This window comes from Plectropomus leopardus, chromosome 10 (assembly GCF_008729295.1).
Source record: "Plectropomus leopardus isolate mb chromosome 10, YSFRI_Pleo_2.0, whole genome shotgun sequence".
NCBI lineage: Eukaryota > Metazoa > Chordata > Actinopteri > Perciformes > Serranidae > Plectropomus > Plectropomus leopardus.
In genome coordinates, this window is record NC_056472.1 from 31,542,772 (window position 1) to 31,601,710 (window position 58,939).

The 58,939-nt window shown below is 38.6% G+C and overlaps 2 protein-coding genes across 2 annotated transcripts; both read right to left on the minus strand.

The window, feature by feature from the left end:
* Nucleotides 1-13,192: 13,192 nt before the first annotated feature.
* rif1 (replication timing regulatory factor 1) lies at nucleotides 13,193-39,248 on the minus strand. The gene is made up of 36 exons (XM_042494252.1): nucleotides 39,063-39,248; nucleotides 38,531-38,579; nucleotides 36,538-36,674; nucleotides 36,381-36,459; nucleotides 35,548-35,644; nucleotides 35,331-35,461; nucleotides 35,115-35,209; nucleotides 34,843-35,032; nucleotides 34,229-34,321; nucleotides 33,490-33,628; nucleotides 33,251-33,402; nucleotides 31,595-31,709; nucleotides 31,312-31,488; nucleotides 30,650-30,760; nucleotides 29,756-29,818; nucleotides 28,962-29,062; nucleotides 28,020-28,106; nucleotides 27,851-27,924; nucleotides 26,800-26,980; nucleotides 25,672-25,779; nucleotides 25,401-25,550; nucleotides 24,528-24,627; nucleotides 24,151-24,440; nucleotides 23,867-24,069; nucleotides 23,297-23,390; nucleotides 23,064-23,195; nucleotides 22,066-22,208; nucleotides 21,875-21,964; nucleotides 21,733-21,787; nucleotides 16,054-19,338; nucleotides 15,845-15,973; nucleotides 15,640-15,726; nucleotides 15,218-15,333; nucleotides 14,955-15,105; nucleotides 14,708-14,834; nucleotides 13,193-14,048 (listed from the first exon to the last, which is right to left on the minus strand). The coding sequence occupies exons 3-36, from the start codon at nucleotides 36,651-36,653 to the stop codon at nucleotides 13,768-13,770; spliced, it is 7,542 nt and encodes a 2,513-aa protein (XP_042350186.1). The 5' UTR covers nucleotides 36,654-36,674; nucleotides 38,531-38,579; nucleotides 39,063-39,248; the 3' UTR covers nucleotides 13,193-13,767.
* Nucleotides 39,249-40,433: 1,185 nt separating this feature from the next.
* tnfaip6 (tumor necrosis factor, alpha-induced protein 6) lies at nucleotides 40,434-50,407 on the minus strand. The gene is made up of 6 exons (XM_042495153.1): nucleotides 50,291-50,407; nucleotides 46,817-46,954; nucleotides 45,275-45,436; nucleotides 41,844-42,072; nucleotides 40,758-40,798; nucleotides 40,434-40,676 (listed from the first exon to the last, which is right to left on the minus strand). Exons 1-6 carry the CDS (start codon nucleotides 50,391-50,393, stop codon nucleotides 40,555-40,557), a joined length of 795 nt encoding a protein of 264 aa, XP_042351087.1. The 5' UTR covers nucleotides 50,394-50,407; the 3' UTR covers nucleotides 40,434-40,554.
* Nucleotides 50,408-58,939: the final 8,532 nt, after the last annotated feature.

Below are 58,939 nucleotides of genomic sequence, written 5' to 3' on the forward strand. Positions count from 1 at the left end.
CACTTTACAATAAAAATACGGATCAGTTTCACCTTATAAAGTGATACATTTATTGTTATAACAATAAAAGTTTCACGTTATAACGTGATAATTTATACTGTTTGCCAGCAGAAATAGACAGTGAAAGTGATATTTTGATGATTATATTGACTCTATATCACTTTTTACTGCAGTTTAAAGGTCAAAGAGATGAAAGTCCAACTTCCTATAGTCAATATAATAATCAAAACGCCATTTTTTACTATTTCTGCTGACAAATAGTATACATTATGACGTTACAACATGAAACTTTTATTGTTATAATAACAAACTTCTGACATTATAACGTGAAACTTTTATTGTTATAATAACAAACTTCTGACGTTATAACGTGAAACTTTATTGTTATAATAATAAACTTCTGACATTATAACGTGAAACTTTATTGTTATAATAATAAACTTCTGACGTTATAACGTGAAACTTTTGTTATAATAATAAGCTTCTGACGTTATAACGTGAAACTTTTATTGTTATCATAATAAACTTCTGACTTTATAACGTGAAACTTTTATTGTTATAATAATAAACTTCTGACGTCATAATGTGAAACTTTATTGTTACAATAATAAACTTCTGACATTATAACTTTTATTGTTCTAGTTCTAGTTGTGTACTACAAATCCAAAAGTTTCAGGAAAATGGAGAATGTAACAGAGTGTAAAAAGATTTGTTTGCTGTAACTGCTAGAAAGTTAAAATACCAAAAAATCATGAATAGCCCACTGTAGAGTAGCCTCATATTAATAAATACTTATTTAGACAAATAATGCTGATAGCCATATTTAGACTTAGTAGGCTGTGTTACATTAACTATAAGGCTCAAATATGTTTTGTGGCCCCAGACAGGTTTTTAAAATTATTTTTGGTAAAAAATGTCTCTTTTGATGGCAAAGGTTTCTGACCCCTGGGTTATCTCCAGTGGTGAAATTAAATAAACATTTACTCTATTTTTAACCCTTTAATGGTTTCTGTATCCCGGGAGATACAGTCATGTAACAGATTTTGGGGGCAGGGGCATTAGGTGGGTGCACTTTATGTCATAAGATATACAGTCTGTGAATAAAACACTAAGATGGGTCAGCTACTCAGCTCATGTGAATTCATACCAATATTCAAAATATAAGAGGAAAAAGGTAACACGTGCACACTTACTCCATGCCACACAAGTTTATTTCAGACAACTTTTTGATCCTACTTGGATTTTCTTCAGGTCAAAATTAAATGTTTAAGTGTGCATGCATGTATTATCAAATTAGGGGAAATGCTGAAGTTAAGAAGAATAAATACAGTACAGTAATAATAAATCTGAGAGGAAGCAGACTTTGTATGACCCCAAAACTGCTTAAACTCCCTGTCCTGTTTTTTGAAAGGACCTGTAGCAATGTGCACTCCCTCAGTCACTGTGTATATAATTAAGTGTACTTACAGAGCTTAGGATAGACAGATATACACAAGTATTTAAATACACATGTGTACACATGTACACATGTATATGTTTAAGTAACAGAGCATATGTGGATATGGAAGAAGTAAATATCTGCTTTCTTCTTTAACAAAAATAATGAAGAAAAAAATGAAAGTAGGGGAGAAAAAAGAAATGCAATTGTACCATATCTGCAGTACAGTGGCATGATAAGTGTAAGTGTTGGGTAGAAAATCTGTGTTTTTGTTAAAGTCACAAATAAATAAATAAATAAATAAATAAACAACAAATAAATAAATGAATGAATCTGAGAGGTTTTTTTTTAAGTCAAATAAAAAGAAAATTTAAAAAAATAAACTAATAAATAAATAAATAAATCTAAGACAGAGAGTAGGGACACTCATTCACATCTGGAAATTTTCCAGTATAATAACAGTCTGAGCAGTCGAAGTTAAGCATCTTGCTCAAGGGCACTTTAGCCTGAATTAACACTCTGAAACCTAAATTGACATCACTTTTATCACTTTTTTTGTGCTGCGCTCACAAGTAATTAAGCCCATAAAATCTGAGCAGGTTGATTTGATTTTTCTCTTTTTTAAAAAAAAAAATGGAAAAGAAGGCAAGGAGCAACTTTGCAGGTACCACATATTGAAAGAATTTAGTGAATTTCGAAAACTTTTTTTTTAAAATCTAGGGAAAACAATGTATACTTCTCATCATTAATTTTTTTTTTTTTTTTTAAAGAATTCTTTTTATTTTATAAGCACATTTTTCAGGTCAGTTTCTTTGGGTTCTCTCTTACTTTTTCCCCTTGAAAAAAATTGCTAATTTTCTTGTATTTTTTATGTTTTTGCTGATATTTGGGTCATTCCCCATGTTTTGAAAGAAATCAAGCCAATCTGCTCAGGTTTCAAAGGGTTAAATGGAGTAGGGGGGTCAGGGTCTGAGGTCCTCCTGGTCCAATCAGGTAGCAACATGAAGACATAAAGAGGAAGAGGTACTGAGTATAATGTAGTCATTGCAGGTAATATTTTCATTTTCATTCTGATAACTTCACAGTCGCCCTGCCCGCTCCACCGTCGTGTGAACATTAGTGTGACTGGTGAACCCCACAAGCGAATACAACTCAAATCAATTAATGAGGAGATATGCAGGACTGTAGACTCAATTATTCAAAGATCACCAGTAACTCGTCTGAACTTGAGTGCGTTCAGATTTCTTTTTTGTTTCCCACATACTATATTAAATCTGATTGCATGATACTTTTGTGCATAACTTCATTAGGGCCCAGGCACCAAATGGTGCAAGGACCCTCTTGGAATGCAAGGAATTATTATTGTTTTTTCTCCAAATGAATCGCATTTTTTAAGGTCTAAACATGCCCAAAAACTCATGAAACTTAAAACGCATGTCCGGCCTCGCGAAAAATTTGATATTTTGGTTGTTTCAGAAATAGGAGTGGCAAAATGGCTCCACAGCGTGTTTTCCCAATGGCCAGTTTCACCTACAATTACGAAATTTGGTACACTTATGCATCATGCCCAGACGCACAATAAAGCCTCTGGGGACCTACCCCCCAAACCCAACAGTAAGTCAGCCATTTTGAATTTTGTGCTCATTTTTGGCGATTTCCGGCCTCGTACTTTCACGAACCCATCCTACAGGGTTAATCCGATCAATTTCAGATTTGGTGTGTCCAAACTTAACCCCTTGGTGATGAAAAGTTATCAAAGGTCAGCTCAGGACTTTCACCGTCTTCCCGTGGCGCAGCGTAGAACTTTGATGTTTTGCCATAAAACAGGAAATTACTGTAACGTTATTGTATTAATCGTCCAATCTGTTTGAAACTTCATAGGTTTGATAAGGGACCCCCCTGAACACATCTGTATGACAATATTCACTAGCCATGATAGCGCGGAATTTATGTGCCCTCCAGTGCCACCTTGTGGTCGCTGGAAGTACTACACCATGTAAAATAGCTCACTCCAGGGTCCAAACTCTCTGCGTGCATTATCCAACTTACTCACAAATAAACAACCGCTTTAGCTGGAGTTCACCAGTACCCCGACATACATGGGGGTGCGAGAGCCCTTTCATCGCTGCTTGCAGCTTTAATTTTAATTTTAATTGTTTTTTTTTGCTTTTATGGCCTTTATTTGATAGGACAGCAAGAGAGATGACAGGAAATGGGGTTGAGAGAGGGAGTGAGGATGACATGCAGCAAAGTGCTGTCACTGGCATAATTTAATCAAAAAGTCCTTCGCGCCAGCCATTGATACACCAACTATTACATCTAACTAAAGGTAGCATGTTTTGTATTTTTTTTATGGGTCTTTACCAGTAGTTACCAGTACGTTGATCCATTGAGACTCAGAGTAGATGTACAAAGCTTTTCTGTCGGTCCGCAGCACCATCACGTTCTCCCCCCGCAGCCTCCTCATCTGTCTCTCTCCGTCTGCAATAAAGATCTGGAGAAAGACACATGTAAGTCTGGTTTGTAACAAAACTGCCACGTGGTTATATGCCTCCACACAGCAGTCAAGTTTCTCTTACAGTTTACATACGTGTCTGTGAAAACATGGACGTTTCACACACAGAAGACCTCCGCAATCAGCAGATGTAAAAGTGAATTTGACCTTTGACTTTTTGGATATAAAATCTCAGCACTGCGTCATTTTTATCCTGTTAGATGTTTGTGTGAACTTTGCCATAATTAGCATATTCATTCCTGAATTATGTCCACAAACATGTTTTTTTGAGCTCACAGTGATCTTGACCTTTGACCATCAAATTTAATTCAATTTTAATTTAATCAGTTCATTCTTGAGTCCAGTTGGATATTTGTGCCAAATTTGAAGTGAATCCCTCAAGGTGTTCTTCAAATATAACACTCCCATTTCCCCCATGAATTGTGTGTGCATGTGTGTGCGTGTGTGTGCGTGTGTGTGTGTGTGTGTGTGTGTGTGTCACTGACCGTGTGAACTCTGTTCAGCAGTCGTTTTGGGGTTTGAACCTGTGAACAGTTACATTCAGATGGAGGTCCTCTGTTTCCTGTGTCTCCCTGCAGGCCTGGCAGGACGTACACTACAACACAACACGACACACACCATCAGTGTGACGACATATTTTTGGCATATTTACTGTCCTGTTTCTCCAAAATTCTCCTTTTGACAGATATTCTGTTCTTTCTCACTAACTGATTGTGACTCACACCAAGATTCAGAGTAAACTTGACTAAGCAAAATCTATGAAATGCCCTGCTCTGATTTGTGTTTATTAGCAGAACTTGTATCCACCTTGTCCAGGTAGTCCAGGTTCCCCGGTCAGACCTGACAGTCCTGCAGGACCAGGATGACCCGGCCTTCCTGGAGGTCCACGAGATCCCTTCAACCCCTGCAAGCAATGATTTATTTATTTTATTATAAGTATCAGCATAAGTTGTTTAACAAGTGATTAAATATAAATCATAATCAAGATGCAGTACTGCTGAGTTACTGCAGTATAACTGCGAAGGTATTATTATTAATATTATTAGTAGTATTAATTATATCATTGTTTTGTATTATTATTAGAAATAATAAATAATAATAACAATTTAATAAAAATAACAATAATTACAATTTATTTAAAATGTAATTATTTATTTAAATTAATTAATAAAATATTGTTGTTATTATTATTATTGTTGTTGTTGTTGTTATTGTTATTGTTATTGTTATTGTTTGTTATTGTTATTGTTATTGTTATTATTATTATTATTAAATTATATTTTTATTAATAATTTCTTTCTTTAAAAACAGAGTTTACAAAGTCCTTTGACAAACAAGGCAAATCAGAAAAAGGCAAAAGGGGTTTCTTGCAAAAACATAATCATAAGAATCAAACAACAACACTGAATTAAGGCCAGACAAAAGAGCAAAACAATTACAAACAAAAATAACAATAACAACCTACACCAATAAGAGTAAATACTATTCAAAGACTATAAGCAGTAAACACAGAAATAGTATTACTAATAATAGAATGAAACATTATCAAGACAGAATAAATTAAAAGTTTAAACGACAAACTAAAACAGATGAATTAACATAGACGAGACTGTGAGTTCAGTGCGCTCTCTGTGTAAATCTATTTGTATGCATCTAGTGTTTATACACACCGCGGCTCCTCTGCCTCCTGGGTCTCCTCTCGGTCCTTGTTCACCTCTCTGCCCTGCATCGCCCCACTGACCGGGTCGCCCTGGAAGCACAGAACAGCGAGCCTTTTCATTTGTGGTTATATACTTTTTATTAGTTTGGGTTTATATTGTTTTGGGTTGTATATATAACTGGGATAGTTAGCTGACCATATTGTAGCAGGTTGTATATAAAATTTGGGAAGTCGTCGTACAGGGGGAGGAATAAATAAGTGTGTACTTCTTCCTACATTTATCAAACGTGATTTTTAAGTTTAAGTGGCTTTAATATTTGTTATTGAGATTGATTGAGGTTCATTCATTAATATTTTGATGTTTCAGCTGATCTTGTACCTTCTCTCCTGCTGCTGCAGGGACACCGCGTTCACCCTGAAGACACACACACACACACACACACACACACACACACACACACACACACAAACACACACACACAGAGCAGTCATTTCTATGAAAATGTCACATTTCTAGCAACAGCAAATTAAAATAAATATTTACCCTCACCTTTTCTCCCCTAGGTACCTCTGTTTCCTTTCACACCTTTATCACCCTGATGGACAGAGAGACAGAAAGAAATAAGATAAAAGTAATAAATTACACTGCGAGAGCTGCTCTTTAGGAAAGCCAGTGGTGTTTAAAGAGTGTAAAACAAAAAAAAAAAGAAGACATGCAGCACATTGTCACTTACCCTGAATCCTTTACGGCCTTTGCTGCCCTGTAAATGCACACACACACACACACACACACACACACACACACACACACACACACACACATTAGTTTTATAATAAACAGCCATAATATCAATGTATCTTTGTACCTCTTGTCTGCACTTTTGCTGATTTTAAATGATGATTTTTCTTTCGAATTTCTTAAATTATGTAATAATTAATTTTACCTTTCGTATGTCATCTCTTTACTCTTTTATTGTAAATGTGTCCTCTATTAAATTCAAATTTTATTGCTCTGTAAAGCACTTTAAATCGCCCTGTTGTACAAATGTGCTAGATAAATAAAGCTGCCTCTGTTTGTTTCATGGTATTACTGTAAAAATAAAAAAGTCAGTGGAGTAGTATAGTTAAAAAGTACAGTAGGAAATTTTAAAATATGCATAAGAAATGCACAGAAAATTTCATTATAACAATGAGAATGATATGAAAAGGACAGCAACAGTGCAAAAAAAACAAAACAAGCTGTACACATGATTAATGATAACAACATGAGAATAATAATCTGCAATAAAATCACAAAAAAAGACAAAAATCATTATAATGCACAAGATGGACAAAAAGTAAACAATGCATCAGGTCAATGCTAAATATATTTATATAATTTTTCTGTCATAATGTGTTAATAACCGCCTGTATGTAGAGATGACGACTCTAACGTTCCTAATTTATGAGTCAATAAAGACATAAAGCATGAAGCGGCAGTGTACCTTTATCATCCCGGGAGTTCCTATGTCTCCATACAGACCCCTCCAGCCTCTGTTGCCCTTCTCCCCCTGCAGAAACAAATCACATAAAGTGTTTTATTAAAACCCTTCAATTATACAAATTCATGTAAATACACAGTTTTGCCACGTCTAATGTTCACGATACGATATTACAGAGGTGCAGAAGAAAATATATCTTAAGATTAAGAAAATCACTCAGTACCAAAGATGATAGTTGGGTTAACCCTTTAAAGCCTTTGAAGCAAATCGGTTTGGTTTTTATCAAAAACATAAAGGAATAAGCAACTTAGCAAGAATTGTCAAGCAAATTGCAAGAAATAAGTAAAAGATGACAAGTAAATGACCTGAAAATAAAGTTGTTGTTTTTTTAAGGGAAAATTTAAAATAATAATAATAATAATACAAATAAATAAAATTAATAATATCATTAATCATAGCATTAATAATAAAAAATTAGGGGGAAAGTCCAGAAAAACGATATTAATTAATTATATATATATACATATATATATATATATATATATATTAACTAAAAGTATGTTACAGAAAAAAAATGTATACTGTATACATATATTGGGGTTGGGGTTTTTTTGCTTGTTTTAAGGTAATTTTCTCATTATTTTTTACAGATTGTTGGCTAATTTTAAGTTGTTCTTTAACGGATCCTCTATTTTTTTAAAGAAATCAAAACAATTTGCTTAGGTTTCAAAGGGTTAACAGACATGCAGAGTCTCGCAGTGACCTTTTGACCTGGCTGTCCCATGGCTCCTTGTATTCCAGGTTCTGCCTCTGGACCCATCACACCAGGTTGGCCCTAAAATACACACATTTTTTTAAGGACCTTTTGCTGATGCAGTCAGTTTATAGGTCTGAGAAACTGAATTTTATTCATTTTGCACATTCAGCAAAAAGGGGTTAAATGCATTTGTGCAAATGTGTGTGTGTGCATGTGTATGAGTGTTTGTTTATTAAGATCCCCTCTAGCTTCTATTATAAACAGTGTGTTACGTTGTACCTTTGGTCCTCTGGGTCCTCTGCAGCCCTTTAAACATAAACACCATCAAGTTTGCTGTATACAGCTAATAAAACACAGTCATTATATGAAATACTGTGACAGGGAAGGAGTCTGGAAAAGTAATTTATTACACTTCATTTTTTTAATTCTATGCTTTAAAATACTCATAAAAAAATCACATTTCTTGTTTTATGGTTCTAAAAACAAAAGCAAAGAAAGGGAGGTCTGTCGTACCTTTTCTCCTTTGGCTCCTGTGATGTCTTCTGTGATATCAACCTGAAGAGTTAAACACAAATCAGCATGATTTAGTCTGAAGTTCATGCACATGTTTTAGCCATTTTTTAGGATTTGCTTATCCAAAAAGAAAAATCATCACCATCAGCTCTGCTTTCCTTTTGACTGTGGGGAACGCAGGGGGTGGAGGAGGAGGAGGGACGAAGACTTCACATCTACGAGGGGACCACCTGCTGTCTCTGCTGGACAGAAGTCCTACACAGACAGACATGCAGAAACAAAAACACACAGACAGACAGAAACAAAGACACACAGACAAACAGATGTAATAAATGTTCAGAAAAAAAACGCTTGAAAATAATAATTCTGTCACATAATTTTAAATTTGTAATTATCATAATTATTTTTCTGGACATTTTACCTCTACTAAATTTTGCAAATTCTGGGGCATTCTTGCCAAGTTGCTCATTGCTTTTTATCCTGTGTTTTCAAAAAGAAATCAATCTTATCAGTGTTCAATTTGAAGTGAAAGGCATCTGAATGCAGCCCCAGAAAAATGACATCGATCCAGGCTTCAAAGGGTTAATATTCTTAATATTAACACAATCTGTCAAGTGGCAACCGACCACAGCTGCACCTGTGCTGGACGCGATGCTGCGTCTCATGTTTGTACTCACTGGTCGTGACAGAAGCGGCAGCCGGCTGGAGGCCGCTGAGCAAGGCAGTCCATCCCAAAACCAGCTGAGTCAGCATCTCCTCTCTTCCTGCAACAACAGCTGGTTGTTAAAAGAAAGTGCATACATCAGTATGATATTATAGAGATAGAATGGATATATGCACATATAGTAGTAGTCTTTTGGGTCTCTGAGGTAAATTTGTGTCTTATTGAGGTAATATTATGTCTCTGTAGCCATTAAGTGTCTATTTGTGGTTGTTTTGCATCTCTTTGTAGTCTTTTTGTGTCTATTTATGGTTGTTTTTGCTTGTAGGAGGTGGGGAGTTTGTGCTTTTTTGGGTCTCTGAGGTAAATTTGTGTCTTATGGAGATCATTCTGTGTCTCTCTACAGTTGTTTTTTGTCTCTTAGGTTGTTATGTGTCTCCCTGTGGTTGTTTCTGTCTCTTTGTTGGTTTTGTGTCTCTCTATAGTTGTTTTTTGTTTCCTTGTGGTTGTTTTGTGTCTCTTTGTTGCTGTTTTGTGTCTCTTTGTTGCTGTTTTGTGTCTCCCTGTAGTTGTTTTGTGCCTCTTTGTTGCTGTTTTGTGTCTCTCTACAGTTATTTTTTGTCTCCTTGTGGTTGTTTTGTGTCTCTCTACAGCTGTTTTTTGTCTCCTTGTGGTTGTTTTACTTTTTTTGTCATAACTTTGTGTGTTTTTGTGGTTATTTTGTGTCCTCTTGTCATTTTGTGTCTCTTCGCTGTGTCATCGTGTTAATCTGACATTTAACATTTCACAGGTTTAAACCAGAGTCCCCGATACTAATGACGTCTGCTCTTGAGCCCGTTAAGCCCTTTCATTAATATATACATGGTCAATTCAACACGTTAAATCAGATTTATTGATTTCTTGTTGTGCTTGGGAGTGCGCACATGTTGGGTTTTCTGCATGTTTTAGGGGTGACAACTGTCCTTTGTCCTGAGTTCTTTCAGACAGAGTTAGAACTTGTTTGAATCATTAACCTCTTATTGCCCTTTTCTTGCCGTAAACTGGTCTCCTATTCAAGCTTTAAATTAAAATAGTTCTTGCAACAAGTAAAATTCTGAAAAAGTCTGCAGTGGGGAGGAGAAAATTACAATGACATTAAAAATTTCACATGTTAATAGTTTGTATATTTCAGGAAATTTATCTGAAATAAGACACATCACGCCGCTGCTGGCAAGTCTTTTTTACATAGAATTTACAGAAAGAGTGATTCGCCAAAGACAACGAATTCACTCGTGTTAAGAAAAAAACAAAATCAGCCTCAAAAATAAATGAATGCAGAGTGTTTTCCAATCAATTTGATTCATTTTCTGCATTTAAAAATCTGGATGTTTGTAAAACTGCTAAACCACTCAGCGAGATGATGGTGCACGTCAACATATTGATCCACACACACAATAATTTAACAGTTTAAACCTGTAAAACCTGAGCAAATTGGTTTGATATCTCTTAAAAACATGGGGAGAAGGCAATGAGCAACTTACAAAGACATGGTCCAAAAAAAGCAAAAAAGTTATTAAAAAACACCTGAAAATAAACTAATAAAGGTTTTTTTAAAAAGAGAGAGAGAGAGAGAGAGAGAGAGAGAGAGAATAATAAAATTACCTAAAAATTGCTGAAAAAGAATTTATTCTACCGATTTTATTCTGTAAAATGATTCTAAATATAAAATGATAATAAATACAATTATCTGCGAAATTTTCTCCTTTTTTTTCGATGATTTTCTAAAAATCCTCAGTTTTTCAAAAAGGTCATTTTAGGTCATTTTCTCGTCACCTTTAACTAATTTCATGCCGTTTGTGGGACATTTCCTTGCCCCCCCCCCCCTGTTTCCCAAACCATTTTGCTCAGGTTTCAAAGACCCCAACAGCTTGTGAAAGGCGTCTGACTGCAGCACAAGAAAAGATCCGGTTTCAACAGTTGCGTCAGGACTGATAACTCTGGCACAGACGCGTCTCGGCGCAGGTTAAATGCCTCAGCGTGTCCCGGTGTGCGGGGATCTGCGTGTCTTACCTCTCTGCGTTGTCGTCCCCTCTCCTCGGCGCTGTGCGGCCGCTCTCGTCCCGCAGTGGAGCTGTTCTGCTGGAGCCGGTTCTCGTCCTGGTCATCGTCCAGCCGAGCTGGAGCCGGTTCTGCTACGCTTGCACGCTGAGTCCGAACTCATCTCAATAAACTGTGGAAATGCAACGCAGCCTCTGGCAGCTCTCTGCAGGAATAATCAGATAATTACTTCCACAGCGAGCCAAAGAGGAGGCTGCTTATCAGGCCGCCGCGCCGCACAGCGAACCGCGGGAGGAGTCCGTGGCACCTTCTGTCACATTGTATTATATTATCATTACTGTTTTTCCATTTACATTTCCAGGCTCTCAGCCAAGATCCTCACAGAGATCACAGATTCATGTGATTTTATCAAACTGAGTGATGCTCCCGCTCAGAGGGACCTTACACTGAGGTCACCACGAGGAAAAGACTGTACACATGCAAGTATGTCTGAGAGGATCTGCAGTACTGTTACACATTTAGGACATTTAGAGGATTTTAGGACCTGTCTCAAATTGTAGGATGTTTCTCAGATTTTGGGACAGTTCTTGAATTTGAGGATATTTGTAGGATTTTAGGACATTTATCAGACTTAAAGACCTTCCAAGGATTTAAGACATTTCCAGGATTTAAAGATTTTGGGACATTTCTAGGATTTAAGACATTTTCAGGATTGTAGGACATTTCTCAGATTTTACAAAGTTTCTCATGTTATAGGACGTCTCTAGCATTTTAGGACATTTCTCAGATTTAAGGATGTTTCTCTAATTTTAGGATATTTGTAGGATTTTTGGTCATTTGTTTGATTTTAGTATGTTTATTTCCAGGATTTGAGGATATTTCTCAGACTTTACGATGATTCTCGAATTTTGGGACATTTCTAGAATCTGAGGGTATTTGTAGGATTTTAGGTCATTTCTGGGATTACTGGACATTTCTCAGATTCAGATTTTACTAAGTTTCTAATACTTGAGGACGTTTCTAGAATTTTAGTTCATTCTCAGATTTTTGGATGTTTCTCTAATTTTAGGTCATTTCTCAGATTTTGGGATGTTTCTCGAATGTGAGGATATCTAAAGGATTTTTGGTCATTTGTTTGATTCTAGGATGTTTGTTATATTTTAGGACATTTTAAGACATTTCTTAAATTTTAAGCTGCTTCTCAGATTTTAGGATATTTCTAGGATTTTAGGAAATTTCTTATATACAGAATGAGAATATATGTAGTACTGTTACACATACAAAACATTTCAAAAATACTGAGCAGCAATGAAGCAATATCACTGAAACACATTTTGGAGTCTTGAGGTCACTGCACATGTTGCCCTGCAGTGACTTCACACCTCAAACAGGTATTTCAGCGTTTTCATGAAGCACAAATCCAAAGCACAAAGAGACGCTGTTCAGAGTTCAGTGCTACAGGATGGACTCTCCAGGAGAAAATACAGGTTTCACTGAAACCCTGAACTGATTACTGAAACCAGATTTGTAATTTCAGACAAGTCAAATAAAGATCTCCCAAAATTAAACTTTTTAGAGTGAAATATTCCTCAACCAAACAGTTTCCGATAAAACATAGAGGGTATTTCATACTCGTAAGCAGTGTTGTAGCAATCGTCTCAAGAACTCAACTCTACCACATTTTTACTCGGTCTCGTCCGCTCGGAAACAGGAAATACAGCAGCAGCTTTCTTCAGCATTTTTATGAAATCTGGATTTTAAATTTAAGGAGCATCTATGGGTTGCATGTTCCAAATTTTATCATTGTGTGTGTCGTGCAGCGAGGGACTCAGACTGGTCTTGGTCTTGAGTCAGTCCCAGTATTTTTTGGTCTCTGTTTAGATAGACTTGACTACAACACTGCTTATAAACTGTACCTTTGGAAGACACAAAGCTATAGCCCATATTATTGTTACACACACAAGATATTGTTTTTATATACACAAGAAGTTCCCTCAAGGCCTTCTTGAGATATCGTGTTCACAAGAATGGGACGTGTGTACGGACAGATGGACAACCCAAAAACAGAACGCCTCAGGCCACAGTTATAGCTGGCACAGAGGCAGAAAGTTTCTAATTGAACTTCAAAAATTCATTAAAAGTTCTGCCTTTTATTGAGGAATTTAAAACCACATCAAGTGTAGACTGTCCACTACCATCTATAGTCAGGATTTTAAAAAAATGCAATAAGATGTTAAAAGTAAAGGACAGAAAAGGCTTACAAACTAAAAAATACTACAAAATATACAAGAGCACTGATGAGTGGGATTGTAAACATAAAAACAGGCACATGGGGAAATTTAAACGACATTAGAGAAAGCATATGTACAAAACTGAACAGGAAGTGGAGAGAATTATATTTCTTCTACATCTGTAGTCAAACATCAGTCCTTTATTAGTCGATATAGGAGAGTAGGAAAATACCGTCCATGTCAAGACTACAACTATTAAAATTGTCTTTTCACACAGTTTAGAAAGTGTGACTGTGCTTCCCTTTGAGTGTTTCTTAAAATCATTTTAACTAGCCAACAGCTGAAGCTACAGATGACCAAAAGTGCTGCGAGTATTTATTAAAAACACCTGAAGCAAAGAAAAATGAGCTGAGGTCTTTTAATGTGCATTTTAACACCTGTGTATCCGTCTGATCCATCAGGAGCGTCGTCTCTTCAGGGTTTTCCGTCCGTCTGGCAGAGACGTGTCTGCAGCTCGACGACCACCTGCCTCATCATGCCTCCCAACTGATCGTGCATCTGAAGCAGCTGCTGCGGGGAGCAGTAACCGAGCTCCTGTGGCGTCATCCTACAGCTGAGGGCCTCCAGCTCTGACGGCAGCGCCTCCGGGTGCAGCGCTCCTTCAGCTCTCCGCTCTGCGGCCGGCGTCTGATTCCCGGTGACGTCTTGCTCCGTCCTCCCATCTGCAGGAACGGGCTCGTCCATCAGCGCTGTTGCTGCAAATACAAAGATGACGCTTAATAATAATAATAATATAATAATAATACATTTGTAAAGTGCTTTTCAAGCAAAACCACAATGTGCCGTCAAAAACTAAAAGCAACTATAATGAAATGTATGCATACACCTACATATACACATAAGGACATGCATATATGTATGCATACTTACATATATACATATCTGCCAATGCATACACACGCACAAGATGACTCAATTAGAAGAAATAATAACAATAAGTAAGTGAAATAAAACAGTAAAATAATGTATATCTATCAACTATTAGGAAAAGCATTACTTTTACAAACTTTAAGAAGATAGTTAGCTTAGCATAAAGACTGGAAACAACGGGAAACGGCCGGCAAAATCCTCCAAAAAAAAACAAACAAAAAAACAAATTGGTGGCTTTAAACTTTAACCACCTTTAACCTTTAAACTGTTTCTGCTTGTGTTTTTAGTCTTTATGCTAAGTTAACCGTCTCTAGCTTCATGCAATTACCAATGAGTGACGTATTGATCTTTTCATCTAACACTCTGCAAGTAAGCAAAATACCAGCATTAAGCTGTCACAGCATTGGACATCATTTTTGTCATCTTTTAAAACAAAACAAAACAAAAAAAGCTGCAAGCCTCCTTAAATAGAGTTTTTACACACCTAGAGTCTCTCCTGAGGTCTTATCCTCCTCATCCTGGTTTTGAGGAGCACTGCTGTCCTCCAGTTCGGAGGTCATCATCTCCGTTTCATCAAAACTCTTTAACTCGTCACCACCCCGTCCTTTACGCTACAAGAGAATCGTCGACATGTCAAGTACAAAAAGTGTCATGAAGTTAGACCTTTATATATTTCTGTAAAATGCATGTGATAGTTTGCATCTGTGCAGCCCTCTATCCCTCCAGCATACCTGCTGTTCATAGATTTTTAGTGCCTTTTTGACATTGGAGACCTTTGGCGAGCGAATTGGCAAAGTCTTGATTTCACTGGGAGTCAGAGCGCTGAGGTCACCGACCGTTTTGATGTTTCGGGCTCGAACAAGCTGTCCAAACCCACGAGACCTGTGACGAAAATCAACCGCAGTAACAATTAAATTCATCAAATAAGACAAGACTTTTTAAATCTGACTCATTGTGCAAAGTATTTTTCTTTTCTAAACTCTGCTGTACTCACCACATGTTGGAGGATATCTGAGGCAGCACAGCCTCTACAGGTGTAGAGCAGCCGACCAGGGCGGGGAAGATACAGTCTCTGGGGACAGGACGCGGCTCCTGGCTCATTTCTGAAATCTGAGGGCAAGAAAAAAAAGAGTCACATCTACAATTAGGACTATTATCCTTTTACTGAATCAAAAGCTGCACTATGTTGCTGCCTCCATGTTAAAAAAACTGTGTCGACGCAACTCAAAGGCTCTCAATTCAAAACTACGAACTATGTGTCGCTCTCTCAGGAAAACAGTTTCATTAACTCGAGATATTATTCTTATCTCTGGAAAACGGCCGCTTAGGGCTTCCATAGAAACCAAAGCAGATCCATAAAGAGAGCGATCACTGGAGTTGTGGGCAGAAGGGCTGATTCTTCAGTTGTGTGCGTACCAGGCATTTCTTGGAGCTCTTGTAACCTGGACTGTGCAGATTTCTGGGACTCAGGATCAGTAGACCTTTTGTAGGAGTTGTGACATACTAAAGAAAGGAAAAAAAAGATGTTAGTTAGATCAGTCAGACCATTTTCCAAAGAGAAAGTTTGGTTCATGTTAATCAGAAATAAGGTAATCAAGGTCATCAATGGCCTCAGTCGTACCTTCGGCTGTGGGATACTGCTAACTTTGGATCTTCTGGGGGAGCTGGTTCTGACAGCAGGGCTGCGACGATCAATATCATCTGCTGTTTCCTGATGTTGGATTGGATCAGCAAAGGATACACGTCTGGACTGCAAAGTTCAAAGGAGATAAACACTTTTAGAGGGAACTTGGGTACCCAAAAACAAATTAAAATGAGGTGCTTACTTACTTTGACAAGAGGTGAGGGCGTCTCCTCCTCAAGTGGTCTCTTCAAGCCCTTCTTCAGAATACTGGTTGATGGAGATGCTGAAGGAGACCAGGTACCCTTGGTCCTGCCACTGCTGGGGCTTTGGCCGACATCTGTGGCCATTACTGCCTCCAAGTCCTTCTGCTTTACCGGAGAATCTGCAAAAGCGTCTTTGCTTGTTGGTTCTGATGACACTGAAGCATCAGCCAGAGCAGAATCCAAATTTTGGACAACAGCACTTTCAGTGTTGGCGGTCTGAGTTTCGTCTTCGTTTTGACACTCCGCAACAAGGGTTTTGTCATCTTTATCACTCTCCTTTAGAGATGAAGCGTCATCCTCGGCGATGGCCTCTGTATGCTGGTTTGTCAACTCCCCTTCGTTGGAGGCAGATTGTTCTTCCTCCTTCCTGAGATCATCTTTGACGATTGGACACTCCATGTGGTCTTGTTCAAAGGAGGTACTGTGACCGCCTTCAGCTGCATCCTCTACTGGTTCCACCAGATGTTCTTGGTGATCTGAATCTGAATCGTTTAGTTTTTCTGAAACACTGTCACCAGCCATCTCTTCAGCTTTCTCCTCTGATGACTCTGAAACCTGAAGTTTCTCTGTTGTCTCATCAGGAGGCACCAGTGCGTCCTCAACAGATAAAGACAAGTCAGAGGGCAGCTTTTCCTGAATCTGCTCTGTACTGACTGCATCTGATTCAAGCATTTCAGCAGATGCCATGTCCCCAGTGTCACTTTTCTGACAAGAGGTATTCTCAATGTTTGAGTCTTTTTGTGTTTGCTCCTTGCGAGGCGAGTCAATGAGCGACTCGTTCATCTTCAAGTTGTCAGTTTTATCTACAACAGCATCAGCTTCTACCTCCATTGGTGATTCTTCATTGCTTTGCGCCTCAGTTTTGCCTGAAACCTGGAGCGATTCAGAATCCTGCAAATCCTGAGTTTCCTGTGAATCCTCTAAATCTTTTTCTATGCTTTGAGAATCTATCTTTTGAGAAGAGTCAGAATCATCCTTTGCTATATTTTTATTAATTTTGCCTTCTTTAGAGTCAACTGTGAGAGGACTTGGAAGAGACGCTCGAGGTTTCCTCCCTCTCTTTTTGGGCACAGAGGGGCTTTCTTTGGCCTCCGAGGATTCAGACTCTGAGGACTCTAAACTGGCCCCTAACACTTGAGAAGATCTTCGTCTCGAGTATCTGCCTCTACCTTGAGAGGACTCTGTTGTTCCTGCAGTATCTAATGATTGAGAACTCTCTGGGGTTTGGCTTTGACTTGACTTTGACAAATCTTCTTGTGCCTTGCTCCTTCTGGTCCTACCTCCAACTTTAGCCTCCTCCTGACTATCAGTTGTCAAGGCTGCCTGCGAATTAGACCTGGTCTTTCCTAATGAATCCTTATTTGTACTTTTATCTTCAGACTCTGCTGTTTCAGATAATGCCTTGCTTCTTCTGGATCTACGCCGAGACTGTCCATCAGAAGACGAGGGTGTGATCACTTGAGAGTCCTCTTGACTAAGGTTGTCATCTGTGTCTACACTTGTCTTGAGTTTGTTTTTTACCTCTGATTCATTCAACAACTTTTTTGTCATGCTGGATCTATCTTGGGACTCGTTCATTGGAGGGGAAGCAGCTATCGGAGAATGTTTTTTTTCCTTGTCGGTCATTTCTAAAAACTCAACCTCTTGGGATTGGTCACCTTTTTGAGGAGAAGAGACAATATGAGAAACTTCCTTAACCTTATCAGCATCTTTTTCAGCCTGATCTACAATATCAAACTCCTGGGATTTGCTGTCCGTCTGATGGGAAGGAGTGATCACCTGAGAATCTTCCTTCAGTTTATCAGCGTCTTTGTCAGCCTGTTTTACAATCTCAGACTCTTGGGATTTGCTACCTGTTTGAGGGGAAAGAGTGATCATTTGAGAATCTTCATTCGGTTTATCAGCATCTTTGCTGGCCTGTTTTACAATCTCAAACTCTTGGGACTTGCCACCAGTTTGAGAGGAGGAAGCAATCACCTGAGAATCTTTCTTTGGCTTATCATCCTTATCGGCCTCATATGTGGTAGTTTGGCTGGACTCCATCTTTTCAGGCGAAACCTTTTTCTTCATTCCAGCCTCCTCCAATGATGCTCTGCTCTGCCGTCTCTGCCTACCCTGTGACTGGCTTTCGTGATCAGACTGAGTACCTGACTGTGATTCAGTTTGGCTGGACTCGTTCTCTCTGGTGCTTCTCCTTCTGGGTTCAGGTTTCTCGAGAAAGTCTTGTGAATTGCTGTACAGTCTGATCTTCTTGTGCGCCCCACCCCGAGAGTTGGTTTGGCTCGACTCGCTCCGAGCCCTCGTTCGTACTCTGCTGTTCTCCTCCTCAGCAGCCAGCTTACTTCTCGTGTTTGGTCTGGTTTGTGATGAGTTTAAAGAATCACTTTTAGGTTCCCCTCCAGATCGTCTCCTTTTCAACACTTTATATTTGTCTTCCCGTTCATCTGCGTCCTCTCCAGGCAGCAGATGCTTGACTCGCGGGCGTCCAGGCCGCCTGCGTTCACCTGAAGAAGTCTGGGTACCAGAGGATTGAGAATCATCCAGACTCTGCTCAAATTCCTCTTCCTCGCTTGAAGGTTTAATTTCCTCTAATGAGGACATTGTTGGACTTTCCTTGGCCTCTAATTCAGTCTGTGTGTCCGGGATAATGTCCTCGTCCTCTGTTGGGTCACTGGGAAGTCTCTCAGTCAGCCTTACTGGCTCACTTTTTATCCCAGAGTCTTTTGGTCTTACAGGAGACTCAATGGCATTTTGCACAGGACAGTGTGAGTCTCTTTTTCGTGTCTGAGAGGACTGTGAATCCTGAGAATTCGGATGAGTGGATGTCCGGGAAGCCCGGGAAGATGACCTCTTGTTGGTTTTAGAGCGTTCTTGACTACTGGAGGTCTTTACGAGGGGACCTGTGAACGTGGACGCACTGCTGGGGCTGGCAGGCTTTCTGTCAGCATACTTCTCCAGGGTGATAAAGGACTGACGGCGACTGTTGGGTTTCTGGGGAGTCCCTGACACCAAATCTGAGGAGCCAGAGATGTTAGGACTCGGGCCTTCTTTAGACTGCATTTCTGAGTCTCCTGCTCTGTCATCATCCTCCATAGAAACATCTGCTGACTCAGTGATCATCTCTTCCTGCTTGTTATTTTCTGGCAGGTTCTCGACTGCTTCTGGACTGGCATAGTCTTGAGTCTCTTTTGTTGGAACTTCTGAGTCTCCGTCTTTTTCCAAGTTTTTCTGGGGAACACGAGAGAAACCAAATGCAAGTTACTACATCTGTCTGCAAATATATAAAAAAAGTTGTCATAAAGCATCTGTTTTTGCCCTGATCTAACTATGAACGTGCATGCATTTTCAACTCCTTGAAAACATGCGAAGTTTAAACTAATTTCAGTTCTGTGTGTGAAAGAGTACACCATAAATATAACGTATTGGCGCTTCATTGACTATGTTTACATGGAAACTTATATTTCATTTATTTGTGTACAACTATACTCTAAATTGGAATATGGGTCATGTAAACAGCATTTTCAGATTACAATGTGGAATATGCCTGTATTATTTGGTTTTTAGGAGCATCGTTTGGACATGTGTAAAGCACAATTAGGAATCTAAGAATCCGCGGTTTGCGACACACAGCCTATTATCAATTTACATTCAGCCCTTTGAACCGTCATTCATGCATCATACACAAACAAAAGTTTGCAAGGTGTAAAAATGCATGCACAAAAAACCCCACACATTTCTAATATTTTAAAGGCATGGAAGAGAAGGAGAAAAGTAACATATGATGGATCTCTGAATCTGTTTTGTGTGGACTGTGGAGTATTATTACATGAACTGGATCACATGGGGTTGTTAACAGTTTGGCACTGATTTATGTGGATTCAAATTTAATCCATGTATTGTGTCTTGTAATCAGGGCTGCATTTATTTTCTGTATTTTATTTTCTTTGTTGCTGGGGGGGATATATATCTCAAAGCGCTGGTTGTGGGAGGTTCTATCTTGCTTTGCCTGATGATATTTTTGTATTGTGCTGTTGTATGATGGGGAGTTACATGCAATATCTTTTTAAGAAGTAAGCTGGAGTGAAGGAGGGAGGCTGTGTTCACACGGTCAAACAAGTCCACCACCAGGGGAAAACTTTGAAAAAATCCTGGCATAAGCGACTCCAGCTGTTCCACTGTTTCATATTTTGACATGATAATTGACATGTTAGGGCACGTTAATCGGAGTATGTGCAGCTGCATGTGAACGGGTATTAGTGGATAATTCAGCTGCCTGTCACACCAGTGTGTGGTGTTGCGTGCTGTACAGTACATTCATTGAGTTTAAAAAAGAGAGGAGCGTGTATATTTATGATGGTATGACAGTGTAAAACATCACTGTCATACCATCATAAATACACAGGGTAGCATTTCTTCATACCCTGGTGTACCGTAATAACACCTAATGTAAGTAAGTCAGTAGGAGTATTGGCTTTACTGCAAAAAGTGCAAAAAAATGTAATATTTTGTTCATGTAAACATAGTCACTGTTTTTTTTTCAGGATTATTTTACACTAAACCCCCACAAAGCGTCATTGTTGATCATTTATTGTTTTTTCATGAACTGTAAGAGCAAATGTGAGCAACTGCAACTGATTACAAAAGTTGAGTAACATGACTAACACCCCCCATCTGTGTCTCATGGGGACGTATCCTGCCCAGCTGTAAGGAGACTTTGGTGCAGACCCAAAACGTACTGGAAAGATTACACATCTGGGCTGGGACTGCTCAGGATCCCCCAGGAAGATTAGCAAGAAAAGAATCTGAGACCATGCTTTGCCTGCTGCCACCCCCACCAGGGCCCGACTAACTGCTGGAAATTAATAGATGATCTGATTTCTGTTTTGTTTTTTTGTTTTTTTTTAAATATTTTGCCAATTTTGGGGGGCAATTTTCCTGGATTGAAGTGTCACACTCAAAGTTATTGTTTTTGTAATTGTGTTGAAGTATTATCATTTTGTGTTTTATATTGCTTGCTTTGGAAATGTATATTTGGATTTTTGCTCGATGTCTGTCTGTTACTTATGTTGTTGCCTGTCTTGGTCAGTAAACTAATTAGTCAGTATGATATTTTTTTAATGATTATAAGTTAATTTCTTTTTTTAGCAAATAGTAAAATTTAATGACAGTGCTTAGTTTAACGACCTTTACCACAACAGGGAATGCCAAATCCCTGGTTTGGAAGAGCATCTTTTTTTTAAAAAAAAAAAAACTTTTTCAAGAAGCAAGTGCATAAACCGTAACATTGCACAGCATTACATGACTGGTCCATTAATGCAAATAAATAAATAAATAAAAATACAGAAAAAATAATAAAGAAAAGAAAACGAGATTTTAAAACTCAAGGCTTTTTTTCTGGTTAAATAAAGGTAAAATATATCAAATAAAAATACTGTGTCACTAAAACTCCAAAACACATGGTTTTTGTAAGCTAGAAAGTGCTCCAAGTAACAATGTACGAGGGGATTTGTTTTATTCGTTCTCTCATTGTCCGAATGAAAAACAGGACAAACACAGCTCACACTGGAGTGCCCTGGCAGTGCTGATTTGTGTGTGTGATGGGGAATATGTGTGTTTCATTACCTCACCAGGAGCTTCGGTGGTAACCTTGTCAGCTTGTTCAGTTGCCAAATTGTCCCTGTGGAGAAAAAAAAGCATTTTTATTATGTGAATGTTGTGTTTTTATGGGAGAGCAGGGATTTGTCTTGACTGTGGTAGAACTTACAGAGAGTCCTCTTGGCTCTGTGTGTACTGGGTGAAAACTGTAGTATCCAGAGAAGCATCAAGGTTGTTGTACATGGCAGGAATGTCAACTCTGTGTGCGAAAAAAACATTAGCTGACTGACAACATGGACTCTTTAAAATGGGTTTTATAAGCACCACTGATGGACAAACAGACAAAAGAATTAATCTGACCTTTTTGTCCTTTTCACCTCCTTCTGGTGCTCCGTCAGGACACGCTCCTTCGTCTCAGGAGGAATGAAGACAAAGTCGATAGAGGCCTCTTCCTCCAGAACTCCTCTACGAGGAGGTTTCGGAGAACCAAAGTCCAGCTTTGTCTGTTGAAGGGAAGACGACAGAAACCAGTTGTACATGAGAAGCAATTAAAAACACCCCAAAAAAAACTCAGTCTGAGGAAAAATGGAGTAGCTGTTCTTGCATAATCACAATACGTTTTCTTTTACTGCAGAACGGGAGATTTTCCATCTTACTTAAACATTATATAAAAAAGCTTTAACATCTTTTGAAGCAATAAAAAAAATATATATATATTGTTCGCGGTGATAAAACAGCTGGCAAAGCACCTGGAAAAGAAAATCACTGTGCTCCTTAAACAAATGTATGTTTTTCCACAACAGAAATACGTCATTATTTCCCCAAAATGAGGCCTATGTGTGGTGGTAGCTGATGAGGGAGAAGGCGAGAGGGGGCATATCAGAAAGATATGATAGGTCTCCTCTCTGATTTCTGAGGTTTTTGCAGGTCTTTGAACACAGCACAGGAGGAATTCTGGGTTTTATTTTTTTCCTCAGCAGCAGTTTGTTGAGTTCGGGTCACAGTATGGAGAATAAAACTGTTCGATCGACACACTTAAGACTTCTTTTTTATTAGTCTGCTGTTGTTTTTATTGGGTTGCTGGTTGACCATTTTTTTTTGTCTATTTGTTTTTATTAATATTTTGTTGTATTTTTCTGTAAAATGTGACTTTAGGATGGTTTGATGGTTTGTTTGTTTGTTTTTTTCTTCTTTTTTGTTTTTTTTGTTGTTTTTATTTTTGGGGGCGGGGGGATCTTTAAGTAAATATTTAATTGTGTGCAAACTAAACTACACTTAAGTGAACTTAACAACCATTTTCTATATGTTTATTAGCATTGATACATCCCAAATAAAACCTGTTCTGGTTTTTAACTTACAGAAACTGGCTTGGAGGTCTTTGTGGAGCTCCTGTCCTTCAGCTCTGCAGCTTTTCCCAGCAGTGAGTCCCTCTTCCCCGCAGAGGACACCGGCATGCCGCTGAGCTTCGTCTCTAGCTGGGAACTCTCGCCCTGAAGACGCAACAAAATCAGACGTAAATAACAAAAATGAGACCAGAGAGAGCGGCGAATGTGGCTCCGATCACGACACTAAAAAGGTAAAAGTAACTCACGGAGTACTGTCCACTGAGCTCGTCAGCAACGCTGACGACCTCGAAGCCAGGGAGAATGATCGGGGTCTTCTGCTTCACGTGGCTCAATATCGGTCTGTGGAAATGAAATGGCAACAATGAGAATGCTGTGATTTCCTCTGTTGTTTGGTCATCAAACGAAATACTTCTTTTACTACTTAATTTCTTTCAAAAACCTTGGGAAGAAGGCAATGTGCAATTTAAAAACAACCTAAAAAACAAAAACAAAACAAACAAGGAAATTACCTGAATAGAAAGCTTCAAAATAACAATTTAATATCATTTTAAATATGCAATACTGATAAATAAACATAAATTTCATTTCTTCTTTTGTTTTTAAACAATATATTTTCTAATTATACTTAATTTTGCAATTTGAGGGACATTTTTTGCCATGTTGTCATTGCCTTTTCCCCGTGTTTTCAAAAGACATCAAACCAATCTGCTTTGATTCAAAGGTTCAAATACTTGTGAAAGACGCCTGAAAGCTGCACCAGAAAAGTGATGTCTCTCCAGATTTCAAAGGGTTTGAACACGACTGAAGCTCTTTACCTGATCTCTTCGGGGTAAGTGAGGCTGACTGCGTTGGCGAAGGTGGCGTTCCAGAAGTGGGTGACTGATGTGCGGAGCTGCTTGCTCTTGTGAGGAAACACCACACAGAGGAGCGGCGAGAGCAGAGCCAGCAGCTCGCTGTCGTACGCCAGAGTGGAGCGAGTCTGCAGGCAGCCGAGGACGTCGCCGAGAAGCTTCTCCAACTGAAAAAAAACATACAATTATCACTTAAAATCCTTAAAAATACTTAAAAAAACTGCATTCTCATTGGACAAACAACATACCTTTCCCAGAAGCTGTGAGGAGAATTTGGGCGGCTCGCTGGCTGCGTGTTTGTAGAAGAGGGTGAGAGGCTGAATCAGAGACGTCAGAGCTTCCTTGACGGTGTTGGCGAGAGCGAAGTTGGCGAAGAGAGCGGACAGGATGGAGAGCAGAGACAGTCCTGTGGCTTCAGAGGACGCCTCCGCAGCCTCCAGATAAACCTGGAGACACTGCAGCAGCAGGGACTGGAAGGTGGACAGATTCCCAAGAACCTTGTTCCTCTTTTTCATCCAGTTTACCGGCGTGTGAGGAGCTGGAAGAGACCGGAGTGAAAAAAGATTAAAAACTGCATTTAATCAAAGTGTGAAGACTGAAATGAGGTAAACTGAAGTTTTCTTACATTTCAGCTTCTGCTGAAACTGAGGAGTGTATGGCGAGAAGTCCACACACTCGACCATGACCTGGAGGATACTGGCCACAGCGTTTAATGTTGAGGGAACCTGTAAAATCAGACAGAATTAAAATGTTAAAGCAGGTTCTCAAAACAAATTAAAATAAAAACTTTTACTATTTTTAAAAGCAATTATCATGTTTTATTCAGATATATTTTAAAGACCCCACATTCTCTGAAACTCACCGATATAAATACTTCTTATTGGTTATTTTTCATTACTTTGTAATTAGTTTTTTTATGTTATTTAAAAAAAATTCAGAACAGGATTTGAATTGAATATTAAAATTTAACTTAGAGACTGCTGGTTATTTATGATGGAAGGGGTTATGCAAAAAGGGAGATGCATTTCAAATATTTTTTTAAGCACTGGGGAGGGACCTGTCTTCTTATTTTTGGCTTTAGGGGAGGAGAAAACAACAAATCACAGCCAGAAACTGTAAAAACAGAAATTATTGTTGGTTTTCCACATTACTGACAGTTCTTGAACACATCTTGTTTATTTTACTGCTGATTTAAAATAAAAAATGAGATTCAGGTTTTTTTCCTCTTTGAAAATGTTTGTGATTTTTTTATTTTTTGTATTTTTTTTTCGTTCTAAATTTTTGGTGATTTTTTTTCCTTTTTTTTGTTTTCTTTAAATCTACGCAGCTATACCTTAAATTCTTTCTTTATTCTTAAAATCATAAAGTGTTTATTTTTTAGATTAGCAGAGTAATTCATATTTTATACTTTATATATATAAATATTTGAGTTTTTAGATGTTAACATCCTCGTGGTTATCGTTGCTTTACCCCGTCAGTTTTCTTCTCCTCCACTCACCATTAGAGCATCGTTCTCGATAGCAGCCGTCATCTTTGCACAGAGCTCCTCGCAGCAGATGTTCTCCTCAGCTGTGACCACCAGCGCAGAGCAGCGGGCGAACACTTTGTACAGCTTCGACCACGAGGACAGCATCGACTTCTGGGCCGCCTGAACAAAATACAGAATCAGACCAATGAGTCAAAGAGGAAAAAGGTGTTTCGTGTCCTTAAAGGGCGATCGGCGGTTGAAAGTTTGATGCCGTGTGGTTAAAATGAAAAGGTGAAGCGACCTGCTGTAGCGGGGAGCCGTGCAGCAGGTGAGTGATGGGGAACAACAGGGCAGAGTGCACGGCGCTGAAGTTGTGCTCCAGAGCATCACCTTGGTTGACTTCATTAGTCTGTAAGAAAAGAGTGATTGAAAATGTTAAATTCACTTAGTGCTCTGCTGGCATGCTCACTGACCGCAGCTGTCGGAGGAAACATCACTCTGCAGCTGCACAAAATCAGAAGCTGCTTCCTGCAGTTTTATTCTGTCTGCACCACAAAGGGCTGGTGAAATGTAATGTTTTTGCCAAATTCAGTTTATTATTGATGAAACTTCTTTTTGATCATGACATGCATATTTCAGTTACAGATTACAGTATATATTTACTGTAAATAATTATAACGGATGAAAATAAACTTAAGTGTTAAATAAAGTGGGGAAAACAGCGATCCACCCAATAAATTTCCATGACTTTTCAATGACTTTCAGGCAAATTTCAAAAACTATACATTCTCCAAAAATGACCGTCAATACTTCTCATCAGTTCCTTTCCATTTTTTTCTTCAGAAAATTTGGCAACTTTTAAAGATAAAATAATATAAAATATTTATTTTTTCAAAGTATGTAAGGTTTGGAGGGAATGTTTTTTTCTCCTTTTAAAAAAAAAAAATTCTCAATTTTATTTATTCAAAAAAAGAAAACTGGTGAGGGGTACCTCAGAAAAAAAGTATTTATTTTTCCTTTAAAATCACCAAATATTAATTCACTGACAAGAAATCAGGTGAAAAGCAAGATTTAGGTAAACTGAGGGAAAAAGGCCTTTTTTGCCCCTCAGCAGCTCCTCTCACTGTGCTTTTTGACTGTGTTGATACCAAAAATGTAAACTTGTTCTAATATTTTGTTAATGCTTTTTTTGGGTATTTTATTCTCTGTATTTCCTCCAAAAATATTTTGCCAAATTTTCCATGCAAGGCTGCCCTTATCACCACAAAATTCTCTTTTATAACTCGGACATCAGTTGTTGCTCACGGTTCATTTCGCACTTAAAAAAATGCGCTGATCGCTCAAACCAAACTTGATGATTGGCCTGAGTAAGACTAAAATGAAAATTAAATCTTCGAATATTCAACAACTCTCCCACATCTCCGCCCACCTGTGTGATGGTGTCTGTGAGCGGGCTGACCATCGCGCTCCACATCCTCCACAGCTGCTCTTTGTTCTGCACGGACGCAGCGCTGCGTCTGATGGCGCCCAGCACCGCCTCCCCAAACGCCAGAGGGGACGTGGGGCCCGACAGACCGCAGCTCACCAGCGTCTGAAGACACTGAAAAAACCTGCAGACAGAAAGACATCGATGACGCTGTTTTAGGATTTAAGGTAATATGGAGATTATGAAACACGTTCATGAATTCATATAATTCAGACGCATAAAAAACTGTTTTATACAAAGATGCATTAAGCTGGTTATTATTTCTCATGAGTAAAAAAACACATATTGGTGGATTTAAGGAATTCTTGACCATCTGTATATCAGTTACTAATCTTCTGTTAACTAATTATGAAATTGTATTTTTGTACTTAGAGCCCCATCTGTGCTGATTATTCTTTGTGCTCTTAATGTTCTTATTAATTTTGGTAATGTCATAAAAGGCGTGGGGGAGGGGCTACATGGGTCTCTGATATTTTATTTTTATTCTATAATTTTTTAAATTTGGGAAACATTTTGTGCTTAAGATTGAAAAGTGCTATATTAATAAAGATTGTTATAATATTATTTGGTGACTGAAATATTCCTTAAACTCAAATTTAACCTGCAGTTTACAGTTTTACAACCAGATGGCGCAAAACAATAATCAATGACAACAAAACTGCAGAGGTTAGGTTATGTTTTAGTACTGTGTATTAAAAATCACTAAATCTAAAAACACAATAATCCTACATCCAAAAGTGTTCATTCACTGTACATTTGTCATCTTAATTTATTTTATCTTTTGTTACTGTTGTTTTTTAACTCTGAAGGCAACCTTTAGTGTTTTGAAATGTGCCTACAAATAAAATTATAAGTATTTAATTATAAGTATTATCATTATTATTATCAAGTCTTTCTTGCTTTGTCCTGGAGAGACTAAACCAAACTCCAGCTGTGAGAACAGATTCAGCCGCCATCTTACGCCAATAAATGACAATAATAAGCATGAGAGCACCTCTCGTCCTCGATGTAGGCTGGCAGCACGCTGCTGTTGTAGAGGAGGAGAATGAGGAACAGAGCCGGCGTTCCCTGAGAAATTAAACACAAAGTTTCCTCTTTACGATCGTTTCTCCTTTAATACTGAATGTGAATTTGTGCTCGACAGTGATGGAAGAAACACTCACGTTCAGCACATCCATCTTGCCCACTTGATAGGAGGCGGAGCCAAGAACTCTTTGGGGAATCCCTTTCACTGTGGCCTCAAACAGAATCTGAGGGGAGACATTTAACAGTTGAAGGGAGCAGAAATATTTGGCTTTTAGCCATTTCAACTTCGAAATAACGGCAAAATAACCAAAAAATATAAAGATAATCAAATCAGTAGGTTTAAAGCTGCCAGAAAAGAAACTAAAACTGTTAACTATGAGAAGTTTTCACCAAAAACGGACCGTCCAAAACTGTTCAAACAAAATAAAATTGTGCTTAAAAAAAGTTTTTTTTTTGTTTAGTAAAACATTGTTTTTTGGTCTCTGGAGGTCTAGTGTGCAGGATTTAGGGGGATATATTGGCGACATGGAATAAAATATAATAATAATATAACATATCCATAAGGGGAGATGGTCTTCATTTATGGAAATCTCCATGTTTCTACAGAAGCCCTGAATGGACAAAACAAACACTGGCTCCAGTTACGGCCACTTAAGTCAGAAAAACACAGATTTTTTACTGCTTTATTTCACTGTTTTTACACTTTCAAATCACTTAGTCCATGTTTATTTTGAGGAGTCGTCCGTGGATAATTCAGCTTAGAAAACATTCAAACCAGCACAAACTCCAGCTGGTTAAAATCTGCAATCCTCACAGTTAATAAATCAATAAATCTCCCTAAATCTTACACACTGCTCCTTTAAATAGAAGCTTAAAAAAAACCAAAATTACCTCTGAGAGGCAGGTTTTCAAAAGGCTTCAGGTTTTCAAAAGGCTATTTCATTTTTATTATTTAATACTGCCTTTGAGTGATGTGTTTAAAAGACCTTTGATAAAGTGTGCATGATTTTTGGAGACTCACTTTTGTGCGTGGACCTGCAAAATGAGGCAGACTTAAAGGTTTTTGATCTCTATCTTACCAGGACTTTGTCTGCAGGCAAAGCTTCTGAGGTGACGATGCTCTGCAGAGCCTGGAGCATCAGTGTGAGCACTTCCCCTCCCTGCCGGTCCTTCTTACTGCCTGCTCACACACACGCGCACGCACGCACACACACATGCACACACACACAGACGAAATTAAACTCATCAAGAAGCAGAATATCAAATGCAAATAAAAACATCTTTTCTTGAGAGATGAAAATGTGAGTTTATAGAAGCGAGTCATCATCGGGGACGAGCCCCTCAGTGTTTCACTCTCTTCACAGCGTTCAGACCACGAGGATCTGACCGCTCCGACTTAAACTGATGTGACAGTGAGAGTGGGCCGGGCAGGAGACGAGGACGAGGTCTCAGCGGTCCTCACTCACATGACAGAGCCCAGACCCAATCAGAGTTCTCTATGTGGAGCTACGAGGTGAGAACCACAACTGTAAGATCCCCACGCAGCTGAGCAGCAGCCACAACAGCTCACACACTTCTTTATTTACACAATCGCTCAAAACAGCAGGAATATCACTGTTTAAATGTTACCGGTCACTTTCATTTTAAGTGTAATCAATGATCGACTTTTATTGTGGTGATAAAAATGCCAAAAGCAAAACCAATAAGCAAAACAAATAAAAGTGCTGCAAATGTCTTTAAAATCTGATGGATTTTTACTCGTATCACAGTTCAGTCTTAACACTGTTTCTCCTTCCTGTGAGCTTACAGTGAGTCATTTGCATTTCTCTCCATAACACATGACGTCACGGCGACTGAAGATACAAGTACTCACCAGACTCTATAGTTAAGTTGACAAAGCGGACGAGACTCGTCCAAATGACGGCCAGAAGAGAATCTGCCAGAGGAGGAAAAGAGACTTTGTTACTCTGCATGCACTCAGGACGGCAGGTTTTGGGTTAAAGATTTAAAGACAGGAAACATGAGAGCACGTGTTTCAGCAACGTGATTTATACGCAGCCGATCAGCTATCAGCTGTAAACATACGTGGTTTGGAAAGTGGCTACGAGTCATGACCTTTCCTTTACATTCATCACCCTGCAGAGCTGCCACAGACATACTTTCCGTGTTATTAGGTACCTCTAATAACACGGCCCCACCAGCGAAGCCCCCTGCGATGTCAAACCGCAGGCTGGATTTTGTGCTGAACTCCCACTAAGAAATGAAGTTGCTGCAGAGAGCCAACAACAACAATCGTTTGATTCTCCTGCATCAGCTCACTGACTCCCAACGCTCGTCCCCTTAAAGATGTTTTTTCATTTATTTATTTAGTGTCGTCAAGAAACTCTTAGACCAAGTCAAAGAATATAAGTTGTCAAGAAAAGCTGTTTCCATATTTGGGAAGTCTGAGCATTTACACAAGCACGACCTCCCGCAGTTTCTACGGAGCTCTTGGCAATAACAGTGGCTTAATTCAACTCAGGCAACGCTGACTGACATTCTGCCAAACGCTGAGAGGAGGAGGTGGAGAAGGTAAAACTACACAAAACTGCTTTAATCGTACCAAGAGTGTAGTACTATAGCTTTCTGTAATCAACAGTAAAAAAACTGTCATGAACGCACCCAATAAAAAATAATAAAAATAATGAATTAAAAAAAAGGAAACAACTGAAAAAAGAGTCAGCACGAAATTTCAATCAACTCAGTCCGGTAAAACGGTCACGTTTACCTGGAGCGTCTTTGCCGATGTTGATGAATCCGTCTCTGACACCGGACGTGAGCGCGGCGCCGTGTTTAGTGAAGGAGGAAGCGCCGCAGAGCAGCGGGTGCTTCAGGGGCTCTGCAAAGAGACGAGCATCTGGAGTAAGCATCATGACCGTCTTTCCTTTCGTGGTTTTCTCTTTGTTCATTTTTTGTTTTGTTTTAATTACTTTCTGGGGTGTGACAAAAAAAACAACTGTACTTTGTATTTTATATATCTAAAATACTGGTTCCCAATTATTTATTTTTTTAAATGGTTAATACGGAAAAACTGTAATTAAACTGCATTTTTTTTTTTAAATGTATAGACAAAACATTATGCACACTGCTGATTTTATTTTATTCAGTCTGACACTCTGTGTTTTAACATCATTATTTCCCCCAATGAATGCAAAGTTTGTTTCACAGCTCTATCAAACACATTGTGTGCATTTTCCTCTTCATACATTTAAAATATTTTAAATTGTCTACACCCATGTTTGCCTGCTGGCCGTCGTCTTCCTCATGTTTCTTTGTGCATTGCTGTTTCTTGTTATGTCACTAACACCAGCTGCTGATAAACGGATTAGCGTGAAAGTGCAAATGTATAAGCAGCTGTTTCACGTGTAAAAATGTGGCTCTGACTCTCACCGAGACTCAGGATGAGTTTGTTCTTTGCTGCTGTGGCGATGACCTCTGGCCCCAGAAAATAGTGGAGCAGCATCTCCAGGCCGAGCAGCTGGATGGAGGGGAAGGCGGAGGGGACGTGCGTGCTGGAGTTCAGGCTCATCCTCATCGAACTGTTGGGACTGTTGAAGCCTGGATTTCCTGTCAGAGAAGGACACACAATGTCTCCATCAATGTCCTCTCTCACTGTGATGCAGCTGCAGTATTTGCGTGAAACAGGTCCCAGGAGGTAGATTTATAAACGTACCAGTCTTGGGCGTGCTGGGTGTAACAGCTCCATTTTGACCGCCAGCTCTTGAGGGGGTGCTCGGGACTGATGAGGAGTCTGGACCGATGGTGGACTGTAGCAGAGGAACAGAAACCTGCAGAGAAACAAATACTGTTCACTCACACCACAAAGTTTCAGTCTGCAGGACATCACAGTGAAAAACTCATGAGGTAAAACCTCAGATTAGGGCTTGGCAATATGTTATTAAAATAATATTACAATATGTTTAGGCTATGTCACAATACACAATATATTATCTATATATCTATATATCTATATATATATAAAACAATAACTACTGCCAGTAGTACTGTTAGAATAAAGTTTGATATAAAGTACTGTTATAATACAATCCACTGAAGCAGAACACACGTTGCTTTTATTTTGAAGGACCTAGGTGGTCTCAGGTCGAAAGTGTTGATATTTTTGTTGTCATCATAAGCATCCTGGTGTGTGCTGAAACGTTACCCTGCACTGGCTGGCACCCAGGAGGCACACCTGCGCAGAGGGTTTTTTAAGGTTTTTTTAAGTTTGATGTTAACATTAGCAGAAAGTTAAACTATTAACACTGTGTAGAAACAAAAGGATTTATTCACTGTGAGTGGCAAAAAATTAATTAACAGCTCTCCAGTTCATATGTTAACAGTATTTGCAAGGCGCAATGGCGCTCTGCGGTTGCAAAATGTGACTAAATAGTCACAGTCAGGAGCTCTGCAAAAGCCCTGCTTTTTGTGAGTGTGTCTAAAACAGAGAGCTGCAGGAGAGAGTGAGAGAACCAAAATGGCCAAGCGGTTCTCATGCTGGTGAACAAAAAAAAATAAGAAATATTGCCACAAGGTTGTGTGCCTCTGCACACCGGTCAAGTTTCTCTTACGGTTTACATCCATGTCTGTGAAAAACACAAACGCTTCACACACATCTGCCCTCCAGCAGCACAGATCAATCAGCAGTTTCAAGATGAGTGTCACCAACACAACATCTGACTAAATGTCTCCCCTTCTGTTCCTGAAATATGTCATCAAGTAACGGCCAGAAAAGTGCTTTTGCAGGACATGATGATGTCACTGCTGACCTTTGACCTCTTGGCTATAAAATGTCAGAACTTCATTATTACATCCTATTAGGCATTAGTGTGAAATCTGAGTGTATGAATTATTGAGTTATGGACAAAAACATATTTTATGAGGTCACTGTGACCTTGACCTTTAAACACTGAATTATAATCATCCCACTGATGAGTCCAAGTTGACGTTTGTGTCAAACTTTTAGAAATTCCTTCAAGGTGTTCTTGAGATATAACTTTCACAACAATGAGACAAACGCAAGGTCACCGTGGCCTTGACCTTTGACCACCAAAATCTCATCAGTTCCTCCTTGAGTGCCAATGAGTGTTTGTGCTAAATTTAAAGAAATTCCCTCGAAGCATTCTTGAGACGTCACATTCAAAACAATGGACAGACGGGCATCCAGAGGACATAATGTCTCCATCTATTGCCAGTGTGGAGGCACAAAAACACGCGACAATTTCTACTGTATCGCCCACCTCTACCTACAGATAACAAACATGATGTGGGATCTGAGTCGTGTTTTCGGTGGTGCAGACCGGCTGCGGCAGGTGAAAGAGGCGTGTCTAACCTGATCAAAGTTGGGTGACAGGTTGGGCCCGAGCTGGACCACCAGGTACCACCAGACCTCCACCTTGGTGAGCAGCAGCGCCTCCGTCCTGACGTTGATGGAGGTGAGCGGCTGCATCAGGAGCTTCATGCGTTTGGCACTGCTAAGGATGTCTGCAGGAGTCACAGGTGAGATATTAAGAAATCATACCATGGAGGCTTTACACGGCTAAATCCAAGAGCTCAGAGCCGGGGGCTCACCGGGATTGAGGGCAAAGTTTTCGATGAGGCTCTTCCAGGCGATGAAGGCGATCTTCTTGATGGTGGGAGAGGAGCTGCGGAAACCGAGCTCCTCCAGATGCAGCAAAGAGTTGATGAAAGGACCTCCTCTGTGTAGTAGCTGTGCAGGAAAAAATACATTTTAAATCTTTCTTTAAAAGTAACATCCACCTGAGAACTGACCGACTTTTACTCCATCTAAAAATACACATCTGTGGTCTTTTTATAAGTAAACTCCTCCACATGGGGCAAAAAGTAAAAATTCACCCTCAAATAGGGACAAATGAGACAAATACCTGATGAGCAGATTGACAGAAAATTTATCTCCAACTATTTTATTCATATCACGTGGTCTGGAGCACAAACATACAACAGATGAACCAATTTATTATTTTTGTTAGAGCAGAAATCCTGAGAATTATCTGCCTCCAGCCTTTAAATTATTAACTATGATGGCAGATAATTAATCAAATAAATAAAGAGACATGAAGAGGTCATATTACTCTGGGAAACTGGGACGGACATTTTCTTGATTTTTCTTTATTTTTTAAACACAAGTGCCTCACAAAACAAAACTACCTCCAGGTACAGATAAAGTCACTTACCTACCTCCCTCCCAAAACTTCACTTTTCTTTATGCACGTTACTCATTTGCTCTTCGGTCATCCATTCATCAACTAATATTTCAGAGATAACGCATGCAGAGATGTTTGCGCTTTACCTTCCCAAGAAGTTTGACGAATAAAGGCCACAGCTTCAGGACGTTGGTCTCATTCTTGGACATGAAAAGCTTCTGGAGCTCTGGGATCAGTTTCTGTGAAGAAAAGACAAACGTTGTATTATGTTAAAAGTTTGGTAGTATTTAATTATAAAAAAAAAAGCTGCAGTAAAGTAACTTGCAAATTATCACAGATACTCTTGAGGACCCTCAAGAATTTTTTTCATTTTTAAATAAAATTTTTCAAATCTGCCAGTGAAGAAACAAAAGGGTATTTTTATTATTTTAGCGAGCAAAAGAACAAGAAAGTAATGACAGATTTATGTATTTCAACAAATGAAAAACAGAAGAGAACATTTTCCATTCAAACCATTTTAAGACGTGTGCGTGAACGCATCGTGAAGTCCCTGTTAGAGTGGGAGTCAAAATCTGTAATAAACTATAATAAAGAGTTTTAACTCAAGGCTCTAAATGCTAAATATTTTTGATACTACATTTTTAATATTTTCGAGGTATTGTATCCCAGGTAAAAAAGAAATCCAGTATTATGACATCACTAGAACAAACAGCAACAAAAAACACACGAAATGCTGTTAGTGCCACACGCAGAAACTCACAGAGGACATCATGGGTTCGATGATAGCCGCCACCTCCATCTGTTTTTCCAGGAGGAGAGGCATGCCCATCTCCAGGGCCGCTGCGGCCCGAAGACGCACCTTAGAGGCGGAGTGGACCACCAGCGGGATGATGAGCTTCGCCCAGCGCAGCGCTCCTTCACCCATCTGGGCGGGAACCTGCTCCAGCAACCTGCGAGCACCGAGAGCCATCAGACCCAGCTCACGGTCATCACAATACAGACATGTTTAAAACAAAAAAACTGCTCCGTTACCTGATGACAACGTTCAAGGCCTCGTGCTCCATCACCACTGACTGGATGTCCTCTCTGCTCCACACGCTCTCCAGTGTTCCCAGTATGGACGACACCTGAGTGAAGCAACGATCAATACACCTGCAGCAGAGCGCCACCCTTCGCCCCTGAAATAACCCCCCCCCCCGCTCGTTTTCACTCATATTCCTCTGGATTTAAGCCTCCGCCGTCGCTCACCTTTTTGCCGACCACGTCCGGAGGAAAGCTCTGTTTGGAGATGACCCATAATGCTCTGGTGCACGTGTTCTTATCTGTCGACTTCACCACGAGGGAGCAAAGTGCTGAGAGTATCTCTGCTGCAAACGTTTCTGGAAAACAAACAAAAAAAGAGATTTAATGCGATTCCCAAAGAATTAAATCTCGTCTGAAGCATAAAAAACGTAAATGAACTCACCGGACACTCCAGAGACGACGTGAGAATGGTAAACACAAAACCCCAGAGCTTGTAAGGCGGCTTGGCTCAGCTCTGCATTCGGACTGGAGATGTGAGCCTGGAAATAACACGAGACGAGAGCAGAATAATGTATCAAAGATACCGAGAGCTTTCAAACCTTTGAAATCTGAGCGCGTTGGTTGGATTTCTTGCAGAAACTCGGGGAGAAGGCAACGAGCAAAAAACATGCCCCGAAAAAAAGTGTTAAAAAAAGTAAAAAAGAAAATAACGTGAAAGCAAGCCATAAAAAAGAAGCAAAAAACAGCATATACAAACAGGAAAATAACCTAGCAACATAATTTTTAAAAATAAAATTATTAGAATTAAATATAGCTTCTGGATATTTTTACAATTACAAAAACAATACCTGAATACCAAAAAAGAAGAAAACAAAAACAAACAAGTAAATTCATTTTCAAAAAAAAAGTGCTGAACATATAGATTTTTTTTCCTCCAACATTACTTTAAATGTAAAATTATTACAATTAAATATAGCTTTCTGGATATTTTCCCCATTACAAGAATATTAGCTGGAAAAAAGTTAACATCAAGTTAAAATAAAGTAAGAAAATAATAGAAAACAATTCAAACAATTTAAAATATTAAATTATTAGAATTAAATTCAGTTTTCTTGACATTTTTTCCCCATTTTTGGATACTTTTCAAATAAAGCTCCCCTCGTTTTGCATCTGAATGCAGCACAAGAAAACTGATGTCAATCCGGGTTTCATAGTTTCTGTTAATATGGGAGATTAAAATGCTTTATTTGTTTTGATGATGTGCAAAAGACTCACCAGGATGGCTTTACCCAAACGAGAAAAGTGCTTTTCAACTGCAGGAAGAAACTGTCGGCCTTCCTCTCCACTGAGGCGACTGGAGGGGAGAAGAAAATCATTATTCTCGTATTCCAGCTGGAACTCGGACGCTCAAAGAGAAGCACTGGTAACGTACTTTGCGATGGTGAGGTAGGCGTCTGTCTGCTCGGGCTGTCCAGCGGCGCTGTCCTCCAGAGACTCGAGTAGAGGAAGAAAGCTGGAGCCGCTCGGAGGCTCCGCCGTCGCCATCATTATTACTCACCTCCTCGAGGCCTTAAAAACAGAGAGAAGGACGGATCTGACCGAGTGACAAACGAGGCTTCAAGTTGACTAAAAATGAAAATCGCTTAAAACTGAAACTGTTTGTTTTCATGAGGTGAACATGTTCGTACTTCTAAAATCTTATTTCCAAACAATGTTAAAATTATATGACGACAGCAGAAAAAAGATGTCGTGGGATAACATCGATGAATTCTCAAAATATCATCAAATCAAAGAAATACATAAAGGGAGACAGTAACTGATATTTAGAGCCAGAAAACAAAACTTGCACAAATCACACAGAAATCTAATTAGGAAAAATCAATTAGACTAAAATGTTAAGAAAAGACCACAAACCTCCAAAAATCCTTCACCAGAGTCTAATTTGATGTTTGTCAACAGTAACAGGACTGCAGTAGCACAGATTGCAAAGAGTGCTGGAATCAATATTATGGAATGATTATTTTGATTAAAGTCCATCTTTGCAGGGACAGACCATAATTAAATTCTCTTCATAAATAAGTTAAATTTGTTATTGCACCAAAGTAAACTAGCAGCTAATTTGCACACATTCTAGTGATAATAATAACCCTTTAATAATAACTGTTTTGCACGCTTTTCTTTCTTAATTTTTAGGATAATTTTGTCTGTGTTCATGCATATGGCAAAAATTTTGGCAAGATTGTGTATTTTTGGTTAATCTTTGAATGTCCAGCTCAGCTCCCACAATAACTCTAAAATACACAGTGGAGACAAAATTATTACATTCATACTGTTATGTCCAAAAAAGGCTCCACTGATTCTCATTCAAAGTGCAATTTTTGATCCCACAGCCATCAAAGCGGAAAAACATGACTTGCAAATTTGACTATTTTCCACCTGATGATGTCATTTTTTGCCATATTTGGCATATGGAGAAAATACATGCTTTTTCTATTAGTTGCACTGTCACAATCAATGTTGCAGCAAATCACTGACATATCCCAGACTGTGATTTAAAAAATCTACTTCGGTGTATTGAAAATAATTCAGTTTGTGGGGTTTTTCATCTAAAAACATAGTGGCATCATGACAAAAACCTGGCATTTAGAGGGTTAAATAAAAAAAGACTAATAATAATAAACATTATTTTTATAGCACCTTTCATACAACAAATGCAGCCCAGTGTGCTTTACACCAAGAAATTACATGCACCAAGTGCTTCACATGAAAAGACCTAGAAGACATATAGACAAAATAAATCCTGCATGTAAAAATAAGAGAAGATCAGAATAGAGTACGTAGAATGCATCTTCACATGGATAAAAACTACCTGATATACCAGTAAAAGTAAGATAAAAATTATTATAAAAATAGCACGCACAGAATGCACAACATACGATTGAAAATAAAACCCACTGAGATAATATCAATAAAAAATAAAGCTAAAACTTAATGAATATTTCCTACTTGTGATTAGGACTAATGTTGGTTTAAAAAAATATACTAAAGGAAAGCAGGAAATTATTTTAATGCATTACATCTTTAAAGCTTGACTTTGAAAAGCACATTTTGTTCAGAGCGATAGGAGTGTGTGTAATATTAAAGCTCTGAACATTATAATAATAATAATAATAATAATAATAGTAGTAACATAATAGATTAAACAAAGAAATATATATATACAAACAATGTTTGATGCATTCCCAATATCATCACTTATATATTTGTAAATGATAAACGGTTTGGCCAGTATTTGCTAATTTTGCAAACTCATACCAGTCAGTGTTTTGCATGAGGTCTTCTGAGACATCATGACATCCTGAGCAGGGACACAGGGACACAGAGACACACAGACAGACACAGACACACGCATGCTCAAAACTCACCTCAGTGAGATTTATATCGAGCTGCGTTCACCCTCCACTGTATCCAGAGCTGTAAACAAGAGACACATGGGGACAAAAGGTTAGGACTGTTCAAATGTGTGTGGACACATGTTTAGTGGACGCTACCAGATAGAGGCCAGCAGTCCCAGTTAGCAGACAGACACCCAGAGGAACCAAATCTGGTCTGTCAGCTGCTGTAAATAACACTTAACGAGCACCACATATTAATTTCTGGTGCGTAAATACTCGAGGACACAGTCGCAGGACGCATCTTTGTTAGGAGACATTAGCGAGCAGCCTGCTAATGATAACTAGCTTTAACGAGTTAGCTAGCAGGCTGCGTGCTCGTGTCCGCAGCTGGAGGAGCTTCGTGCGGGGAAAAAGTGCGCTAACTCCGGGGAGACACCGCCTCACGTCCCCGCTCACCTGTCCCGCTTTATTTAGACTCACCGCCACGGACATAAACAAAGCTAGCGGACAAAAAATTACACTTTAGAGACAAAACACACACACACACACACTGACGGCTCACCTCGGAGTTCAGGACGAAACGCAGGAAACAGGAACGACACACACACACCATCAAAACCAGTAAAACCACCGCCGTCCAACTCACTGTGTGCCGTTTATAACTATGTTCTCCAGAGGTTTATGATGAAATATTTTAGCTTCCTTCTTCTCTAGCGCTGTTGTTGCCCCGCGAAATTGCTGGCGCCAAACTGGCACGCCGACGTACAAAATTTCCTTTGACCTGACTACGTCACATCCTGTCCCGCCCCTTTTACCTAATAAGGAAAACAGCCAGCTGACAAGGTTAATACAACAGAAATATTAGAACAACAGCAGCAACAGGCATAATAAAAACAATTATAATAAAAATAACAATATTAATAAAATACATTTTAAAAAATTATAATAACGGACTGTGCTAGTTTGTTAGAGATGGGGGTGTTTTTCATTTTTATATCATGATCCTCCCTGCAGCTCCAACTGTTTTTGGCTGTGATAAACTGTGAAATTGTGGAGATTTTTTAAAAAGAAAATATCCCTTTAAACCTCACTTGTGGTTTTGCTGGTGCTATATATTATAAATAAACACAAAATATAACTTTTTAGAGTTTAATCTCCCTCCCATAATAAACACACTCTCTCTCTACTACACTCTATCAGCATAGTAATGATAATAACAATTATAACAATGATAATCAATATTATTATTATAATACAAGGCAATTGAGTGCTTAAAGGAGACATAAAATGCATTAAGGTAAGGCATTCACTTTTACCTTATAATTTTGACTTTAGTTGCTCTTGGTATGTGAAAAGTCTAATAAAGGTTTGTCCCATACAGTTGAAGTATAATTTAAAAATGACCATAAAAAAGGCAAAAGTAGTAAATATCTGAGATATTTTCCTTTCAGACTCCATGCAATAAGACCTAAAGATTCAATATTAACTTTAATTAATAAAGAGGCAAGTTCTATGAAGATTTAAAAAAAATAACTTGCACGGGCAGCGGATTATGAGGCACAGATACGCAAGAGGCCCCATCACCTCTCCTACACAAGAGAAAGACACAAACTTTAATTTTAACTCGTTTTTTTGCATCTCTTTGTGGTCTTTGTACGTTTCTTTGTAGTTATTTTGAGTCTCTTTCTGCTCGGTTCATGTTCTTTTGAGTGACATTTTGCAGGCGTGAGGATATTGTCGGCCTCGGGCCTGTGCTCGGTTAGAAGATACAACAGCTGGCTGTGGAAATGTTTTGCAGTGTCAAAATTTATGGTGAAATTTAATTTAAAAAAAAACAGAAACCGGATTAGTTTTCTCTAAATGAAGCCTGTGGACAGTGAACACAACGTTGTTTATTTCATCCAGCACATAAAAACGATATCAGAGCCTCAAACACAGTTTAATGACAGATTTATTTCTTTAATCAGCTATAAAGACATTAATTACAGTACAAGATGTAACTAATGACATCATAAATACAGCAACAGGATTACATCAGTGTTTCAAACTGAGGGTCAGTTGAAATGATGGGTGTGATTCTGTGAAACCACAGACGCATTAAAGGCAGTGTACTCAAACTTGAAGCCGCCGGCTGTGACTGAAGCATCAGAGAGAAACTTCAGCGTCATCACGTTTCCTGCAAAACAAAAATCATTTGGTTTTTGGCGATCCAGAGATTCATCACTGTGCAATAATGCATCATATGAAGAGATCTCACCTGTACTATAGATGTCGTCAGGTAAATAATCGCCACAGAATCTGCAAAGAAACAGAACATTTTTAAACATTTTTCATGTCTTGTCCTCTTCAGTTCTATTTCTCTATTTACAAACACGAAAGAGCTGAAACAATGGGTCAGTTAACCCTTTTAAACCTGAAAAATTTGATTTGATTTCTTTCAGAAATGACCTGAAAATAAGAAAAAAGGCAAAACATGAAATCAAACATGGAAATGATGTAAAAAGTGCTGAAAATGAAAAAAGTTAACATATTTATTTATGTATTTATTTATTTATAAGTGAGGTATACTGAATCTACTAATGTTGTTATATTATGCTTTTATTGTGCTAAAAGGATGCTTTAACCCTTTAAAAATTGAACAAATTTGCTGTTTCTTTCAAAAATGTGTGAAAAAGGCAATGAGCAAGGAAAGAAGAAATGCCCCCAAAAATAGCACAAAATTAGTAAAAAGTACAAGACAATTACCTGAATTTAGTAATAAATTAATTAATTAATACATGCAATAAACACTAAAGAAAGTAAAACAACAACAACAAAGAATTTACCTTTAAAAAAGTTATTTAAAATGATAATTATAATCATTTTGTAACATAAATGTAAATATGTAATTATGATAATCATAAATATAGTTTTCCCTTGGTTTTCATTTTTCTCTAGATATTTTTCCCTAGCTTTTTAAAAATAGTTTTCTAAATTTATACACTTCTTGCAATACATGGAACATTTCTCTTTGAAAGAAACCAATGTGCTCAGGGTTTTAAGGTTTAAATACCTGTGAAAGTCATCTGCTGGTGCTCCAGGTTTCAAAGGGTTAAACAGAGTCAAATTATTACTAAAACTACTTCAATTATTACTTAAACTATTTCAATTTTATAATGCATCTTAAATATCCTTTGTACATGTTAAATTTTGTTTTGTTTGATCATTGAAGTAAACATCAGCATTATGTAATCAACATTATGTCTAAATATACCTCGCCCATTATTCTATTATTCAGGTGAAGACTCTGTTTCAGTGTTATTTAATTTTGGGACTTATCGCTTTCTCCCTCAGTGACCCTCACCTCCCAGCGAAGCCGGAGACATCGTCGTAGCTGTCGTACACCTCCAGGTAATCTGCCAGACAGCCCGCGTCATCCTCTACATCAAACTCCAGGAAGTGGAGACGGATCCTCTGGCCCAGGCGCACTCGAATGTGCCAGTAGCAGATCTGCTCGTCCTGATACTCCTCAGGGAAGCCGGGAGACTGAATGATCTTCTGCTGGTCTGTCAGCACCCCGCCACACTCTTTGGCTGAAACACACGTGAATAACATGCAGACGATGAATAACTGCTCACAGCAACTGCTGCTGCAGGAATTTAGTTTTTTTTTTTTTACATATTTAATGCATATTTTATTTTTAATCACAGAAAACATAATGAAGCAGCGATGAAAAAGTAAGTGTGCAAACAGAGGCAGAGGATCATCTTGACCTGTTGATACCAGAGAGTGAGGGCAGCAGGCTTGTTATCAGTGAGAGAACCTCAGAGAGAGTCGCTGCATATTATTGTGCCTGGCACCACCGTCACAGAAACAGCATGCAAAAGTCAGATTTCAGATTTTCACATTTACTGTCTTTGCTATCTTTATAATGCATGTCCATACATTTAAGAAAAAATATCTTCCCCAAAAGACAAAAACAGTTCAAGTAAATAATATATAGCAAAATAAGAAGAAAAAAAAATCATAAATAAGCAGATAAAAGTCATAAATAAGTAAATAAAAGTCATACATACGAATATAAAAGTCAAAAATAAGTACATAAGTTAAATAAATAAACTTAAATATAAGTATAAGTCATAAATATGTAGATTAATGTCATAAATATGTTGATAAAAGTCACAAATAAGTAGAGAAATGTCATAAATCAAAAGATAAATGTCATAAATAAGTAGAGAAATGTCATAAATCAGATGATGAATGTCATAAATAAGTGAATAAAAGTCATAAATAAGAAGATAAAAGTCAAAAGTAAATAGACAAAAGTCAAAAGTAAAGAGACAAAAGTCACAAGTAAGTAGATAAAAGTCATAAATGTGTAGATAAATTTCATAAATAAATAAAGTCATAATTAAGAATATAAAAGTCAAAAATAAGCAGATAAAAGTCAAAATTAAAGAGACACCGGTGGAGAATGAGAGCGGAGCGGACACCGGCAGAGACACAGGCAGAGACACAGGCAGAGACACAGGTGGAGACACAGGCAGAGACAAAGGCGGAGACACTGGCGAAGAATGAGAGCTGAGCGGACACTGGTGGAGGCACTGGTGGAGACACCAGCAGAGAATGGAGCAGAGCGGACATTTGGAGACACTGGCAGAGAATGAGAGCGGAGCAGACACTGGCGGAGACACCGGTGGACAATGAGAGCAGAGCAGACATTCGGAGACACCGGTGGAGAATGAGAGCGGAGCGGACACCAGCAGAGACACCGGTGGACAATGAGAGCAGAGCAGACATTTGGAGACACCGGTAGAGACACTGGTAGAGACAGCGGCGGACAGCAGTTTGACATGCAGCATAATGCAGTGTGTGAAGTACTAGAGTACTGTACTGTAGTACTGGAGTACTGTACTGTAGTACTGGAGTGAAACGATGGGCAAAACGGGCGAAATCAAAGCAGTTTATGCTTATTATTATTGATTCTATTTATTGGCCAGAAATGTTATTATCGGTATGACGTCATAAGTCCCATTATCGTGCATCCCGACTGTATATGTATCAGTATGTATCAGTATATACCTACAGTGTGTGAGCCAATAAGTTATTTGAAGTAAATACTGCAGTTACATCGTTTGTCCACTAGAGAGCTCCCACAAGTTTATTATTTAACTGTAAAATTGTTCAGTATTTTCTAAAAAAAAAAAAAATCATCTTTGGGTTTTACTACCTCAAACTTTAAAGAGCCAAATATCTACCTCCGTCATATTCATCAGACGGTCAGATATGCAACTTCAAAGTGTGTTTTTTTCACTTGTGAGCCACATGAGAGACACATTTCCATCCTCTGTGATGGTTTTTCTTGTGTTTTTGTTGAACTCACTGAAAGCACAGCAGCAAGCACATTAAAAGCTGCTTCTCACTTTCAAAAATATTGCTTTTAAATTCTTTCCAGACACACTTGAAAGCACATAAGATGTATATAAAAAAATTCTTTGGCTCAAAATGAATCAGGCGGATTGTGAAATCAGCCGTGGTGGGTTTTAATTCCACACACTCATGGGGAAGCCTCTGTGTCAGTTATCACTTCCTCCGCTGACGTCTTATCCACACTGACCGTCTGACCTCCTACACGTTTATTCTGGGTGCCTCATGATAACTCACAGGGTGGGACTGAGATTGTGGCTTTCTTTCTTGTGGATCTCTGTATCATCCCTCACGTGCAACTCCAAACTTCCTGAGTGAGTCTGTGGAGCCTCAGACTGGATGACTATTCTTAACCTTATTCTTAACCACAGAAACACAGTCATCACCTACTCCTCAAAGGGACAGTTCACCCCAAAATTAAAATACTCTGAGCTGTAGTGCAGCTCAGTCTAGAGCTGGGAGACTCTAACTTACTTTGCGTCGGGGCTACATTTTAAAATTTTTTTACAAGAGGTAAGAAGCCAGTCGCTGCAGCACCATAGATAATTCTAAGATTTCAGGACATTTCAAGGATTTGATTACATTTCTAGGATTTTAGTACATCACTAGGATTTCAGGACATTTCTAGGATTTTAGGACATTTCTAGGATTTTAGAACATCACTACGATTTTAGGACATTTCTAGGATTTCAGGACATCACCTGGATTTTGGGACATTTCCAGGATTTTGGGACATTTATAGGATTTTAGGACACTGTGTACTGTTCACATTTGAATTGATATTGGTGCCTGGAATCAATCACCAGTACCCAATGACACCTTTTTTGGTTCTTTACTTTCTCTGCGATAACAAGAATTGAATTTTTGAAGAAGCTGCAGGGGCTACATAGTAAACTAAAACGCAGTTCTGCTCACGCAGAGCTAATCTTCTCTGTCTGTCTGTCTGTCTGTCTGCATTTTCATAATGCCTTCCACCCATGCCGCGCTGCTGACACAAAGACTGTTCTCTGTCTCAAGCTCAGACCGATATCTGATGAAAACGTTAAAACTAGGCGGTGCTGGTCGGGTATAAATCTAGATTATGTTCCTGAACTGCCTGTTTCTCACCTAACATGCTTTTAGAAACATGAAACATGCTCAGACGAGTTTGCATAACGTCACCTAAATGCAGGAGCATTTATTGGTCTGGTGTGGCGTGGTGCATTCTGGTAGATGTAGGTTTTGTCCCTCTTTAAAAAAACTTCCTTTTTTCGCTCTCTACAGCATTGACAGCCTACTTTTATGTGGGAACCCTCTTTATATCAGTGAAATACTTTATTATTTTACTTAGATCAGCACTTACTACAAATGTACAAAACTTGTACTCACAATTTGGGTTGTAGCAGTACACATCCCATCTCTCACTTTTGTTCCGCCTCAGTCCGTAGTCGACGATGCCGACCTTCCCGAAGCCACATTTGGAGCCCGCTTTGACGATGGGGTAGCCAACGTGTCCTTTGTCGAACCATCCAGCAGCACAAACATGGAAACCTGAACCACAGCAGAAAAAAAATGTCAATGATACAAAAACTGCATTTCCACCTGCAGGTCAGTTCAGTTCAAGTCACATTTTTTGCTGTTGCTTGTTATTATGCTTTTGCTGTTGCTGTTTTTGCTTTGTGTAGTACACTTATGCAACAGTGTGTGTGTGTGTGTGTGTGTTTTGGATGAGAAGGCACATATCTACATCTCTGATACATTAAGTGTACATATATGTGTGTTTATGTTGGCAAATTCTCAATAAACATGCTTTAATAAGTAGTGTCTTTGTCTTTGTGTTTGTGGGTCTTTGGTTTATTTTGTTTTTTTTTTTTTTTTTTTTTACTAATTTCGCATAATCTGTGTCACGTTTATGGCTTGTGATGAGGGTAATATAGTGCATCTTGTGTTGATGTTTTAATGCTGTAAATTTAATAATAATAATAACAATGAAAAGGAGTCAATTCACAGACTCTATCGGCTATTTCTAAATATCCTATAGAGTGCGACTTTCACTTCAGCCTGCTCTCTTTTGTTCTAAAAATGTCGCCCTGCAGTCCTGTTCTGTGGACGATAAACAGGGTGCAGACTTTACTCTGTATCACTGGTGAACAAAGAAATACAGCGAGTGACAAAAACCTGCCCAAATGTAAGAGTACTGTCTGCGGTCCCCACAGATCCAGGCTCTAGGTACGTGTTCGTAGGACTTACTTTTGGTTCCAAAGTTACTAGACTGAAAAATATCGGTGAAAAGACTATTTTCTGCTGTCCAAACACAGAAAGTTCTTTCAGCTCTGCCAACAGAAAGAAAGAAAAACCCTGGATACCACTATTCTGTGGGCCATTACTTTTTCTTTTTTTCTTATTTGTGGAGACAGGAGCCTCACAGTTACACTCAGCAGACCCCACTGAGCCCAGATAAAAGACTGGGCAGACTGCTGAGAGGCTGTAACCGCTGACAGAGAGGCGGACCGAGTGGCTGGATTCAATCTGCGCCAAGAGAACGGTGATGTTACCCACCCAAGAAGGTGTTAACAGATTTTTACCACACTCGTGAGGCCTGTTAAAATTTGGCACAGAGTCCTAAAACAGCAAAGCACTCGTGGAAAGAAGCGTTCACTCGCTGCTTCCCAGCGACCTTTACCCTCCAAGCCTCTTTCTCTGCATGTTAAAAGCATTCCAGCGGGTTTAGAGATGCATCGCATCAGACATGATGTTTCATGAGTTTCATGGGAGAAAGGAAAGGTACACTCAGCCAAGCCTGATTTCATTTTGGTGCTGCCAGTGATGAAAGAGTCTGCCTGATGAATTATGATGCATACACTTCCCCTGGGGTTAAGTCTCCTTCAGCAGGAGCTCTGCATGTGTGTCGTACGTGAGTTTGCCGCAGACCTATTCGACGAGCCGCCTCCAGCTGATCGTAAGTGGCCAGCTTCCCTCCCTCGTACTTGCAGACAGCCTTGGCCTCGTTATACGTCAGCTGGTATCTCCCTTTGCGAGACTCTCGGTGGTAAACTCCAGCTGCTTGTTCTGTCAGAGAGAGACAACGAAAAACTGTTAAAAAGTGTCTGAAACTGGAGAGGGAACACAGTGATCTGCAGGGATGGAATGTAACTAAGTACATTTACTCAAGTACTGTACTTAAAGGTCCACTGAGTAGGATTAATGGTGATATACTGGCAGAAATGGAATATAATAAGCATGTTTTCTTTAGTGTATAATCACCTGAAATTGAGAATCGTTGTGTTTTCTTTAGCTTAGAACGAGCCGTTTATATCTACATAGGGAGCAGATCCTCTATGAAGATTGCCATGATGCACCACCATGTTTCTACAGTGGCCCAGAATGGACAAACCGAAAACTGGCTCTGGATGGGGACCATAGACTGTACATAAAGATGGCAGATGCACCCCCCCTTACCCCAGCTATGCTTCAGTGAGGCTAAAATATCCCAGATTCGGGCACTGCCCGTGTCGGGAACAACAAAAAAAAAAAAAACTATTACAAAAATTGTTCGTACATGAAACTGCTCATAACAAGGTCTGTGGATTATCTTGAGTAACAGGTCATGATTTATAGAGAAAGACACTGATGTTGAGTTTTTTAAATGTAATTTTGGTGCTTTGGGCACCACAAGCCGAGTGCTACCTCGTTCCATCATATAATGGAGAGAAGTTTGACATCTCTACGGCCATTAACTCCAACAATCAACAACTCACACCAGAACTACCTAGACTGATAACCACCACTACAAGTGTGAGGAAAAATACATATTTTTGATTTTGGGGTGAACTGTCCCTTTAAAGTACCCAACGGCATCTAAAGGAATTAAAATAAGTACATCCATAAACATCTAAAGAGAGAAAATTGCATTTCATTTTGTACTTAAATTTGATGCTAAATTTTGATGGTACATTCTTTTACTTAAGTAAGTTTTTAAATGCAGGACTTTTACTTACAGAGGAGTATTTTCACAGTGTGGTATTAGTACTTAAACTGAGTCTGAGTAGTTAACTTCTTCCACTATGCGAGCTACAGTGAAGGATTTGGCTCAGTTTGGGGCTACAGCCGAGCAGGTGACAATGTTTTGAATGAGAGTACAAAGGTTAAACAAAGCTAAACATAAAACATGAACCTGTGTGACATTTTTCTACATTCTGGAAGTTCACCAACAGTTTGGTGATTTGCTCTCTGGCCTCCTCAGCGGGGAGTCCTCTGCTGATCCTTTTTGGGCTTTATACACGCATGACTGCAAAACTGGGCAGAAAGCACTCAGAAATTAGCCTCAGGTGGATATTTTGATCTGTTTGATGAATGTTTTGTTCAGCAGTTAAAGTCGCATGCTTTCTGCTACAAGAACATACTGCTTTTTCACCTCAACAGGTTAAGAGAAGATTGAAAACTTTCCCCCAAAATAAAACATGTTATAAAGGAGAGACATAGCATGAGTAACAGACAATGGCACAAGAACTTATCCAAAAAATATGTTACTCATGCAACAGAAAATAATGTGATAACTCAATAACAAGTTATAGAGGAGAGAAGTTGCACGAATAACATGTTTCTTTGGAAGTTTCCATGTTTTTTTTTGTAATTCATGCAACTACTCTATCTCAGAAAAAGATATGAGAATCTCCCAAAAAAACAAGCAGGAGAGAAGTTGCATGAATAACAGAAAATAACACAAAAACTTTCCCAAAAATATGATATTCATGCAGCTTCTCTCCTCAACAACTTGCTGTTTGGAAAGTTCCCACAGCAACTTCCTTAAAAACATGCTATAAAGGAAAGAAGTTGCATGAATAACAGAAAATGACATGAGAACTTCCCAAAAAACATGTTATAAAGAAGAGAATAACATGTTTTGGGGAAGTTCTCACATTGTTTTCTGTTATTCATGCAACTTGTCTCCTCTATCACAGAAAATGACGTAAAAACTTCCCCCAAAATATACTATAATGTAAGTTAAGTAAGTTGCATGAATAACAAGAACTTACCAAAAAAAAAAAAAAAACTTTTTCATGTAGCTTCTCTCCTCATGTCATTTTATGTTATTCATGCAACATGCAATAAAGCAGAGAAGTTGCAGCGATAACAAAAAAAAAAAAGATGTGCGTGTGAATCAGGTAAGGCCAACCCATCACAGCGATATGAAACACTGTTCTGTTCCTCCTCACCTCATAAAAAACATAAAGAATTTGGTTCATAAAGTCAGTCAGAGATATATGAAGGCCGGCGTCAGCAGCCTGTATGATTTATATTTCAGTACTCGTTCCAGTAGGATTACTATATTTAAAAGCCATTCTGCAGTATTCCCAAAGTAACAGAAATAGAAAGGAGCTGAAGGATGTGTTGTAATAATTCTGATCTGTTTGCATTTTTTGGAAAGCCCTGCGATGACGTCATTTCCTCCATGTTTACTGGCCTGGTGCAGCACTCAGCCAGGTCATAAACATGCAGTTTGGCACAGCGGAGAGCTGCTGGACTGGTGTGTCGCCTTAATTAATCCTCCTTACTCTTCACAGCGTGCCTTTATGTGAGGATAATATATGCTGTACTTGCAAAAGCGGACAGAAAACAAGCCCGGGTAAAAGTGGTTTATACGTAGATAACACGTGAAGGAAAGTTAGCATGTTGCTATGAATGAGAAAAAGTGATTAATTTAAAAATACTCTCAAAACATGACGGAGTGAAATAATGAAATAATTTCTTTCAAAAACACAGAAGAAGGCAATGAGCAATTAAACAGAAAAAATGCCCCAAAAAATTAGTAATAAATTAGCCTAGGGAAAGTTACAAGAAAATTACCTGAAATATAAGTTACAAAAAAAAAAGACCTGGAAAAAAGTTCTTTAAAATCACAGTAATAAATAATAATAATTTTATTAATACAGTTTTTTTTCTTTTTTTGCCCTCAACATTTTCCTCTAGCCCCTCACTCCCAAAAAATCTACCAATTTCTTGCAATTTGTGGAACACCAAGTTGCTCATTGCCGTTTCATTACATGTTTTTGAAAGAAATTGAACAAGCGCGCTCAGGGTTCAAAAGGTTAAAAAAAAGTCATCGAAAGCAGCACAAGAAAAGTGATGTGGCTCCTGGAACTGCAGTTTGATCGTTAGAATAAACAGCATATTATACTGGTTTTAATAAATAACAAAGAAAGTCTTCTTGTTCAATACGACACACTGTCCATTAAAAACACTAATTCTGTAGATATAAAAAATTGTAACTCAATATTTTGGGATTTTAACTAATAAAGTTGAAAGCTTAAGCTGCCTTTGGTTCATGACAAAGTGATCCCAGCCTAACACGTTTTTTTTAAGCTTCAAAAACTTCAGCAGCAAGAAGAAAAGGCAGATATTCACCCAGCCATATAGAGTTGTGAAATATTCCATTTTTGAAGCCCCACGCCTGCGCCTCCTTCAGCAGGAAGCCAAGCGTCCAGAGGAGAGTGAGGAGGCGCGTCATCCTGCAGCTGCTCTCTGCAGATGTGTCAGGAGCTCTGTCCCTCCTCTGCTCCCCGGCGCCGGCTTTATACGCTGGCCCCCCCCCCCCAGCAGAGGCGGGTGTCCACTACTCAAGAAGCTGCTGCAGGTTTAACAGCTACAGCTGCTGGTCACCGGCTGTTTTCTTCTCTTTAACCCTTTGAAACCTGAGCCAACTGACTTGATTACTTTTAAAAACACGGGAAGTAGTTACAAGAGTTAAAAAATAATAACCTGAAATTTAGCACACACAAAAAAGATAAAATGTAAAAATATATAAATAAATAAACAAACCAAAAAATACATATATGGATATACTACTATAAACAACTATTATTATAATTATTATTAATATAGCTTTCTGGAAATTTTTACCCATATTTAAAAATGTATTATTAACTTAATTTCTCATTTTAGCTCAATTTTTAACTTTGATTTCAAGGCATTTCCTTGTGACCTTTTACTCATTTCTCACACTTTGTTTGGACACCTCTTGCCAAGGTGTCTGATCGCAGCCCAAGAAAAGTTATGTCACGCTTGGTTTCAAAGGATATCGTAAAAGCTGGGGTTGCAGATTTTGCCACATAATAAGTTCATTAAATATTCTGTTACCTGGTGAAGAAAGTTGGTGACATTCTGAAAGTTTTTGGGATCTCGCTGTAGCTTCATGACACAAAGTTTTAGCATGTTGCACAAATTTGTCAAACACGTCAGCATGTGTAGTAGCAACCTATAATTACAGCTCACTGTAAAAATGCCTAAAAAGCTTGAAAATATTAATAATTAAAATTTCTGTTTTGTTTTTTTTTCCAGAAGGTACTTTTACTAAAGCTGCATGAGTTGATTTTTTGGCCACTAGAGGGCAGCAAAACTCCAAACCAAGTGAAGAAACACACTATTGACGTACACTAATAATGCAAAGAGATTCTCAAGCCATTTCAATAGATTGTTAAAAAAATGAATGTAGCTACCTTGACATCACCTTTTGATTTGTGGAGTCTCGTTTCAAAGCATCGAATTCAGCATGTCATCCGTCACCATCTCATGTTTTGGAGCCAGAATTCACCATATTTGGGCAAGAAGGCGGAGCTGTGAAAGAACGAGGGGTTAATCTGAGTGAGAAGCCGACGACATTTTCAAGAGACAGCCATTAACTATACCTAAATTTAACCCTTAACACCTTTTTAAAAAAAATCACCCCCTGTGTTGTCAAACGTTTTTGAAACAGATCAGATCAATTGATCAGGTTCCAAAAAACGAAAAACAATCCTCAGAAAACCACATTTAAATATAACAAACAATGAATTCGATGTTGCTGCAATGTGTTTTTCAGAGCAAAACCTCAGTGAACAATGTGATGTCTCAGTTTGCAACACGATACCTCCTTCCTCAAAATCAACAGGTCAATCAGAGAGGGCACACACACACACACACACACACACACACACACGCACGCACGCACGCACGCACACACACACACACACACACACAAATGGTTGCTGGGTAAAATTGTCCTGAATTGGTTCCAGATCTGGGGGGAAATGATCTGTACCTCCTAAATTCTCAGCGCGCCTCTCCCATTCAAACCCACACACGGAAAGTCTGTCTCAGACGCCGTCATTGTGACATACTGTACATTACAGCTGCATCTTTACAGCAGAGTCATCATCGTTTCCATGTGTCCTGTAACTACGGGAACCGGACTGGTCTCACCGCTCGGCGTCAGCAGTCTGTTTCATCATTAAACAACAATAAAAACAAGTTATTTTTTTACACTACTGACTTCATGTCTGTCATGACTAATGAACGCAATAAAAACATTTTAAATGTGCTCAGAAATACAAGGATGTGTCTGCCAACACCATTAATTCATGTCTAATTATTTTGCCCATTTTAGCTTCATTTTGGGGGGGGGGTTATCGAGTCATTAGGCCGCTCAGTGCTTCACTATGTTCACCAGCGAGTCACTAACTTTGCCTGAGTATCGAACATAAAGGCGATAAAGGGTCGCCAGAAGAAAATGTTGGCATTACACGCTTCTTTTTAGGCCCCAAATGTTTCCTGCCAGGTGCCAGAATGATGCCTCAAAAATCGGCAGTTTCTTAGCGACATGCCACTGTTCTTCCTGCCGGGATAATGCTGCAAAAAAAACGTTTTTATCAAGACATCACTGCTTTTCCTGCCTTTTTTTACTAAGTTGTCTCTGAGTTTGCTACTGCTTGTTTCTTACTGACATGTTGCTGTCCCTGCCACGATTATGCCGCAAAAAACATTCGATTTTGCTGAGACATCTCTGCTTTTCCTGCCAGGATTGCATCACGACAAGTGCCTTTTTTATCTTCCTGTCAGTATTCTTTCTGCCTGAATAATGCCACAAAATGCTGCTTTTTTTAACCGAGACATTACTGCTTTTCCTGCCGGGGATAGTGCCACAAAAAGGTGTCACTTTTACTGACACATTACTGTTTTTCCTGCCGGGACAGAGCCACAAAGAGCAGCTGTTTTTTTGAAGATGTCACTGCTTTTCTTACCGACATGTTGCTGTTCTTCCTGCTGTGTTAATGTAACAAAAACAGTTGTTTCACCGAGATATTGCTGCTTTTTCTTGATGGGAAGAGCCACAAAAAGTGTCTTTTTTTAAGTACTTGTGTCACTTTTCTTACTGCCAAGATAGTGCCACGAAAAGAAACTGTTTTTACTGAGACATTACTGCATTTCCTCCTGGGATTGTGCCCCCAAAACAGAGTATTTTAAGATTTCTTCCTAACCATACCTAAGTCGTTTTTGTGCAGATTATTCGTGTACATATTTGCTACGTACATAATAATGTGCAAATGTTAACATGGTTTGGCTGGATGACACAAAGTGGCCAAAAAAACGTGTACTGCAGCTTTAAAGTTGCATGCCAAGTTCACCTTTATCTTGAAGTAAAACATCTGCCAGAGCTTTGAGTTAAAGCCTCTACTGTTTAGAAATGATCAGCATTACCAGGAAATTCTGCAGAGTTTCCCTGAGCGTTGGGGGTAACATGTGGTCGGTAATTACTGCCCTGAAGTGACGCGACACACATGTCAAACACGTTTCTGGAGCAGAGCTCGTTTCATTGTTCAGACTCTCTCTCTCTCTCGCTGACCGTTGCTGTGAACGACCTCCACATGCACGTCAAAGCCCAGATGTTTAGAGAACGGCTGGATGGAGAGAGACAAACAGAGGATAATAGTGTCTTTGTTTCTGGACTGTTTTCTGTTTTCTTTCTCTCTCAGGGGCTGAACCGACTGACTCAAGTGACTTAACATCCTGGCACTGGCATGTGTCAAAGTGGAGCTGCTGCTGGTTGTGTTCCCCGCTCTGGTGGTCTATGACACACACACACACACATACATACACACACACACACACACACACACACACACACACACACACACACAAACCCTCCCTCTTTGGATTATTGCTGAAGATCCCTCCTGCAAATAAAATGACCCCACCAGGACACACTCATCATGTTTTGTTTCTATTTGGTTACTATAACACTCTGCATCCATCCATCCATCCATCCATCCATCCACAAGCAGAAAACTGTCTTTTTTAATAATATTCCTTATGCATTTTAATTAAGCGTTAGTTCGATTCTCTTTAACTAATTTATATATCTAGTTGTACTTTTTTCAAAAATCAACTGAAAAATTAAAAGTTATGAAAGTTATTAAACAAGTTATGAAAAGTACATTTACTCGAGTACTGTAGGCTACTTAAGTATTATTTCGAGGTACAGCAAGAACTAATTCCAGTTAACCCTTTTAAATGTGGGCAAACTAGCCTGATTTCTTTCAGAAACATGGGAAGAAGGCAAAAAGCAATTTCAGAAGACATAACTCAGAAATTGGCAGGGAATTAAAAAGTACATAAACATTACCTGAAAATAAACAAAGAAAACAAACTGAGAGTAAAAAAAAAAAACAAAAAACAAAAAACAAGGGGAAAAATATTGCTTATAATTGTCCTGTAAAAATTATTGATAAAATATAAATTTATAATTAGAAATATTTTTCTTTGGAATTGTTCCCTAACTTTTTAAAAAATATTTTTCTCTCTCTCTCTTCAATGTTGTACTCAGTGGATGTTAAATTTCAAATATTTATGTCTCTCTTTTGCTTCCGTAGACTCGTACCCACTTGTAGGCAAAAGAGTTCAACACTGAACACTGAAAGTGAATATCCTCAGCTGTTTAAACAAATATTACATTATCATTTATCAAAACTGACATAAAGTCTTGACTTGCATTAACGTTTCTCCTTTCTCTGCTCTCTGCACGGTTCACAGGAGTCTGCAGAGAGAGAGGATGATGAAGTTTGCAGACTGATTTTAAATCCAGCGTGTTCACAGTGAAAAGGCTTCAGCCCAAATACTCACCGAGGAATCACACTTGTGTAATTCCATCAACAGCACAGATGAGATCAAACACCTGCTGCCATCATCACAGAGATTTCCTCTGCCATGACCTTTCACCTTTCACTTTTTAAAAGTGTTGGCGCCTCCTGGTGTTGCATCAGTGTAACTGGTGTACCTGCACAACAGTGTGAAAATACTCCATTATTAGTAGAAATCCTTCACACAAAATCCAAATTAAGTACAAGTACAGAGGTGATGTGAGGTATTTTAAAGAAGCATCAAAACTTCTGCACATAAATAGAAAACAGAGACTGCTTCAATCTTTCTTTTTTATTATCCAATCAGAGGACTGCTGAGACTGATGCATCATCAGCAAGACAATAGAATTTATATATATAAATATATATATATAAAACCATAAATCATAACCTCAAATGGTCACAAGACCATCCATGCAGTCAACAAAAAGTCCTTTTCCAAATTAAAAATGTCTGAAAATGCAGATTAACATGAAATACAACATGTGTTTAGCCATTTTTTATATGTAACTTTGTTTTATACAATGTTTTTTAGTATGGGGTCCCTGCTCTGTGTGTCTTTGAGCTGAAGTATTGTGATGAAACCCGGCGGTTCTCCGTTTAGGGCTCAGGCTCCCTCTGGTGTTGTTTTTCTTGCTTACAATTTTTTATTTTGTTCCATTTAACTGTGTTTGGTCTCGCTGGTAAGTTTGTAGTAACTTGTAAGTTATTACTGTAATAATTAACAGGCCAAACGTTTCCTCATCAGCATTTTTCTGCTGTTACAGCATCGTTTAACCCTTTGAAACCTGGAGCACCATCACTTTTCTATGTGCTGCTTTCAGACGCCTTGCACAAGTATTTAAACCTTTGAACTATGAGCAACTTGGTGCAATTTCTTTTAAAAACATGAGAAAAAAGGCAATGAGCAATTTTGTAAGAAATGTTTTACATATTGCAAGACATTAATATATTTAGAAAATTTATTTCAAAAAGCTAGGGTAGATATCTTGGTGAAAAAATGACAAAAACTAAGAGAATTTAAAAAATTTTTTTTTTTTATCATGCTTAATTAAAATTATGTTATAGAATTATTATCTTTTTTAGGCGTTTTTTTCCCAAGTCTTGTTTGCCTTTTTTAATCTTTCTTTTTATTTATTTTTTCTTTCTCTCTCACTTTTTTTATACTCATTTCTTGTACATTTCTTGTCTTTTCTACTAAGTTATTGCTATTTTTTTGGGTTCATTTCTTCTTTCATTGCTCATAATTGTTTCTGAAAGAAAAAAAGCAGTTTGTTGGGCAGATGTGAGGGTAAATTCACAGATTTACTGACACCTTTCTGTTCAGCAGATGGCAGTAGAGTACAAGACAACAAGACACCGAGGAATGACGACAAATCTGCTGCTGAAGCGCCAGAATACACCAACAGAAACAAAAAATATCTCTCCAGCCAGAGAGTCCTCGTCTCTGAGATCAGACTTTAGAAAACAAAGCTTTTTGATGGCAACAATAAAACCATCAAACTAAACAGGTAACTGAAGGAAAACACTGGATCTATGGCAGCATGTCTCTCCAAATTAACACGTATTTAAAAGCAAACTCTCCGACAATAACAGCGTTCAGCGACAGGAGGTCAGAGGTCAGAACACAGTGACTCTGTGACAGAGTTATTCAACGTGGCTCACAGAGCTTTTGTGATGTATGTGGCCGAGCGGCGCGTGAGGTCAGAGAGCATCAGAGCTCACGGACGACGAGTGAGCCGATGTGAAAAACTCTCCCTCCCCCCCGAATTGTCTCTGACCTGGGAACTAAACCGCAATTTACACAAAACATTTACATCACAAAGCTCCCTTTTCTGCTCGTGATGAGAGAAACAGACGCCTGTTCTGCTGCAAGAGATTCACTTAAAAAAAAAAAAAAAAAAGAGGTTAGCACCCTTTTTAATGCTCCTCTCATCTCATGTTTCCTCTGATAGCTGCGATCAAAGACGACAGATGCATGAAAAAACTGGAATCAACATGAGGCAGTGAATATCGGAGCCGTCGAGTGTAAATCAGCAAAGATTTGTGCTGCATTTAAAATCATATTTGCAAATGTCTTAGCAGAAGGAAGTCATTACATTAATATTATTTTCTACTTTTATTGAGTTATTTTTTGCAACCATCAATCCTAATGATAAAGATCAAATATTCATAAATGTCAGGTTTTTGTCACGATGCCATACCCACAAAAAAACTATTATTTTCAGTCCACTACATGCAGTGTTTTTTATGATCACAGTCTGGGAAACGTCAGCAGCAACATTGACTGTGAGAGTGCACCTAGTGGAAATAGCATGTATTTTCTCCATATGCCAAATATGGTAAAAAAATATGTAATCAGGTGGAAAATATTAAAAATGACTAATTCCAAGGCGAAGTCTAAAATGACACCCAAAATTAATATAATGCATGTTTTTATGCTTTGATGGATGGGTGCGTAAAATGTGTCCCTGAGGGCGGTGCTCCATATTTCAGCATTTATCTGTTATACTTGCTGGTTGTTTTCACAGATGGTGCTATAACTGCAGCTGCTGCTGCTGAGCAAACGTTTACTATCTTACTTTAAGTGAAGGATTTCAGCGCCTCCTCCACTGAGCTTAATCACCATTATCTTCATCCAAAAGCTGTCAGTGATGACTGCCAGTTGCTGAGGTGTAGCCTCATTTTCAATTCCTCTGAGCAGCAGCAGAGCTGTCGGACAAAGAAGAACCGAAAAAAGAGAAACGATGCTGAAAACGCAGCGTGAACAGAAAGCTGCTGTGTTTAGGGGATAAAGCAGGAGGGTTGTAGAAGGGACATAGCTATAGTTTCCTCCTGCATTATGCATTAAGAGGAAAAATTCTGTTTTTTTTTAAAAAATCAATAAGATAATAATCCTGTTAATTCAGAAAACTAAATTTTTAATTTTGTAAATAAATAAATAAATAATAATCATGTGAAAAAAAATACAATCTTGCAAAATAAAAATCACAATAACAATATTAATAATAAAGTATAATAAATAGTATATATAAAAATTAATGTTGTAAAAAAATCTCTTTTTTTATCATTATTATTATTTTTATTTTCTGAACTAACAAGATTAATTGTTAATTTAGGAAACAACAGAAGAAATTTTTGTTTCTCATAATGCTAAGATTTTTTTTAATTAATTGAGAAAATTACATAATAAAAATCTAGAAAATAAATCTTGTTAAAAAGGCTTATAATAATCGTGCCAATTTAAAATTTACTTGATTGTTATTGTGTTGATTCAGAAAAAAGAGCATTTTTTTTTTCCATGAAAACTTTTCTCATAATTCTGACATAATAATCATGTTCATTCAGACAAACATTTTTCTGAAGACAATGTGTTTAACTTACATTTAAAAAAATTGTTTGTACAAGAAGCCAAAATCTTTGTTTCTATTTTCCACTTCTGCATTTCTGGGTTTTACAAAGTGTGAAAATGTTTCCAAAAAAGAGAAATGATGCCGAAAATGCAGCGTGAACAGAAAGATGCTGCGTTGTGGGAATAAAGCGGAAGGATGGCAGGAGGGAAGGGAACAGCGAAGGAGCCAAATAAAGGAAACGAGAAGAGAAAAGTCAGAAATAGTCTCTCCAGCGGAAAAGCTTTTCTCAGACGGGTGTGACAACGAGAGGGAGGAGAAAGTATGAGCTCAGCTGCCTGTCTGTTACTATACAGCATGCAAAGGACATAAGCAAGCGCGTGCACACGTGCACGCACGCACACACGCACGCACGCACCCCACCCACGCACCACCCACCCCCCCACGCACACACGCACGCACACACACACACACACACACACACACACACACACACCAGAGAGATGTTATTATAACAGGACTCCAGTCATGCTCGCAGCTCTGTGAGGCTGTGGTGCTTTGAGATGTGGTTGCCATGCCAACATGCTGATGTGTGGCAGCGGGTATAATGTTAACCATGTTCACCATATTAACGAAGCATGAAAAACAATCAGTACTTAACATTAAGTACAGCTGAGGCTGAAAACGAGGTTTTCCAGGTATTGATAGAAAAAAAAAGTATTCGACAAATCAAAAATGAGACCAGATGACGG

Excerpts from the sequence above, each read along its gene's own strand:
- rif1 (XM_042494252.1), bottom strand. The coding sequence starts at position 36,653 with ATGATGGCGACGGCGGAGCCTCCGAGCGGCTCCAGCTTTCTTCCTCTA. Across the intron at positions 35,462-35,547 it reads CGTCGTCTCTGGAGTGTCCG|AAACGTTTGCAGCAGAGATA; the intron begins GTGAGTTCATTT and ends TTTGTTTTCCAG. Across the intron at positions 29,063-29,755 it reads CAACTTAACTATAGAGTCTG|GCAGTAAGAAGGACCGGCAG; the intron begins GTGAGTACTTGT and ends GTGTGTGAGCAG.
- tnfaip6 (XM_042495153.1), bottom strand. The coding sequence starts at position 50,393 with ATGACGCGCCTCCTCACTCTCCTCTGGACGCTTGGCTTCCTGCTGAAG. Across the intron at positions 46,955-50,290 it reads TCACAACTCTATATGGCTGG|AACAAGCAGCTGGAGTTTAC; the intron begins GTGAATATCTGC and ends TCTCTCTGACAG. Across the intron at positions 40,799-41,843 it reads GTCTCCGGCTTCGCTGGGAG|ATTCTGTGGCGATTATTTAC; the intron begins GTGAGGGTCACT and ends GTTTCTTTGCAG.